We start from the raw sequence: 72,089 nt of genomic DNA, 5'->3' as shown, positions 1-72,089 counted from the left end.
AACTCATTGCAGCACGTGATGGTTGTGCAGTATATAAGAACAAATATACATAAAAATCAGCCAGTGAACTTAGGCCAGACTCTCACTTTACTTGGAGTCACTTAGTGGAGATGATTGGCAGCAAGTTCAGGAGAGCCAAAGAAGGTTTATGGGACTCATTTTTACAAGACATGGTGACGGTTACTTTTTTAGATTGCTTTCTTCTTCTTCTTTTTAGAACTAGTACCTTTGTGCAATTAGGTCAATGTCTTACCACTCATGAATTACTGAGAAGTCTGACAACAGAAAGACTTGTGGCACCTTAAAGACTAACAAATATATTATGGATATATTATGGAATACACTTTCATGAACACTGTCCGCTTCATCAGATGCGAACTCTGAGTTTGTGTGTGATCTTCCAACCATACCCATCTAGCGTCAGCTACCCTTCCTTTCAGAAAAGTTCAATCATCCTTACCTTTTTTGTTCACCTTTCAGGCCTTAGACTCCTGAACCCAGTATGATTTTCTTTCTGGGTTTACATTCTTCCATGTGATCTTTATTTATGTACATTCTTCTTCTCCTGTGTACTAGAGAGAGGTCCTGCTGGCTTCTATGCTGCACATAACCTTCTTCTCCTTCCTGAAGATCATGGTTAGACACCTGCTAAGCTCCCTTTTCTGGACTTTGCTTGCTGCATGAGAGTAGTGTGGCAGGTAACTTACTACACTGCCCAACTTGCTCCTAAAGGCCCTGATTTGTGTGCCTGTTTTTGCACTCTTGCATCCCACAACCCTGCCTAGTAACACCTTCCAATATCATAGCTATCCTGCTCCATTTGGATTTACCCTGATGACCTCCATTCTTCTTCATTTAACATGCTTCTCAGTGGACTAAGATGGATAAAGATTCCTTCCTTCTGATTCTCAATCTTTCTTCTCTCTCAGTCTCATTCTCTGTCTCACTTGTGGGCTTCCAACTTCCAACACTCCCCCTCCTTTTACCTCAAACTCCAAAGCATCACCATGCAGCCACCTTTGGTTCACTGCTGCCTCATCTCTCCTTTCTCCCTCCATCCCCTGTCATCTGGGACAGCCTTCAGTAAGTCACCTTGCAATTTGTCCTTTAGTTTACTTATAAATACCCCCCCCCTTTTCTGGAAAAGTTCTGATCCCTTCTTTGTTACTCCATCCTGGGTAACTTACAAGGGCACTCTGCTACCTAGACCAAAGTTCCTAACATTATTCATGCTGTGATCCTGTAAAATATCTCATATCTGGTAAAATATGCTAGTTTATAGGCTAACTCTACCAGACAGACAGCAGTCTGTCATCTAGCAGAATATTGCCAGGGCTTCAGAGGGAAGAGGTTCTCCTAAGTACTAGAGTAATTCCAGCCCAGTCATTTGTGTTCTGGAAGGGCTAAGTCCCTAAACATGGAAAAGTAAGTTTTGGATGTGTATAGAGACATATGTCTCAAGCAAGGCTGGTAACACCTTCAACTGATTTCTCTTTGCTGGTTTATGGCTCACTGATTTTATTTGCTGATTTTTTTAATTTTAATTGCTGCTTGTTTTCTATTAGTGATCATTAGTTTTATTTGTTACTGTTTATTTTTTCTGGTCCCCTTCATGGATCACTGCCTTGTTGTGGCGAAGGGGCTTGCGTAACTCAGTGAAGCCATAAGCTATGCCGTGCAGGGCCACCCAAGACGGACAGGTCATGGCAGAGAGTTCTGACAAAATGTGGTCCACTGGAGAAGGAAATGGCAACCCACTCCAGTATTCTTGCCAAGAAAACCCCATGGAACGTATCACAAGGCTAAAAGATATGACGCCGGAAGATGAGCCCCTCAGGTCGGAAGGTGTCCAATATACTACTGGGGAAGAGCAGAGGGTATTTCCAAGTAGCGCCAGAAAGAGTGAAGCGGCTGGGCCAAACCCGAAAGGACACTCAGCTGTGGATGTGTCTGGTGGTGAAAAGAAAATCCGATGCTGTAAAGAACAATATTGTTTAGGAACCTGGAATGTCAGATCAATGAATCAAGGTAAGCTGGAGGTGGTCAAACATGAGATGGCAAGATTGAACATCGACATCTTGGGAATCAGCGAACTAAAATGGACAGGCATGGGCGAATTTAATTCAGGTGACCATCATATCTACTATTGTGGGCAAGAATCCCTTAGAAGAAATGGAGTAGCACTCATAGTCAACAAAAGGGTGGGAAAAGCAGTACTAGGGTACAATCTTAAAAATGATACAATGATCTCAGTACGAATCCAAGGGAAACCATTCAACATCACAGTAATTCAAGTCTATGCCCCAACCACTGAGGCCGAAGAAGCTGAGGTTGATCGGTTCTATGAAGACCTACAACACCTTCTAGAACTAACACCAAAAAAAGATGTCCTCTTCATCATAGGGGATTGGAATGCTAAAGTAGGAAATCAAGAAATCACCGGGATAACAGGCAGGCATGGCCTTGGTGTACAAAATGAAGCAGGACAAAAGCTAATAGAGTTTTGCCAAGAGAACAAGCTGATCATAGCAAACACTCTTTTCCAACAGCACAAGAGGCGACTCTACACATGGACGTCACCAGATGGTCAATATCGAAATCAGATTGATTATGTCCTTTGCTGCCAAAGATGGAGAAGCTCCATACAGTCAGTAAAAACAAGACCTGGAGCTGACTGTGGCTCAGATCATGAGCTGCTTCTTGCAAAATTTCGTCTTAAATTGAAGAACGTCGGGAAAACCACTAAACCGTTCAGGTATGACCTAAATCATATCCCTGATGAATATACAGTGGAGGTGAGGAATAGATTTCAGGGATTAGACCTGATAGACCGAGTGCCTGAGGAACTATGGATGGAGGTCCGTAACATTGTTCAGGAGGCAGCAACTCAATCCATCCCAAAGAAAAAGAAATGCAAGAAAGCAAAGTGGCTGTCTGATGAGGCTTTACAAGTAGCTCACGAAAGAAGGGAAGCGAAAAGCAAGGGAGAAAGGGGAAGATATACCCAACTGAATACAGAGTTCCAGAGAATAGCAAGGAGAGACAAGAAGGCCTTCTTAAATGAACAATGCAAAGAAATCGAGGAAAACAACAGAATGGGAAAGACTAGAGATCTTTTCAAGAAAATTGGAGATCTCAAGGGAACGTTTTGTGCAAAGACGGGCATGATAAAGGACAAAGAAGGCAGGGACCTAACAGAAGCAGATGAGATTAAGAAGAGGTGGCAAGAATACACAGAAGAACTATACAGGAAAGATCTGAATGTCCCTGATAGCCATGATAGTGCGGTCACTGAACTTGAGCCGGACATCCTAGAGAGTGAAGTCAAGTGGGCCTTAGGAAGCATTACTAACAACAAAGCTAGCGGAGATGACAGCATTCCAGCCGAACTATTTAAAATCCTAAAAGATGATGCTGTTAAAGTGCTGCATTCAATATGTCAACAAATCTGGAACACTCAACAGTGGCCACAAGACTGGAAAAGGTCAGTTTACATTCCAATTCCAAAGAAGGGCAACGCCAAAGAGTGTTCAAACTACCGCACAATTGCGCTCATTTCACATGCCAGCAAGGTGATGCTCAAAATCCTACAAGCTAGGCTTCAGCAGTATGCGAACCGAGAACTACCGGAAGTACAAGCTGGGTTTAGAAGAGGCAGAGGAACTAGAGATCAAATCGCCAACATTCGCTGCATCATGGAGAAAGCAAGAGAATTCCAGAAAAATGTCTATTTCTGCTTCATTGACTACGCTAAAGCCTTTGATTGTGTGGATCACAACAAACTGTGGCAAATTCTGAAAGTGATGGGAGTACCAGACCACCTTACCTGTCTCCTGAGAAACCTGTACGAGGGTCAAGAAGCAACAGTAAGAACCAGACATGGAACAACCGATTGGTTCAAAATTGGGAAAGGAGTACGACAAGGCTGCATATTGTCACCCTGCTTATTTAACTTATATGCAGAGTACATCATGAGAAATGCCGGGTTGGATGAATCACAGGTCGGAATTAAGATTGCCGGGAGAATTATCAACAACCTCCGATATGCAGACGATACCACCCTAATGGCAGAAAGCGAAGAGGATCTAAAGAGCCTCTTGTTGAGGGTGAAAGAGGAGAGTGCAAAAGCTGGTTTGAAACTCAACATTAAAAAAACTAAGATCATGGCATCTGGCCCCATCACTTCCTGGCATATAGAAGGGGAAGAAATGGAAGCAGTGACAGATTTTACTTTCTTGGGCTCCAAGATCACCGCAGACGGTGACTGTAGCCATGAAATTAAAAGACGCTTGCTCCTGGGGAGGAAAGCTATGGCCAACCTAGACAGCATAGTAAGAAGCAGAGACATCACCTTGCCGACAAAGGTCCGTCTAATCAAAGCTATGATTTTCCCAGTAGTAATGTATGGCTGTGAGAGCTGGACTATAAGGAAGGCTGAGCGCTGAAGAATTGATGCTTTCGAACTGTGGTGCTGGAGAAGACTCTTACGAGTCCCCTGGACTGCAAGGAGGTCAAATCAGTCCATCCTAAAGGAAATCAACCCTGAGTGCTCTTTGGAAGGACAGATAATGAAGCTGAAGCTCCAATATTTTGGCCACCTAATGCGAAGAGAAAACTCCCTGGAAAAGACCCTGATGCTGGGAAAGACTGAAGGCAAAAGGAGAAGGGGACGGCAGAGGATGAGATGGCTAGATAGCATCACGGATGCAATGAATATGAACTTGAGCATGCTCCGGGAGAGAGCGCAGGACAGGAAGGCCTGGCGTGCTATGGTCCATGGGGTCACGAAGAGTCGGACACGACTGAACGACTGAACAACAACAACAATTTTTTCTGGTATTTAGTTAGAAGGGTTTATTTTTTTGTATATCACTTTGGATATATTTTTGTAGAAAAGCGGCTCAGAAATCTCTTAAATAAATAAATAGGCCATGCCTGTATGGTTCTTGTATATAATTAACGGAAGCAGTCAAACTGATGACTGTTAAAAAACTATATTCTCTTGTTGGCATTGCTCCACCTAACATTAGAAGGGAAGCAGAAGCAGATGCCAAAAGAACTAAGCAAGTTACTGACTCTCGTCACCCTTTGAGCAGTTATATTCCCCCAATTTGTCGACTTAGATCTAGAAAGTAGGGGTGGACAAAAGTCGCTTACCTGGTCTCGCAGCTTGCTTCGCGGTGGGGGGGGATGCTTCCCTCCTCGCCCGGCCGAAATTCAGGCTGGGGAGGAGGCGCCTCGCCTCGCCCGGCCGCGAAATAAAAAGTAAAAAAAAAAAACACCCCCGTGATAGGCTACGTGACGATTTACGTAGCCTATCACGGCTAGATCTGCAAAGTCAGTAGTCAAACGCGTACCCTGGATTTTAGGAAAGCTGATTTTCATAAACTCAGAACAATGATCAGTAAGGTCCCATGGCAAGCGATGCTAGCGAGAAAAGGAGTCCAAGATGGGTGGGAGCTTTTAAAAAAGGAAATTCTCAAGGCACAATCACAAGCAATTCCAACAAGAAGAAAAGGTGGAAGACAACAGAAGAAGTCAATGTGGCTTCACAAAAAGCTTAGGGATGACCTGAAAACAAAAAAGGACACATATAGGAAGTGGAAAGAAGGCCAAGTAACAAAGGAAGAGTACAGGCAGATAGCACAGAATTGCAGGGATGGCGTCAGGAAGGCTAAGGCTGAGAATGAGCTGAGGTTAGCAAGGGATGTTAAAAACAACAAAAAGGCTTTCTTCAGCTACGTGTATAGTAAAAGGCAGAGGAAAGAAATGGTGGTTCAGCTATTAAATAAGGATGGCAAAACGATAACAGATGACAAAGAAAAGGCAGAGGTGCTCAATTCCTACTTTGGCTCAGTCTTCTCCCAAAAGAGGGTCTATGACCCCCCTGACAAAGGCGAAGGACAGGCTGAAGGGGCAGGATTGCAGCATGAGATCGACAGGCATATGGTCAAGGGACACCTCATTACTTTGAATGAGTTCAAATCTCCAGGGCCAGATGAACTGCATCCTAGAGTAATAAAGGAACTGGCAGAAGAACTCTCAGAACCGCTGTCTATTCTCTTTGAGAAATCATGGAGGACGGGGGAAGGGCCAGATGACTGGAGGTGGTCCCTATCTTCAAAAAGGGTAAAAAGGAAGAACCTGGGAACCACAGACCAGTCAGTTTGACATCAATCCCTGGGAAAATTCTGGAGCAGATTATAAAGCAGGCCATCTGTAAGCACCTTGAAAACAATGCAGTGATTACTCAAAGCCAACATGGATTTCTCAAGAACAAATCCCACCAGATGAATCTGATCTCATTTTTTGATCAAGTCACTTCCCTTGTGGACCGTGGGAATGCTGTAGACATAATATAGCTCGACTTCAGCAAAGCTTTTGACAAAGTGCCCCATGATATCCTGATGAGCAAACTAGCTGATGAAACAACAATCCGGTGGATCCACAGTTGGCTACAGAATCGGACTCAAAGAGTGCTTATCAATGGGACCTTCTCCAACTGGGGAGAGGTAATGAGTGGGGCACCGCAGGGCTCAGTCCTGGGCCCAGTGGTCTTCAACATTTTTATTAATGACTTGGAGAAGGAGGTGCAGGGAATCCTGATCAAATTTGCAGATGACACAAAATTGGGAGGGATAGCTAATACTTTGGAAGACAGAAACAAAATTCAAAGTGATCTGGATAGACTGGAGCGCTGGGCAGAAAACAACAGAATGACATTTAATAGGGACAAATGCCAAGTTCTGCACCTAGGAAAAAGAAACCAAATGCACAGTTACAAGATGGGGGATACGTGGCTCAACCACACTGCAAGCGAGAAGGATCTTGGAATTGTTGTCGATCACAAGCTGAATATGAGCCAACAATGTGATGTGGCTGCAAAAAAGGCAAATGCTATTTTGGGCTGCATTCATAGAAGCATCGCTTCCAAATCCCGGGAAGTACTAGTTCCCCTCTACTCAGCACTGGTTAGGCCTCATCTGGAGTACTGTGTCCAGTTCTGGGCACCACACTTTAAGAAGGATGCAGACAAACTGGTGAGGGTTCAGAGGAGGGCAACAAAGCTGATCAGGGGACTGGAAACAAAGCCCTATGAAGAGAGACTGAAAGAACTGGGCATGTTTAGCCTTGAGAAGAGAAGACTGAGGGGTGATATGATAGCACTCTTCAAGTACTTGAAAGGTTGTCACAGAGAAGAAGGCCAGGATCTCTTCTTGATCATCCCAGAGTGCAGGACACGGAATCATGGGCTCAAGTTACAGGAAGCCAGATTCCGGCTGAACGTCAGGAAAAACTCCCTGGCTGTTAGAGCAATACGACAATGGAACCACTTACCTGGGGAGGTGGTGGGCTCTCCTACACTGGAGGCCTTCAAGACGAGGCTGGACAGCCATCTGTCAGGGATGCTCTGACTTGGATTCCTGCATTGAGCAGGGGGTTGGACTCGATGGCCTTGTAGGCCCCTTCCAACCCTACTATTCTATGATTCTATGATTCAGCCGTGATAGGCTACATTAATCGTCACATAGCCTATCATGGGGGCGTTGTTTTTTTTTTTACTTTTCTTGGAATGGCGGCGGTGGCAGCTGGTCGAAAGACCGGCTGCCGCCCCTGCCCCTGTCGAAGCCCTGCTGAACCACCGCTGCGACCTGCCACCGGGAGCGACATTCGGGAAAGGTAAGTCCCATCCTGGGGGGGGGTCGGGGGTCGGAGAATTTCTCCCCAAAACTACTTGGGGGGCCGAATACGTTGGCACTCGGCCCCCTGAAGTTTCGGGGAGAAATTCTCCCCCATCCCTACTAGAAAGAGCTTTATGTCAAGAACTAATATCCTAGAGGGGACCAAAGAACAGAATCGGATAAATAAATGGAGGAATGAGCGTACCGACTTGAGTATTTTAACGAAGGAAGAAATGACCACTGGAAATACTCTCCCTTATATAGTTTGGAGGACAATGAATAGGATGAGGGTGGGGGTACCAAGGTGTAAGACAAATTTATTTAAGTGGGGGTTGCTGGATGATGACAATACATTATGTGAATGTGGAGAAACCCAAGACCCAGTGCATCTGATGGTGTGTCGATTACTGCCTGAGTCTTGTACTGTTGACGATGTACAGCAAGCTATTGACAAAGCTGTGCCTGTGGCGGTGGCTGCATTTTGGCAGAGCAAAGTTTGATCTGGTCACGAAATAATAAATACTGAAGCAGTGTGAAAAGTGGCCAAATGGAGGCATCTCCACTGGTGTGAAGTGTGTACGGGCCCCGAGAGGCTATTTTTTAGTTTGAATTCATTTGGCTGTTACGGCTACTCTTGATATCAAATGCAAGTAATAATGTCTGCATCTGTCTCTTGTCTGTGAGTCCTGTGTCACCCACTGCCATTGGTTGAGCTACTGTGGTGCCATGGGATGGTTACAAACATTAACTGCTGAGGAGAAAGTGTCAGTCATATAAGGTTGACAAATAGTATAGTTGCTGTGAGGAAAGGTGAAAATTAAATTTCAGTTGGGGTGGTACTAGTAAGCCTCACATAGGGTGCACGTTCAGAAAGGGGCATTGCAAGAGAGACTGGGGATTCAAGGGGGAGTAGGGAGACAAGGAGGAGGAGATTCGGTACAAGACTTCAAAGAGAGCCTAAGGATGGGATGGTGTGCCACTGGTAGGAAGGTGTATGAAGAGAAGATCTGAATTGTATGTATTGAGATAAGTTTTTGAACCAAATCTCTGGCTGCAGGACTATAGTTTAAAAATATTTATTAGAGGACAATGGAGTCAAAGTTCTGGTTATAGACTCACCAAAGTTTGGAAAGGCTTGTAGATGGAACCCTAGTAGTTGACAGCAAAAGCAGTCAGCTGACAGCAAGGAAGCAGGAGACAGGGCAGAGAGTGGATGGAGACAGAGTTTCCAGTCAGATGTAGGGGTCTACTAGATCATGAAGGGGGACAGCAGATTGTTGGCTCTGACTAGCCACAGGGCACAGCTGAAGCCATATATCTGAAAGCAGTCCCTGATGACTATTTCAAACCCCCATGTATCAGGGGAGAGTAGAGATGGGTGAATGCCCCTCAGCTCTCCACAGACTGACCCAGAAATGAGTGGACAAAACTTAAAGAGCCCATGGAGACAATAATACTTGGGACCATCTAGGCAGGGGGCAGGGTGGAGCATGGAGTCCTGAGTAGTTGGTGCATAGATTCCCCCAGAGGGCTTGGGTTGCTCACTTAGTGGGGTTTCTCACTAGTGGGACAGGATCTGACAGGATCTTCTATCTATAAGAGTGCAATCCTATGCATGTTTAGACAGAAAAAGTCCTACAACTCCCAGCATGTCCCAGCCAGCTGTCTGGGAAATGCTGGGAGTTGTAGGACTTTTTTCTGTCTAAACATGCTTAGGATCACTCCCTAAGTCTGTTATCTGCATCTCTGTCTTAGTGAGATTTCTGATTGTGTTGCTGTGGAGTTTATTCAGGAGTTGGGGACATGGTAGTAAATTAATAGCTGTCGACATATTTTAAACCAAATATAAGTAGAACATGCCAATTCTACCTTCTTGCTGTCTTTAGAAGTAGATCATTAAACCTTGTGTCTCTGGATTCAGAGTGCTGCTATTTTTTAAAAGAACATCCCAGGATGTTTAGAAAATTCCACTCTGTACCCTACATTTTTTCAGACTCATTCAGTTCTTCCCCTCTGTGAAGGCTATTTTCAAAAACCATAGTGACTTAGTTTTTGAAGAAGAACCAACCATGATGAACAGCCTAAATTTGCAGTTCTGCTGTTTTGCCACCACTGTCAGTAGAGCTCCATTTAATATGTCTCACTAATGTCTTCTCTGAAATCTATTTGTCGCTGTTTTGAATCTCAGACTGCAGAGAGATTGATGCCTTTATCTGTTTATTTTATGCCACAAAGTCCATCCCATCACACTGTTCTCTACTAGAAGGGCAGAGATGCATCAAGATTTTCATCCATTGCACACAAAGCAATCAGTTTTTTGTTAAGTTTTGCCAAGATACTGATCCCCCCTTCCCAGTTTTCCTTTATTATTATTTTTCCTTTGTCAATGACCTTTGGCAACTAAGTGCAATTAATATGCATGGTGCTTTACAGACTAATATACAATAAAAGAGTGGCCCCTGGCCCAAGGAGCCTATAATCTTTTATCATTAAATTTTATTTTATTTTGAAATAAAGTTAAAAAGACACACAAAGGGAACCAAGGAGAAGAAGATACATAATAATATAGCAAGATCACTAAAGAAACCAAGAAATTCACTAATAATATTCTTAGTTTATTAGGGATATGCTGGTGGATCAGCTACAGTAAAATAGGGATGTACGAAAGTCACTTACCTTTAACTAAATTTGATTCACGGTGGGGGGGGAGGTGCTCCGTCCCTCCCCCCTGAAATTCTGGCTGGCCGGGCCCACAAATGGCGGCGGCCATAGCCGCCGCCGTTTCTGTCCCTGCAGTCAGCTGTGATAGGCTATGTAAATGTTTACGTAGCCTATCACAGTTGAGTAATAATAATAAAAAAAGTGCGTATGTAAATGGCGGCGCCCATGGGCGCCGCCATTTGTGTTCTTTATTTTGGCACGTCTTAGTCTACGTAAACATTTACATAGACTACGGCGAAAATAAGGGGAACGCAAATAGCGTAGAAGCTACGCTATTTGCGTTCCCCTTATTTTCGCCATAGTCTACGTAAATGTTTCTGTATTTTGCATTTGCATACGCACTTTTTTTTTTTTTTACTCAGCCGTGATAGGCTACGTAAAGATTTACGTAGCCTATCACAGTGTTTTTTTAAAAATTTAGCCGTGATAGGCTATGTAAATCTTTACGTAGGCTATCACGTTTTTTGTTTGTTTGTTTTTTACTGGAAATGTCGGCGGTGGCGGCAGCCGGTCGGAAGACCGGCCGCCGCCGCACTGCCGCTGCACCGCCACTGGAGCTGCCGCTGCCAGGAGGATTCGCCCAAGCTAAGTCCCGTCCCGGGGGGGGCGGGGGGGCAGACCATTTCGCCACCAATTTTGGGGGGCCGAATGCGCTGGCATTCAGCCTCCCCGAGGTTCGTGGCAAAATTCTCTGACATCCCTACAGTAAAACAGCCTAAGTAGAAGCTCATTATCAAATAAAAGAATGAAAACACAAGCTATATACAGCATATACAAGGAGTGTGTTGAGTGTGTATGTATGTGTGTATTTGTCAGAAGAAATATGGGCAACTGTACTTGGTTGGAACTTGATCAAAGGTCTGAAGGGCTTCCACATTGGAAATAAATGGAAAACAAAGGACATAATCCAATGGGGCACTTATACCCCTGCTGATTCTCTTATGTCCCACCAGTTCCATTACACAGGTGGCCCCCACTACTTGCACAACATCGATTTAGTGCTTCTGAGGCAACCCAAAACAAGCAGAAACACTTGTTCCAGGAAGGAGGCAGTTGGTGGACCTCACATAAGGAAGCTCCACTGAACTGCCACCGTCCAGAAACAAGCATTTCTGCTCAATTGGGGACTTCATCTAGGAAGTGACAAATCTCCCTTGCATAAGCAGGGGGTCCTGCTTGTGCAAAGCAATGCTGGGACCCATAATTTGCAGAAGGGAATTGGCGGGGGCTAGGGATGTCGGAGAATTCTGCCGTGGACTCAAATGAGGAGTCCACGGCAGAACAGAACCACTTACCTCCAGCTCAAGAGGATTTTCCATGGACCGGCACTCCGGCTCCATGGTGTTTGTGATACAGTAATGGCAGCCACCATTACTGTATTCCTGGAAGAAATACAGCCGGAAATGGCGTAGTGGACGCCACTTGCAGCTGTAAAGTGCTGTTTGTTACCTAAGAGCTGTAAATAGAACCTAAATAGCTAAATAGGGGATATTTAACCCCCCTAAATTACCAAAATAGAGCCGTAAATGGCTGCAATTAGGTTAAACTCTAGCCTATCATGGGAAAAAACGCAGATGCAAATGGCGTATTGGACACCACTTGCGGCCATAAAGCCCTGAGTTTAATGTAATTGCATCTGTTTACGGCTCTATTTAGGTAAAAAACAGTGCTTTACAGCTGCAAGTGGCATCCACTATGCCATTTGTGGATGTATTTCTCCCAGGAATACGATAACGGTGGCTGCCATTACCGTATTGCAAATGCTACGGAGCCGGAGTGTGGCTCCATGAAAGCTTCTGGATGTGGAGCCACTCCGGAGGATTCTGGGGGGGGGGGAACAGATCACCTCCCCCCCCCGTGGACACCAACGATGGAACAGAAGGTAGGGAAAAGTTGTGGTTTTAATGTTCTATATATTTTAAATAGTTTTATTGTGTGTTGTTTGGTTTTAATTTTTGTGAACCTCCCAGAGAGCTTTGGCTATTGGGCGATATAGAAATAAATAAATAAATAAATAAATAGGGAATCTGTCTATCCCTAGCAGGGGCGTAAGCTTCTCATTAGATTCTGCCCTACGTGCCATATCTTTCTTAAAATTAGGTTTCCTTGCTTACTCCATTTTATTTATTGAATTTATTAAAAGCCTCATAAAATACATTTCTGTAGGTGTTTTATAATAATACTAATGCAAATAAAATTACAATAAAATCAACAATATAAAACAAATAATTGTGCTAACACAGCAAAAAATACAATATCAGGTAAAAAAATGTAAACCACATTGCAGGAACAAAAATACTCAAATATTGAAAAATACTTTAAAGACTTTTAGACATTTTAAAAGCCTGGAAAAATAGGTTAGTCTTAGCCTGGCACCAAAGGTAGTATGGGTACTAGGGATTTTCCTGTGGGAGAGCAATCCAGAGCTGTGGGGCCACCACCAATAAAGTCCTCTCTTTTTCCCACCTCTGAGCCTTAGAATGAGGGGGCACTTGAAGGAGGGCTTCTGTGGATGACCTTAAAGTACATATGGGAGGAGGTACATATGGCAGGAGGCATTCCATTACGTACTGACACCCCAAGTCACATAGAGATTTATAAGTCAAAACCACTTGTTGTAAGTTTATACATAATTGTAGACTCCCAAATTCTATCAACCCACTGCTGTTTAGTTGGCTGCTTTGGAGACTTCTAATTAGGGATGGCGGAGAATTCTGCCACGGATTTCAGTGAGGCTGAATGCACTGGCATTTGGCCCCCTGAAATCTGTGGTGGAATGGCCTGCCCCCCCGCCCCCCCTGCAGATTCCCCCCAGGACGAGGCTTACCTGGGGCCGATGTTCCGGACAGCGGCAGCTCCAGCGGCGGGTCCGGCGGCGGCGGCTGGTCTTTCGACCAGCTGCTGCGGCCGCCATTTGCATCCTGGTCTTTGCCGTGATAGGCTACATAAGTATTTACGTAGCCTATCATGGCAAGCCAAGAAAAAAACCCACAAAAAACTGCGTACACAAATGGTGGAGGCTATGGCGGCCGCCATTTGCATTCCCTATTTTTCGCCGTTTTAGTCTACGTAAATATTTACGTAAGCTATTATGGCAAAAAAAAGGAGAACACAAATAGCATAGTGGGCGCTATTTGCGTTCCTTTTTTTTTGCTGTTTTAGCCTACATAAATATTTACATAAGCTATTATGGTGAAAAAAAAGCAACACAAATAGCATCCACTACGCTATTTGCGTTTCCCTTTTTTTCGCCGTAATAGCCTATGTAAATATTTATGTAGGCTAAAACGGCGAAAAATAGGGAACGCAAATGGCGGCCGCCGTAGCCGCCGCCATTTGCGTACGCTGTTTTTTTTTTGCCCAGTTGTGATAGGCTACGAAAATACTTACGTAGCCTATCACAGCAGCCTGGCTGGACGCAAATGGCGGCTGCTATGGTGGCCGCCATTTGCATCCACAGCAGCCCGTCCATGGCTGGAACTCCCGCTACAGACAGGCCTGGCCGGCTGCTCCGCAGAGCTGCTGCGGAGCGCAGTCGGCCAGGCAGGATTCTGGGGGGGGGGAGGACTGGATCGCCTCCCCCCCATCGAGGATTCCGGGGGGAGGGACGGAGCACCTCCCCCCCACTGCAAATCAATTCAGCGAACAGGTAAGTGACTTTAGTACATCCTTACTTCTAATTAGAGCTGTACAGGGACGCCCTGATCCACCTTGGAAGCAGCTTCTGCGTGGGCCCAGTCCACTTCAGGCTGATCCCCCCCTGACCTGCATCATCCTCTGGAGCCAAAGTAGGATTCAGATGGCTGAATCCCCCTCCCCCGATGCCCCTGCTGCATCAGCCCCCAGCTCCTTACCTGGGCCCTTGGGATGCATGCCGGCCGCCATCTTCTTCCAGGGGGAGCCACTACCAGCTTCTTACCTGGGCCCTTGGGACATGCACCAGCAGCTGTCTCCTTCCAGGGAGTCGCCATGGCAACTCCCTATATTTCCAGAAATAGATCCTGTGCAAATGGCAGCTGCCAAGCCGTCAAGGACACCATATTAATGTTGTGTGCTTGACAGCTGCCATTTTCATGGGATCTATATAAGGAAATACAGGGAGTCACCATTTTAAAAATGGTGACTCCTGGAACAAGGAGACAGCTGCAGGCACATGTCCCGAGGGTAAGGAACTGGGGACTGCGCAGCAACGGCACAGCTGGGCTTCTGAAGCATGCTGAGGCCCTTCCGAGCAACCTGACCTGCTTTGTGCCACTTCGTGCTCCCTCTGCCTTGCCTTGGAAGCAGGAAAGCAGCAGGAAGTGGTTCGGAGTTCGGGCTTTCGTCCAAGGTGGTGTGCAGCCCTACTTCCAATCACTCACTATACATGTCTTTGCAGCTGTATACAATCTACATTTTGTCATGGCAGAGAGATGAATGAATGAATGAATAAATAAATAAATAAATAAGCAAATAAAAATACATAGATGATGGAAGTAACCTTGCAAAAGTTGAGAATGGAGACTGCCTGATGCAAATGTATTTTTGCCCCTGTTACATGCTGAACAAAAGGAAGAAGTGCATCCATCATTCCACATACTTTTCACTCTAGTCCTGCCCAGTTTTTTCTGTGGCCATGACTACTGTTGACAGGTTTCGACAGAAGTAATGTGGACCTTGAAAGGAAAATGATTCCACACCCCTGATCTAGGGCATGGCATACTGATAGATGATATGATATACTGGAGAGCCAGTGTAATGCCATGGATAGATAGCTGGATAGCTAATACTGGAACAAAATTCAAAATGATCTCAAAAGCTAGGGACAAAATAACAGGAATTTGCTACCACAGGATGTAATGATGGCCACTGATTTGGATGGGTTTAAAAGGGGGTTAGACAAATTCCTGGAGGAAAAGGCTATCAATGGCTATGAGTCCTGATGGCTATGCACTACCTCCAGTACCAGAGGTAGTGAGCCTATGTACACCAGTACTCACAACAAAAACCCTGTGAGGTAGGTTGGGCTGAGAGTCTATGACTGGCCCAAAGTCACCCAGTGAGCTTCCATGGCTGAGTGGGGACTAGAACTTGGATCTCCCAGTTCCCAGTCCAACACTCTAGCCACTACACCACACTGGCTCAGATTTTGGCTGAATATAGGAAATAGGAAAAACACCCTAGTGATTAGAGCAGTCAGACAATGGAACCAACTGACTAGGGAGATGGTGGGCTCTTCGTGATTGGAGGCATTCAAGCAAAGCCTGGACCCCCATCTGAAAAGGATGATTTAAACTGGATTCCTACACTGAGCAGGGGGTTACTCAGTGGCCTAAATTACCCCTTCCAATCCTATGATTCTATGATTGGACTATATAGGGATGGTGGAGAATTCCACCACGGATTTCAGTGAGGCTGAATGCACTGGCATTCGGCCCCCCAAAATCCATGGCGGAACAGCCTGCCACCCCCTGCCCCCCACAGATTCCCCCCGGGATGAAGCTTACCTGGGGCGGATGTTCCGGCGGTGGCTCTGGCAACAGCTCTGGCGGCGGTGGCGGCTGGTCATTCGGCCGGCTGCCATTTGCATCCTGGTCTTTGCCGTGATAGGCTATGTAAGTATTTATGTAGCCTATCACGGCAAGCCAAGCAACTCCCCCCCCAAAAAACGGTGTACACAAATGGCAGCAGCTATGGTGGCCACCATTTGCTTTCCCTTTTTTTCGCTGTTTTAGCCTATGCAAATATTTACGTAAGCTATTACAGCAAAAAGAAAAAGGAACGCAAATAGCACCCACTATGCTATTTGCGTTCCGTTCCCCCTTTTTTTCGCCATAATAGCCCATGTAAATATTTATGTAGGCTAAAACGGCGAAAAATAGGGAACGCAAATGGCAGCCGCTGTAGCCACCGCCATTTGCGTACGCTGTTTTTTTTTTTTGCCTGCCATGATAGGCTACGTAAATACTTACGTAGCCTATCATGGCAGCCTGGCTGGACGCAAATGGCAGCCGCTACGGTGGCCGCCATTTGCATCCACACCAGCCAGTCCGTGGCCGGAACTCCGGCTGCGGACAGCCCTGGCCGGCTGCTCTGCGGAGCTGCCGTGGAGCGGAGCCGGCCACACAGGATTCCTGGGGGGAGGACCGGATCTCCTCCTCCCCATTGAGGATTCCGGGGGGAGGGACGGAGCGCATCCCCCCCACCGCGAATCAATCCGCGAAAAGGTAAGTGACTTTCGTATATCCCTAGGAGGAAACCCAGGTTCAAATCTTCACTTAGTCATGGCACTCACTGGGTGATGTGAGCCAGTTACCATCTCCCCTATCTAACCTACCTTGCAGGATTATTGTCAGAATTAAAATTTTAAAAGAAAAACATGTGCATCACCTGAGCTCCTTGGAAGAAGCACAGGATCCAAATGTGATAGATGAGGAGCACAGATCACATAGGTTGATGTGGCTTTGTGCTCAGTTTGAAACAGTGTGCTGTGCTGATGTCCCTCTAGCCTCCTCAGCCTTGGCAAGCCCCTGGTGTTGTATTGGGATCCAAAAGCCAGTTTCCATGCAATGAATGGCAATGAAGCTGTGACCAATAGGAGCAGTTTCCCTGGTCCCTGATGTGCTTCCAGAAGCTCGTGTTGCCCATTTCTTGACACGGAGCTGTCGTGACTGCTCCAGCCAGTCGCAAATGCACTGGTGATTACCACATAGCTGTTGGACTCTGCAGACTATGGATCCAGGTATGCCTGGGGTTTGCTGGGTGTGGGTAGGGGAGCTGCCTGCACACTGAAGTATCTTGTGGATTCAGTTAACGTTGAGTAGATACATATCAGGAGGGAAGGAAGGATGAAAAGTCTTTTCAACTTTGAGAACATTTCTTGAGCGCCTTTGCTTTAGGTCTTGTAAAATGACTTGCTCTTTACACTCTGCAACCATGATGGTTATATATGACCCTGCTCTTCATTGGTAGAAGTTTAGTGGACACTTTAGAACCCCTTCTAATGTTCAAGTTAAGTTTGAAAGGATGAGCAAAGCTCTGGTGTGGCTTTCATTTGATCTGTTTGAACTCATTTGCCCGTCCTGCTCCTTTGCATCAAAAAAATAATTTTCTTACGAAGTGAAATGGTTGAATGACATAGGAATGAGGTTCTCCCTGTGTGTTCAGGTCTGCCTTGGAGGGCTGGTGCCATTAAAAATAAAAGAATAAATATTCTCATTAAAATAACCCATTGTGATAAATTCCACTTGATCAAAACCGAAATTTACAATACATCTGCAACAGCATGAGTGGGCAGATGAGTATCTTCCTGTGCTTGTATAAATGTCGAGAGCTCTATTTAAGTACCTGGTGCTTAGTGATCGTAGTAGCCAGGCATCAGCTGTAAGGGAAATTATTTCAAATGTATGCATAATAATGTCTTTTTATGATGATCCAACCCTGTGAAGAAAAAAAAGTAATTTTCAGAGGGGCATCACACCTACATGTCATCCGCATACATATATTAATTAGCTAATGCTTGTAGACTAAAGCTTGTAGAGAACTTTCAAGATGAAAAGATCTGTTTTAAAGTTAAGTTTTATTATTTGAGTCAACAGGATTTTTGGCCTTCCGAACCCACCTCTCTTGTTCTTCCTTGGCATGTTTGATGTAAACACTGCAGCACTTTTAGAGAGCAAAATAGTGAAAGACTTACTACAATGATCAGTGTTAAATATTTGCATGTTGTTTTTCATAATTAGGATAATTTGTAGGGCTAGCTGCATATTATACACAGATGCATGTAACTCAGACCTTAGACCCCCCCCCCTTTTTAATGAAAAACATCATCAGGTGGGGGAGTTTAGAGTAGAGAGGTTGGATCCAATATCATCATACCTCCAATTGAATGGATACTGCTGGTGGAGCAGGACTTCCCTGTCCTCTCCTCCCCCCTGCAGCCCCCCCCCGCACCATCCAAATCTGCTCTGGAGAGTGTCCCAACCCTCTAGAATGGATTTGGGGTGTGTGCAGGGGGTTGCAGGAGAGAGAACAGTGAAGTTCTATTCCACCAAAAATATCTATCCATTCTGATGGCAGAACAACGATGTTGGATCTAATGTGAAAAGTGGCAGAGGAACACCAAACACTTTTCCCACTGGTCATTTCTCATTCCAAATGAAGCCTCAATTGGCTTCTTGTCCCCATGGGATTCCACATTCATGTTTCTCAGGGCAAGCATATTTTAAGAACCCTGCAGAGGGAAGCACAACTGGGGAGAGAGCAATTTGGAGCAGGGAAATGAACAGTGGGGCAGGGTTAAGAACCTTACCACCACTCCTCTGTTTTAAATCTTCCTATCCTTTTAATTGTTTTAAAATGGTGTTGTAGCTCTGTAGTCAGTGCAAAGCGTGTTCCAGCAGGATCCATCGCCAATGCAATGGAAAGCTAGTGCTTCATAAGCCAACTGGACACAAGCCAAAACACTTGTTTCTGGAAGGGAGTGGGCCAGAGGAGCTCACAGAAGGGACCTCCACTGGCATGTCCCAGTCTGGAAATGAGCATTTCAGCTCATTTCTGGGATTGCTCTAGGAAGCACTGGTTTTCTGTTGTGGCAGAGGTGGGTTCCACTGGCACAACACAATCAGTGGAGGTGTATGGGCAGTACTGGGTACTGCCCGTTTGCATGTAATGTCTAATTAACTCCTTTATTTACAAGTGGAAGCAAGCCCCACCTCAGATCTTTTCTAAGTATGATTATTAAATGAGCCAAACAATACAGAATAACTTGTTGAAAGATATAATGCCAAAGGAAAAATATCATTGGCCTGTTTGTTGTTGTTGTTCTTGTTGTTGTTGTTGTTGAGTGGTTAAGTCGTGTCCGACTCTTCGTGACCCCATGAACCATAGCATGCCAGGCCTTCCTGTCTCCCAGAGTGTGCTCAAGTTCAAATTCATTGCATCGGTGATGCTATCTAGCCATCTCATCCTCTGCCACCCCCTTCTCCTTTTGCCTTCAATCTTTCCCAGCATCAGGGTCTTTTTCAGTTACTTTTCTCTTTGCATTAGGTGGCCAAAATATTGGAGCTTCAGCTTCAGTATCTGTCCTTCCAATGAGCAGTCTGGGTTGATTTCCTTTAGGATGGACTGATTTGACCTCCTTGCAGTCCAGGGCACTCGTAAGAGTTTTCTCCAGCACCACAGTTCGAAAGCATCAATTCTTTGGCACTCAGCCTTCCTTATAGTCCAGCTCTCACAGCCATACATTACTACTGGGAAAACCATAGCTTTGATTATATGGACCTTTGTCGGCAAGGTGATGTCTCTGCTTCTTACTATGCTGTCTAGCTTTGCCATACCTTTCCTCCCAAGGAGCAAGTGTCTTTTAATTTCATGGCTACAGTCACCGTCTGCGGTGATCTTGGAGCCCAAGAAAGTAACGTCTGTCACTGCTTCCATTTCTTCCCCTTCTATATGCCAGGAAGTGATGGGGCCAGATGCCATGATCTTAGTTTTTTTTAATGTTGAGTTTCAAACCAGCTTTTGCACACTCCTCTTTCACCCTCAACAAGAGGCTCTTTAGATCCTCTTCGCTTTCTGCCATTAGGGTGGTATCATCTGCGTATCTGAGGTTGTTGATAATTCTCCCAGTAATCTTAATTCTGACCTGTGATTCATCCAACCCAACGTTTCTCATGATGTAATCTGCATATAAGTTAAATAAGCAGGGTGACAATATGCAGCCTTGTCGTACTCCTTTCCCAATTTTGAACCAATCGGTTGTTCCATGTCTGGTTCTTACTGTTGCTTCTTGGCCCTCGTACAGGTTTTTCAGGAGACAGGTAAGGTGGTCTGGTACTCCCATCTCTTTAAGAATTTGCCACAGTTTGTTGTGATCCACACAATCAAAGGCTTTAGTGTAGTCAATGAAGCTGAAATAGACATTTTTCTGGAATTCTCTTGCTTTCTCCATGATTCAGCGAATGTTGGCGATTTGATCTCTAGTTCCTCTGCCTCTTTGAAACCCAGCGTGTACTTCCAGTAGTTCTTGGTTCACATGCTGCTGAAGCCTAGCTTGTAGGATTTTGAGCATAACCTTGCTGGCATGTGAAATGAGCACAATTGTACGGTAGTTTGAACACTCTTTGGCATTGCCCTTCTTTGGAATTGGAATGTAAACTGACCTTTTCCAGTCTTGTGGCCACTGTTGAGTGTTCCAAATTTGTTGGCATATTGAGTGCAGCACTTTAACAGCATCATCTTTTAGGATTTTAAATAGCTCAGCTGGAATACTGTCATCTCCACTAGCTTTGTTGTTACTAATGCTTCCTAAGGCCCACTTGACTTCACTCTCGAGGATGTCCGGCTCAAGTTCAGTGACTGACCGCACTATCATGGCTATCAGGGACATTAAGATCTTTCCTGTATAGTTCTTCTGTGTATTCTTTCCACCTCTTCTTAATCTCATCTGCTTCTGTTAGGTCCCTGCCTTCTTTGTCCTTTATCATGCCCATATTTGCACAAAACATTCCCTTGATATCTCTGATTTTCTTGAAGAGATCTCTAGTCTTTCCCATTCTGTTGTTTTCCTCAATTTCTTTGCATTGTTCATTTAAGAAGGCCTTCTTGTCTCTCCTTGCTATTCTCTGGAACTCTGCATTCAGTTGGATATATCTTCCCCTTTCTCCCTTGCTTTTTCTTCCCTTCTTTCCTCAGCTACTTGTAAAGCCTCATCAGACAGCTACTTGGCTTTCTTGCATTTCTTTTTCTTTGGGGTGGATTGAGTTGCTGCCTCCTGAACAATGTTACGGATCTCCATCCATAGTTCCTCAGGTGCTCTGTCTATCAGATCTAATCCCTTAAATCTTTTCCTCACCTCCACTGTATATTCATAAGGGATATGATGTAGGTCATACCTGAATGGTTTAGTGGTTTTCCCTATGTTCTTCAATATAAGCCGAAATTTTGCAAGAAGAAGCTCATGATCTGAGCCACAGTCAGCTCCAGGTCTTGTTTTTACTGACTGTATAGAGCTTCTCCAACTTTGGCTGCAAAGGACATAATCAATTTGATTTCGATATTGACCATCTGGTGATGTCCATGTGTAGAGTCGCCTCTTGTGCTGTTGGAAAAGTGTGTTTGCTTTGCTATGCTCAGCGTGTTCTCTTGACAAAACTCTATTAGCTTTTGTCCTGCTTCATTTTGTACACCAAGGCCATGCTTGTCTGTTATCCCGGTGATTTCTTGACTTCTTACTTTAGCATTCCAATCCCCTATGATGAGAAGGACATCTTTTTTTGGTGTTAGTTCTAGAAGGTGTTGTAGGTCTTCATAGAACCAATCAACCTCAGCTTCTTCGGCCTCAGTGGTTGGGGCATAGACTTGAATTACTGTGATGTTGAATGGTTTGCCTTGGATTTGTACTGAGATCATTCTATAGTTTTTGAGATTGTACCCCAGTACTGCTTTTCCCACCCTTTTGTTGACTATGAGTGCTACTCCATTTCTTTTAAGGGATTCTTGCCCACAGTAGTAGATATAATGGTCACCTGAATTAAATTCACCCATGCTTGTCCATTTTAGTTCACTGATTCCCAAGATGTTGATGTTCAATCTTGCCATCTCATGTTTGACCACCTCCAGCTTCATTGGCCTATCACTGTCTACCAATACCTTGGCAACAGAACCATTTGAAGGGTGGGGCAAAAATCATACCTTACCATTGGCACATGGTCAGTTCTTAGGTTCAATATGATTAGTAACAGATGAATACTGTTTGCAAGAGTCACATGGGGCTCTATAGAAGCACATAAGAATTGGCATGGGAAATAAGCCATCATATACCATTCCAATGTTTTCCTTGTATGTACAACTTGTGATGCACCAAGCTAAACACAACCAGCAGTACATTGTGACTTCCAAAGTGCTTGCAAACCCTGTTCTTGTAGTCCAAAGCAGACAGTAAAAAACAGGATTATTGCACCTCAGTGGGTGGTCATTAATGGCTGCTGCATTATGAAGAGCTTGGTGGATCGCAAGTTGTGCAGGCCTGCTTTATGGAGATATTACCAGTGCAGAATGTGATGACTGGATAGGAATGCCTCATCCACTTGGTCCTGCAGTGGAGGTGTGGAATCAAACAATGAGGAAGTAGCTCAAACAACATTAGAAATACGTGAGAATGAGGCCTTCGGAAGGCCTCATTCCATTTCCATTTCCATGACCAAATATATCATAATATATAATACAATATTATAACATTGTCATAATGATAATATGCAACATTTATCTAAACTGCTCTGTAGAGTCTGTAACTTTCCCCTCCTAACAATTTCAAATTTTAGCTTTGACTACATGACACTGTGAACTTCTCCCTATGTTTTGTGAATTAGCTGAAACATAACTTCCTTCTATTAAAAATATCTCTTAGAATATGATATTTGTTTTATAACACACAATGCCTCTATGGACCTTGACTCTAAGAGCTAAAGTTCGATTACTACTTGAAGTACTTAAAAGATTCCACTATTATTAGAAGAGCACCCTGTAGAGCTGTTACAGAAAGGTTAAGGACCTCAGTACAAGAAGTACATCGTCATGCTATGATTCTAGATGTTAGCACCATTTTCTTGCAAGCCAAGCATTTTATTTTTTTATTTTCAAGTGGAATGTTAGAGTCAATTTTTAAATAAATAAATAAATAAATAAATAAATAAATTTATTTAGAAATGGACAAATAGTTTTAAGTGTGACCAATTAAATCGTCCTTGTGAATCTGTAGAGATACTTCATCTGACAAAAAGGTCACTGTAAGTGGTGCTGGTGGTGAACAGAGGAGAAAAAGGGCAAGTACAGATGACCATTTATCCTGTGGTAACTTACTAATGCATACATGCAGACAGTTGGTAAGCTACCAAATAGCAAGAACGTTAATTCCATAGAGATAATAATTTTACTACACATTTTACTCCATATTTTACCTGATGCATGGCAAAAATCCTCTATATCACTTAGGTGTATGACACAGATGATGGAGCTACCTGGAGTGAGCTTTCTCATCCCAAAATTGCTTGGGCTGCAATCCTATATACACTTGCCTGGGAATGAACCCCACTAAACTCAATGGGGCTTACTTACTTCAGGCTCATTTGTCTGCGGCTTTTTCCACCATCAGCAGAGCAGAGAGCTCTGCTACCTACTGTTTATCATCTAGGTCAGAGACTGTTTCATCCTATTCCTACTAACATCTGGGATTGGCAACTGGCTTTGCTTCCTTTTGAAGCTCTTTAAAAGACCATGTTCTACTGCTTGTCTAACTAGCAAGGTCAAAGGCTGTTTATTTTGTTTTTTGTTGATAATGGAATTATTTATTAATTGTTTTCATATTGATGTTTTATTATGTGTTTCTTATGAATTTGTTTTGACTTTTCTTTAATATGTAGATTTTTTTCATAATACTTAGTTGTAAATCACTTTGAGCATATTGTAAGGAGAAGTGTTATACAAATAAAATGATTGATTGATATGTATAGCATTGTGCTGTTAGTTGCCTTTATGGGCTCTCAATACCAATTTGCAGAAGGATGAGGAGAATCTTGTACTCCCCTGCCTTCACATGCACAGCCAGCAGTATGGGAGTCACTTCTGCATGCTGCAGCCCCACACTGCGGTGCTGCATGTGTGAAATAACAAGGCCACATCAGTAGGGCCAAGATGACATCCAAAATCCATTTCCTCCAGCGGCCATCTCACTCTGCCTAATGGTAGAGCCGGCCCTGGGGAAAGAGCCCACATGGCCACATTTCTCCTGTGTATACCCCATGAAGAATTGGCTTGTGTACTGCTAGCAATGGGTGTTAAGTGAGGCTCAGGTTTCTGATTATGTGTGGAAGTGGCAGGAAATTACAGACATGATAAAGACAACTGGCATTCCAAATGACTGTGAAAAACCATAGCAAGTTGCCACCTGGTTAATGGTTATTTGATTTCTCTATGAAGATAAAGACAGATTTGCCTGGCTGCACCCTTCTCTTATGTACTTTACATGCAATAAAAACCATCAAAACTATACCAGCAAATTAGGTTGAGCTGTTAAGCAAATAAATAAATAAATAAATCTCTGGAGCTTTAAGAGTTAATTTTTGACTCGACACACCAGTGGAGCTCCTACAACCCACTGGGCAATGTCATTTAGTAAACTGAGAAGCTGCCTTTCTGGACTAGATAAACTCTAGCAACATGCTGAAAAATAGAGTGATATCAAACATGCAATACTTCCTCCCCCTCCCCTTCTGAGCTGTGATCAAATTGCATATCCATTTGAGATTAAATTCTAGCTTTAATGTCTGCATGCTAAAATGAAAATTTTATTTACAAAATAATTGAGCATGCTGAGTGGATGATTCAGAAGCTTCAATAATTTCCTTCTTCTTCTTTTACCAGAAAAGGCAAAAATACTATTAGCAATATTTAAGATTGATATTGGTGTGCTAAATGGTGTTTTAAAAAAATATTTAAGGAAGTTACATTAGAAATAAAGACTTGACTGTGCCACACCTCCTGATACTGTGGGCCCATTCACTTCAACTCATGGCTTTTAACTGCAGGTATAATATGGGAAGGATTGCAAAATGTTTAATACCTTTGATGTATCGTCTTCTAATAGAACTCGTGCTGAATAAGTGGTTTCAGTATTGCAGCCATTAGATTCAATCTTACTGTAATTCTTACAGTCTCCAGATGTCTAGAAATAAAGTCTAGACAAAATAGGTACTAAGGCTGCAATCCGAGCAAGTAAGACCCATTGAACACAGTGGAATTACTTCAGTGTAAACATGAATTGGGTTGCATGGACACTTTTTCAGCATACTGGAGCTTGATTGGAATAATACCCATCCATGGATCCAACCCATACACATGACACTTTCCATCCTACTCTACCTGGAATTCCTGCCTTATATCTGATGTAAGGGGAGCAATTCTACCCTTCTCCCATTGCACCCCATCTGACAACATTCAGGAGGGTCCTTGACCCCCTTCCCCGAGGAATTTGATTGGTGCTGAGCATAGGTGGCTGCAGGATGGAGGAAATGGGGAAACGGAACTTTCTTTTTGTGAACTTCCTTAAGTTAACTTATTTTAGGCTCCAAGCCACTTTATTCCTTTTATATTTGCATTTATGTACTGCTTTAGCAGAAGAGTTCTACAAAATGAATGCTGCAACAGACACTCCCATGCCCTCACAACACCAAATAAAGGTTGGAATCCAAGTAACTACTATAGGTGTGTCTCAAGGGCTCAGTGGAATGTTATACACAGTAGAGATTTGTTCTTTTAAAACAGTTTCTTTTATTTTTCTTTTTTTTTGCAGGGGTGCTGCTGAGGAAACTCAAGGCCAAAACCCTCCAACACCACAGAATTAGTAGAACTTTCCCCTCCAACTTTTTCTAAAGCAGAGAAAAAGCAATGTTTTTCCTTAATACAGGGGAAACACTGATTAACCCCAAATTCACATCATGTTGTCAAGTAGATCAAAGTGATGGCATAAGAACAACAATCTTAGTTGAGAAAGATTGAACTCTTTCGTGCAAAGCTACTTTAATTAGAAAGTTTCTGGGGTTTTGCTTTGTGAAATATTCACTGCATAACTAGAAAATTTACAAAATAAATTAGGAGTGTGATTAGGGAGCAAAAGAGTATGAAAATCCACAGAAAAAAATAGCTTCAAAGCACATGTTCTTTCCTTATGGTTTATCAAAGTGGGAGGAATTTAAGTAAATAGGCTGCATATGTCTTTTCTAATGATAAGAGGCCATTCACGAAAGTGCAGCCCACTCATTAACAACATAGTCTTATGCATGTTTACTCAGAAATAACTGCCACTGTGTTCAACTCCCAGGTAAGCATGCAAAGGATTACAGTCTGATCTTGTTTTCTCACTTATTGGTCTAATCACAGGGGTGGGCAACACGTGTCCATCCAGATGTTTTGGTCTACAACTCCCAGCATCCCTCCCCATTATGTCAGATAGGATTCATGGGAATTCTAGGCCAAAACATCTGGAGGACCACACATTGCCCACCCCTGATCTAATGGTACGTTCATTGTTTAGAGAGGGCCTAGGTTGAGATCTCTGATAATGAACTAGGAGGTTAGTGGTTTATGGCAGACAGAAAAAGTAACATTTTCACAGTGTGAACCCTACCACCCGGGCTTCTTCTTAGACATTACCAGGGTTCAGGGTTGACACAGATGTTGCGCAGTAAATAGGTTGTAGACATACTGAATGAGCCAGGGGTTGTTGTTCTTTTTTTTCTGTGGACATACACTATGACTGTTCTGGTCAAGTCAAGAGCAAATAGAAAGTGTGAATGTGCCTGTAATGTGTCACAACAGTCCTCTGAAGCAGGCCAGTTGTGCACACATCTATCTGATCAGTAGCATGCCGCCCCCTTTCCCCTCTGACCCTGGCTCGGGACCCTAAGAGCTATAAACCAGTCATCTGCTTGGGATGAGGCAGCAACCAGCTGAAGCCTACCATCACCACAGGTAGGCGGTCCGCTTTTCTCTTACTTCCCCATAGGCATAAATAATATATAAACACAGGTAGGTAAGTCAAGTGGCTAGTCAGGTGGGGAGAGAAGCTGCTCTTGGGATCACCAGAAGCTCACACTTAAACCTCAGGTCCAAAACAAAATAAATTATTTATTAAAAGAATATAAGAGACAACAAGGGAAAGCCGAGTGGGTACTTGACAATAAGCAACCAGTAAAAAGTTCACTAATGTATGCGAAACCTTTTGAAGTAAAATATTCACAATGCAGTGGTCAAGTGGAGACTTGCAACATGCACAATATTACTCTGCATAAATCCTGGGTGTGCCTCTGTGACTTGGCTGTGACCTGGCAGTGATGTGGTCAAGGGGTGGGGCCACCACCACCCCATTTGCAGTGGGGTGCTTTTGGACACAGACTTTCTTTCCCACTTAGCACTACTTGGCGCTGTTTCATCCTCCTTTCACTAGATTGCAGTAGTGCTGTTTTCCCATTCACAGTTTGTTGCCTTTATTTCCAATTCAGAATAGTGCAGTAGTGCTGTTTCAAGCATTCACAATAGCAGAGTAGCTGTTTTATCCATTCATTGTTTGTAGCCTGTTTTTCCCATTCAGAATAGCACAGTATCCTTTAACCTTTCACAATATCCCAGTGGTGGATGAGAGGTGTTGGGTAAACTACAGGGGCTTAATTCAGCACTTCCAGTAAACTTCCCTAAGCAGGGGTGTGTGGACAGGGGTGGGAAAAGAGCATCTCTCATTTGCTGAGCAGCACCTATGGGGTTCATGACTATGCCCACCCAACGCTGAATTATGGGGGTTTAAAGTGCTGTGTGACCCATGAAAGTGGGTTTTTAGGTACTGTAAAGTCGGCTTTTCTTGCTTTGTGTGCCCCTGATGGAACAAAGCAATTTCATGAAAATCTGTAGATAACCAGAAAGCACTTCTTATTCTGTTTCCATGTAGATGGAGCCCTGGTGCCCTCCAGATGTTTTGGACTATGATCCCCATAATTCCTAACCATTGGCCATTCAATTCAAAGCAACAAGTGTGGTGCCAGTGTGGTGTGTTGTGGCTAGAGTGCTGGACTGGGAGTCGGGAGATCCGGGTTCTAGTCCCCACTCGGCCATGGAAGCTCACTGGGTGACTTTGGGCCAGTTACAGACTCTCAGCCCAACCCACCTCACAGGGTTGTTGTTGTGAGGATAAAATGGAGGAGGCGGAGGATTATGTATGCTGCCTTGGGTTCCTTAAGGAGAAAAAAGGCAGGATATAAATGAAATGAAAAAACAACAACACCAAGGGGGTTGTTGTGTTCAGTCATTCAGTCGTGTCTGACTCTTCATGACCCCATGGACCATAGCACGCCAGGCCTTCCTGCCTGCGCTCTCTCCTGGAGCGTGCTCAAGTCCATATTAATTGCATCAGTGATGCTATCTAGCCATATCATCCTCTGCCATCCCCTTCTCCTTTTGCCTTCAGTCTTTCCCAGCATCAGGGTCTTTTCCAGACAGTTTTCTCTTCGCATTAGGTGGCCAAAATATTGGAGCTTCAGCTTCAGTATCTGTCCTTCCAATGACAGTCAGGGTTGATTTCCTTTAGGATGGTCTGATTTGACCTCCTTGCAGTCCAGGGGACTCGTTAGAGTCTTCTACAGCACCACATTTTGAAAGCATCGATTCATCGGCGCTCAGCCTTCCTTATAGTCCAGCTCTCACAGCCATACATTACTACTGGGAAAACCATAGCTTTGATTAGATGGACCTTTGTCGGCAAGGTGATGTCTCTGCTTCTTACTATGCTGTCTATGTTTGCCATAGCTTTCCTCCCCAGGAGCAAGCGTCTTTTAATGTCATGGCTACAGTCACCGTCTGCAGTGATCTTGGAGCCCAAGAAAATAACATCTGTCACTGCTTCCATTTCTTCCCCTTCTATATGCCAGGAAGTGATAGTTTTTTTTAATGTTGAGTTTCAAACCAGCTTTTGCACTCTCCTCTTTCACCCTCAACAAGAGGCTCTTGAGATCCTCTTCGCTTTCTGCCATTAGGGTGGTATCATCTGCGTATCTGAGGTTGTTGATAATTCTCCCGGCAATCTTAATTGCGACCTGTGATTCATCCAACCCGGCATTTCTCATGATGTACTCTGCATATAAGTTAAATAAACAGGGCGACAATATGCAGCCTTGTCGTACTCCTTTCCCAATTTTGAACCAATCGGTTGTTCCATGTCTGGTACTTACTGTTGCTTCTTGACCCTCGTACAGGTTTCTCAGGAGACAGGTAAGGTGGTCTGGTACTCCCATCTCTTTCAGAATTTGCCACAGTTTGTTGTGATCCATACAATCAAAGGCTTTAGTGTAGTCAATGAAGCAGAAATAGACATTTTTCTGGAATTCTCTTGCTTTCTCCATGATCCAGCGAAAGTTGGCGATTTGATCTCTAGTTCCTCTGCCTCTTCTAAACCCAGCTTGTACTTCTGGTAGTTCTCGGTTCACATGCTGCTGAAGCCTTGCTTGTAGGATTTGGAGCATAATCTTGCTAGCATGTGAAATGAGCACAATTGTACGGTAGTTTGAACACTCTTTGGCATTGCCCTTCTTTGGAATTGGAATGTAAACTGACCTTTTCCAGTCTTGTAGCCACTGTTGAGTGTTCCAAATTTGTTGGCATATTGAGTGCAGCACTTTAACAGCATCATCTTTTAGGATTTTAAATAGCTCGGCTGGAATACTGTCATCTCCGCTAGCTTTGTTGTTAGTAATGCTTCCTAAGGCCCACTTGACTTCACTCTCGAAGATGTCCGGCTCAAGTTCAGTGACTGCACTATCATGGCTATCAGGGACATTAAGATCTTTCCTGTATAGTTCTTCTGTGTATTCTTTCCACCTCTTCTTAATCTCATCTGCTTCTGTTAAGTCCCTGCCTTCTTTGTCCTTTATCATGCCTGTCTTTGCACAAAACGTTCCCTTGAGATCTCTGATTTTCTTGAAGAGATCCCTAGTCTTTCCCATTCTGTTGTTTTCCTCAGTTTCTTTGCATTGTTCATTTAAGAAGGCCTTCTTGTCTCTCCTTGCTATTCTCTGGAACTCTGCATTCAGTTGGGTATATCTTCCCCTTTCTCCCTTGTTTTTCACTTTCCTTCTTTCCTCAGCTACTTGTAAAGCCTCATCAGACAGCCACTTGGCTTTCTTGCATTTCTTTTTCTTTGGGATGGATTGAGTTGCTGCCTCCTGAAAAATGTTACGGACCTCCGTCCATACTTCCTCAGGCACTCTGTCTATCAGGTCTAATCCCTGAAATTTATTCCTCACCTCCACTGTATATTCATAAGGGATATGATTTAGGTCATACCTGAATGGTTTAGTGGTTTTCCCTATGTTCTTCTATTTAAGCCGAAATTTTGCAATAAGAAGCTCATGATCTGAGCCACAGTCAGCTCCAGGTCTTGTTTTTACTGACTGTATAGAGCTTCTCCATCTTTGGCTGCAAAGAACATAATCAATCTGACTTCGATATTGACCATCTGGTGATGTCCATGTGTAGAATCGCCTCTTGTGCTGTTGGAAAAGAGTGTTTGTTATGATCAGTGTGTTCTCTTGGCAAAACTCTATTAGCCTTTGTCCTGCTTCATTTTGTACACCAAGGCCATGCTTGCCTGTTATCCTGGTGATTTCTTGACTTCCTACTTTAGCATTCCAATTCCCTATGATGAAGAGGACATCTTTTTTTGGTGTTAGTTCTAGAAGGTGTTGTAGGTCTTCATGGAACCGATCAACCTCAGCTTCTTCAGCCTCAGGGTTTGGGGCATAGACTTGAATTACTGTGATGTTGAATGGTTTGCCTTGGATTCGTACTGAGATCATTCTATTGTTTTTAAGATTGTACCCCAGTACTGCTTTTCCCACCCTTTTGTTGACTATGAGTACTACTCCATTTCTTGTAAGGGATTCTTGCCCACAGTAGTAGATAGGATGGTCACCTGAATTAAATTCGCCCATGCTTGTCCATTATAGTTTGCTGATTCCCAAGATGTCGATGTTCAATCTTGCCATCTCATGTTTGACCACCTCCAGCTTACTTTGATTCATTGATCTGACATTCCAGGTTCCTAAATAATATTGTTCTTTACAGCATCGGATTTTCTTTTCACCACCAGACACATCCACAGCTGAGTGTCCTTTCAGCTTTGGCCCAGCCGCTTCACTCTTTATGGCGCTACATGGAAATTCCCTCTGCTCTTCCCCAGTAGTATTTTGGATACCTTCCGACCTGAGGGGCTCATCTTCCGGCGTCATCTCTTTTCATCTTGTGATACGTTCCATGGGGTTTTCTTGGCAAGAATACTGGAGTGGGTTGCCATTTCCTTCTCCAGTGGACCACATTTTGTCAGAACTCTCTGCCATGACCTGTCCGTCTTGGGTGGCCCTGCACGGCATAGCTTATGGCTTCACTGAGTTACGCAAGCCCCTTCGCCACAACAAGGCAGTGATCCATGAACAAGGGGGTATATAAGGGTAAATAACTTCTTATGTTTAGGGATGGACGAAAGTCCCTTACCTGGTCCCGCAGCTTGCTTCGCGGTGGGGGGGAGGCACTTTGGTTCTCCCCTCGAAGTTCAGGCCGGGGGGGGAGGCGCCCCGCCTCGCCCAGCCGAAATTCAGGCTGGGGGGGAGGCGCCCCGCCTCACCTGGCCGAAATTCAGTCCGGGGAGAAGCGCCCCGTCTCCCCAGCTGCGAAATACAAAAGTAAAGTTTTTAAAATACACACGCACACATGATAGGCTACGTAACGATTTACGTAGTCTATCACGGCTAGATTTCCAAAGTCAGCCGTGATAGGCTACGTAAATCGTTACGTAGCCTATCACAGGTGAGTTTGAAAAAAAAAAAAAAGCACGTACGCAAATGGCGTACCGCCGGGACCCGCCGCTGAGAACCGCCGCCGGGACCCGCCGCTGAGAGGGACATTCGAGGGAGGTAAGTTCCATCCCGGGGGAGGGCGGGGGGGCAGAGAATTTCACCGCCAATATCTGGGGGCCGAATGCGTTGGCATTCGGCCTCCCCGAGATTTGTGGAGAAATTCTCCGCCATCCCTACTTAGGTTACATGTATGGCAAGTCACACTACTTCTGGAGATAGCTATTACCCGAAGAAGATATCTAAGGCCACAGGCACTAGTCATACTACTATAGACAGATGATAGATATAATGGAATGAGAATACAGCATTGAAAGCAATCCTTTGGGATACAAGCATTTGGAATACACAGCAGAAAGTTATTATGCACATTAACTAATGTGGATTAGTGCATTAACCCAAGTACAATGTAATTCTGGTTAAAAAAAAATCCAATTTGTCAATGAGCCGATGACACAATGAAAGATGCCTGACAGTCACAGTCCACAAAACACAGGTGGAATGGTTTTAACAAAATCTTCACATCCCTAAGTGAGGGGCAAGGCAGTGAAGTTTACCAAGCAAAAGGAAAAGCTTATTCTATTCTACTTTACATAACTGGAAGTGTTTGTATGTCCACGATGGACTCAAAAACTGTACACCCAACTGTTATGAAACTCTTAGGATTTGTTCTACCTCTATCTGGGATAGTTATAGGCATAGTGAAAATTTCATCTGCCATCTTGAAACAAAATGGCAGCCATTCATTTTTTTCTTTTTACAGAGTTACTGCTTCAATACCATTTGATTGATTTCAACGAAACTTCACATCATGATTCAGCACTGCAGCAACCCTAAAGCCCCACATGATTGAATCCACTGTTTTAACTGGGTGTGCTGCAGGTGAAACTGTATTCATCCCTAGAATTCTGATGATTCCTTCAGATTATCCATTTGATTTCAAATGAATACACTTTCCAGTTATACTCTGCTATGACTATTAACAAATAACAGAGACAGTCACTGAAATTTGCTGGTTTGGACTTGGGGACTGAATGCTTTTCTCATGGAGAGTTTTACCTTGTATGTTTCCATGTAAATTTAGCTCACAACTCACAATTCGTTTTAGTACCCAGTGGAAGAACAGTCAACATAGTGTACAAAGAAGCTCTCTACATTTTAATTTGTTTGTAGGAATCCAAAAAAGGGAAAAGACTGTTAAACATAATTAATTACAATACTCTGAATATGCAGCTTTGCCCAGTTATACAGAAAAGCACTATAAAATTAATAGCAATTAGTAAACAAAAAGTGTAATTGGTTGAAAAGTAATATAAATACAATACACAGGCAACTTTTTCACTTCAACTTATAATCTTTTTTTAATATTATACATCCATCTCCATTAAAACCAAATTCACAATTTAGTGCACAATTCATCTAATCACCTGCTCCCCCTTTCCTTGCTGTGTGGGCACCGGAGTTCTGTCCACTATAACTTGGATGTTCTAATTAAAGTAATCTGGGCAATGCTGGGTACTTCACCTAGTTTGCTTATAAAATAAACATTGGGTAACTGCAATCTCCCAAAGCACACAATATATTATCAGCATTTGTTGTTGTTGTTCAGTCGTTCAGTTGCGAGTGGAGATGGGTTAAATAAGATGCAGACAACAAGCTTGGGTTGAAAATTGGGCCACATTTATTGAAATAGCTGCAAAGGGGTAACTAGGACGGGCATCTAACTGTGTCAGCGGCTAGCTGGCACTTCTTGGGCAAAAACATACCCAGCCTGAGGGGTGGCGGTGATCACGCCACCCCTCCGGACTGCCCCTTCTGGGGGAGGTAGACCTTCCGGTGTCACCCCCAACCCGGTGCCGCACAACACCTGGGTGAGTGAGTAGGGTTGGTCTCCCAGGCAACCCTTATCCCCCCGCCAAGCCGCACAACCCGTTTGGGGGGCCTCAGGCGTCACCTGTCACCATAAGGTGCCTCTGCATGCACATCATCCCTACTTTTCTGTTTTTGCCCATCCTAGCTGCCACAGGAGTCACAAGCCTAGAGCTTGTGAAACTCCCCCCACCTGCACAGAAGAACTTCCCACAGGCCCCTTTGCAGATCAGACAGACATATGTTATTCACTAAACGAGACAGGCAGACACTGTCCTACCTGTAACGCTCCCTCCATGTCCACAGAATTCCCTGGCGGGTGGTGCATCCATCACCTCATTCACCTGGCCATAAGCCATTTCTCTGTGCACTTTCCAACGTGCCCTGCTACTGGCAATGTCATTCCATTCCTTCCCATTGATCCATGGGAGCAGTGAGGGCTGCAATAGGCTACTTCCGGCCAGGTATGCCGGACCACCTGCATCTCAACCAAGGCCTTTTCCATCAGGTCCTCGCCTGGCTTACAGCCGAAGTCATTCCTCTCAATGTGCAGCACCTGGACCTGTGGAGGAAGACTGACAAACTTTGGTGGAACAGAGTGAGGAGGGGGCTCCCACTGTATGCCACGTCTGTGAAGCCACTGGATCTTAATGTGACAGGGTGACAGAAGCTGAAGTCTGAAGATGACATACAAGCCCTTCATGCAGCTCCAGACGTCATAACGTGCCCATGTAAGAGCACCCGTACCAACGTACGACGAGTCTGCTGGTCTAAGGAATAAGCACATTAGGGCAAGCAAAGCGAAAATTGTGTCAGGGAGAAGCGGACAACTCGCGAACGCAGGCCGAAACACTGTGAAGCCCCATTTTCAAAATGTCATAACATGCCTAAGAGACAAACCTCCAGCGGCTACCATGGAGACTACTTTAATGTAACAACAGTGGGTTCTGAACTGCAAATTACCTAGGCCTAGCAGGGTAAAGCTAATGTAGAAACTGCCCAATTGCCCTTAAGTCAACAGTAAACCGTTGAAGGGATAAAACAGAGGCCCCTCCTCAGACCCGTGGCATTCCATAAAACCCATAATGTGCCGACAGGGCATAATCCGTTGACTTGCGTTTGGCCGTGGGCCAATGCCGTGCCCTTGCCATACCGATCAGTTCGATCACCAAATATGTAAATGGGTTACATTGGGCTAGACCTGTACCTTGAAGCATATCAAGGCCCTCCGGGACAAGTCGGCCTTGTGAGCCAGACCAACCCTGAATTCCATGAAGGCAGCTACGTGGAACAGGGAAACGTCTTATTGGAAAGCTCACATGGAGGGCCCTTACCCCCGGAGCCCGAAAGGGGTATCCGGAGAGAGAGGGTGGTTAATTTACTAATGCAGGCAATGACTGTGCTCAACACTATCTTGCACGCTGAACCCTAAAATCTGACATGGAGTCAATGAAACCCACCTTTGTGGGCTGGAAGGCTAAATGGCCAGCTTGCGACTTATGGTCCCAGATAGTCTGCTGTTCCTTAAGGAGGCGTGAAATTGTGGCCAATGATCTATAGATAAGGGCCATGAGTCCTATCACTGAGGCTTTGCCTAATGCGCGGCACCCCCATCTGCTCTGTCGCAGGTGGCTCCTGTACGGAGAGCCATGGAATGCAGGCTGGCATGCCTGGCTTCAGTATCCCGGTCTCCCATAGTACTGCCAGGATGGGATCTGGGAATGGAACACCCACGGGGCTAAGGCCCAGAAGATGTTGACCTAATTTCATGACAAGGCATCGACAATTGGGTTTGCCTAACCCGGCACATGGTGGACCCAGAACCAGATGTTGTAACACTGACTCTGGAATGCGAACATACTGACACATGACATGACCCTCCAATTTCAGGAGGACGGAGAATGAATGACGTGGTCATGTTGTCATACCGAAGGGGTGGGGGTTACTGACTTGCCTATAAGGTTATCCCACAATGTGCTTGGCGGGGGCAGCAGCCTCCACTCTACAGGCCACTACCCACAGCCTGATCGGACCTGCCCTAGGAATCTGAAACCCCTTGGGGTAGTGGTGGAACCATGTGAGTCCGCTGTCCGGCTTTGAGGAGAGGCTCACGCTTCCGGGAGGAGGTGCCATTAAAGCCCTAGTAAGTTGAAGCCATGCTTGATGTATAACTGCTTGGAGCTGTGCCTAAAGGACCTGAAAGTTGTTCTGAGGGAGGCAAGAATAACACCTAAGGTATTGGATTGGCCTTACCGAATATTGATGTGGGAGACAGGCCCTCAGCCTTTGTGACCGAAGGGGCACTGAGGTAACAGGAAAGGGGAGCAATACTTGCATTAGGTCAGAACATTGACCACCGTCTTTGGACTCCATGTAGCACATGATTATCAGGCTAGGGATGGCGGAGAATTTCTCCCCGAAACTTTGGGGGGCCGAGCGCAAACGTGTTTGGCCACCCGAAGAAGTTTAGGGGAAAATTCTCCGCACCCCCCCGCCCCCCGCACCCCCCCCGGGACGGGACTTACCTTTCCCGAATGTCCCTCCCGGCGGTGGGTCCCAGCGGCGGTTCGTCGGGTCTTCGTCAGGGGCGGGGGCGGCAGCCGGTCTTTTGACCGGCTGCCACCGCCGCCATTCCAATAAAAGTAAAAAAAAAACAAAAACGCCCCCGTGATAGGCTACGTGATGATTAACGTAGCCTATCATGGCTAGATTTGCAAAGTCAGCCATGATAGGCTACGTAAATCGTCACGTAGCCTATCACGGGTGAGTTAAAAAAAAAAAAGCGTGTACGGCTAATGGTGGCCCCCATAGGGAGCTGCCATTCACGGTCCTTATTTGGTCACTGTAGTCTACGTAGAGATTACGTAGACTATGCCGAAAATAAGGGCAACGCTATTTGCGTTGCCCTTATTTTCGCCGTAGTCTACGTAAAGATAGACTACGGAAGACTGGCCGCTGCCCCTGCCCCCATCGAAACGCCGCCGAAACGCCGCCGAGAGGGACATTCGCATGAGGTAAGTCCCATCCCGGGGGGGGCGGGGGGGCGGAGAATTTCACCAACAATTTTGGGGGGCCAAATGCGTTGGCATTCGGCCTCCCCAAGGTTCGTGGAGAAATTCACGGCCATCCCTAGTTGCCGCCCGCTGCAAGCCCAGCACCCAAGAGGCGCAGCAAGGGCCCGCGGCCACGGGAGCCACTCTTGAGTGCGGGCGCCTCCAGTTGGTTATTTTGATTTTTTTAAATGTTTGTTTGTGTATTTGGGGGGGATGCATGTGCTGCCGCCGCGAGCGCCCCAGCTTACAGGAGGCAGCGAGGGCCGGCGCCGATTTGTTCGGCGCCCAGGCCCGTGCGACTGCCAGCGAGGACAAAAGCAGGGGGGGGGCGGCACGTTGCCGCCGCAAGTGCCAGCACCCCTCAAAGCCGATAACTGCCCGCAGCCACTGGCGCCACACATGAGCGTGCGCTGAAAAAAAAAGGGGGGGCGAGATAAGATATGAACATGGGACTCAAGTCACCCATACCATTACAGACCAGGCCCGACCCTGCTTAACTTCAGCACAGCAGAAGCCTCATTTTCCTCCAGGCCATGCCCTTGAAGCAGCCTGGAATGTTGGAAGCTGCCTTATACTGGGTCAGACCATCACTCCATTTTTTTTTTTTTTGGCAACCATGGCTCTCCAGGGATGCCGGCCACGAGGGAGGCGTGCTGGAGCGTGCGCACCCTGCCACGAGCGCCAGCAATCCCGGAGCCGCAGCAAGCACTGGCGTGGCAGAGAGGTTTTGGGCACGCAGATTGCACGCGGAGTTCAAGTGGCTGGAACGACGACAACAATGCCGGTCTCCAGCAGGCAGGTGTCCTTCGTTGTTTCTCGGCAGAGCTGTAGTTCTCTCTAGCTGTGTCGAGCCAGAGAGCTAAGATTGGGAGGGGGGCTGAGTTTAAGGCAACTCAGCCTGCCCCTCCTTGCATGGTGGTGCCACTGGGGTGCACCAATCAGAGGCCCCTATGCCTAGTCACCCCACCCACCCTCAATGGCCCCCCCCTTTCAGCCAGACGACCTGGCGCCGGGGTGAGGGCATTTGTGTCCAACTCTTCGTGACCTCATGGACCGTAGCACGCCAGGATCTCTCCTGGATCACTGGAGTTCAAAGCAGGCACAAAAAGTTCAGATGTACAATATCATTTTAGTAAAGGCACAGTCCTGTTTCAGCTAAGGGATTCCTCAAGGCAATTTAAAACTGCAGGATCAGAGTGTTGCTTCATGGCTTCAAGGACGCCCCCTTGGGAATGCAAATGTCTATGGTCTGAGAAAGCAAAGGGCTTCAGGCAACAGAACCAAAACAACTTCTTGCTCTGTATCAGGTGATATAAAGCAAGCATGAAGATTATATATATAATCTAAGAAATATAAAAGGCTGCTTCACATCTAAGCACTACTGCAGCTAATGGCTCTTGAGTAAAATCACAAAAAACATTATAATCAGTTTTCAATTAAGGAGATGCAAGGTAAGGATAAGATTTCTTCCACCTGCTCTGAGCACAATTGGCCAGCTTTATCCATCTGCAAAGCATCCTCCAGAAGTACTGATAAAAGGGAAGCTACTGTCACAGCCTGCAAAGGAAGCTGCAGAGCTGGGGCTTTTTTTCCCTTCTGTTCAGTCAGCCCTGACATTTGGCAATCTTGCTTGGCAAGGCACAGGCCTGCAAAATTTGTAGCCACCAAACCAAAAGCCACCCAACAGCCATGTCTGGCTAAGGTTGACATATTCCAGTTCCCCCAAAGCTGGGAAGCCTCATTTGCATATCAAGCAAATTGTTTGCTAATCATGTAAATGATGTGGTAGAGGGGAAAGGGTTAAGCAACCTTGCCCCTGCTGCTTTTCAAAACCTAATCACCCCTTTCAGAAATGCACTACAGGAAGGAAACACGTTATTGGGCTCTTCGTACATACTTTTGCATGTAATGCATTTGAACCCTTGGAGGTGAAATAAAAATTGAGGGAGTTTATATACTGTAAAATGTCTAAGGCTGAAACCCTATGCATATTTTTCTGGGAGTAAACTCATTTGAACACAGTGGGTGTTACTTCTGAGTAAACATGCATAGGATTGCATTGTTAGAGCGCAATCCTATGACATGCCCTCAATGCTCATACACCTCTGAACTTGGAGGCTTGTGAGCATCCAGTGCAGAGTGGGAGGAGCGGTGGAGGTGATCATTGCCTCCCTGCTCCTCCCACACTGCAGTTTTGCTAGATGGGCTTTTTTGCCGATCTAGCTTGGGCACATTGGAGGAGGAGAGAAGGAGGCTGGCAAGGCCTCAGGAGAGCTTGCATTCTGGCCTCTTGAGTTACCTCCCCACCCACTGGATTGCCCCCATTACCCTCTCTCTGAGGCTGGGTTCCCACACTCCACACTGGAGGGGGAAGGGGCGGAGCATGGATTCCTGGATCCAAGGTTGGAGCGCTGTCTCCAATCTCAGATCCAGGAATCTGAAGTATCCTGTGCCCAGCCCAGATGCAGTCTAGGGGCCATAGGATTGCTTGCTCCATCTAATAAAATATTACTTAACTTACTTCCATAGGGTACAGTATAGTATAGTACAGTACAGTATAGTATTCTGTCCTTTATTTTCTTATACATGGAAATGTCTTCCTATATTCCTCACTGTATGTTAGGGATGGGTGAAAATTTTGTTTCCTTTGTTTTCAATAAGAACTTCCAGAAATTCACAAATTTCTTCATATTTGGGACAGAAAGTACTTGAGAAACTAAACTGGGCAAATTCATCCATACAGACCCAGGGTTTTGAGAGCTTAATGTCTGGGACTGTTTAGCTTAGAAAAAAGACATGGACAGGGAGACATAATAGAAGTGTACAAAATTACTCAGGGCATGGAGAAAGTGGGCAGATAATAATACCAGTAGCTCATAAGGCTAGAAGCTGGGGTCTTCCCATGAACTTGAAGGGTGGGAGATTCAGGACAGATAAAAGGAAGTACTTCTTCACCCAGGACATAGTTAAACCTTGGAATTCACTACCACAAAGTGTAGTGATGGCCACCTATATGGATGGCTTCCAAAGGAGATTAGACAAACTTCTGGATGATAAGTCTATCAGCGGCTACTAGTCACAATTGCTACGTATTACCTGTAGTAGCAGGGGCAGTATGCCTATGTACCCCAGTTGCTGGGGAACTGAAGCGGGAGGGTGTTACTTTACTCATGTCCTACCTGTGGGCTTCTTGTGGTTGGCCACTGTGTGAACAGGACTGGATAGTCTTCTGGTCTGATTCAGGTGGGCTGTACTGATTTTCTTGAATGGTCACCAGATGGTGTGGCTCCAATCCAGGTAAAAACCAGCCAAACAAGCCTTATGGCAGCCCACTTTCTGTTGGCTCAATAAGCCTCTTGGTTTGATTGCCTGCCTGGGGCTGAAAAACAGAGAGAACATCCAATGCTACAGTGCATTGCTGGTGAGCAACATTGTTCAGCTTTAGGGTAGCTAGGGGGTACTTTGGAAATGATCTCCCTCCATTGGGGAAGCCCAGTCTGAGTCTGACATTTGGGCCCTCCTTGCTGCCAGCCAGCACTCCCTCCTCCACGAGTTTGCTACTAGCCAGCAAGCCTCACCAACCTCCCTTACTTTCTCCAATTATACCTTTGCAAAAAGGGCAGGAACCAGCGATTAGGTGGCTGTGGAGGCCTCCTATTTTAAGTCATTGACACTTGCAATGGAACATCCATTAATGCCCCCAAAGAGGAGGAGCTCCATTTTCCATGCTTGCTGGAGGCAATGGACACTTGGTGCTACTTAGAAAGGAGGCCTCAGCTTCACTCAAAAACCCACCCATCCAGCCAGTGGCACTTCCTCTAATTGCTACACACTTTGGCAAGACTAAGGGGGCCTCTGACATTAGGAGCCAAATAGAACACTTGAGAAAATTCTGAGCTTTTCTTCAAGAAAGACTGGAAATACTGAGCTAGTTCAGAAATGAGCTGGGTGTGCAGGGGTGAAATTCCAAAAGGGGAGTTCAGTGGAGGCTGGTGGTTCCAGGTTTGGTGGGCTGTGCATCCATTCTGGGGTTCAGTTAGAACCAGCTAGAACTCTAAAGGAGCTATCAAATGTGCTGAACCTATTTGAGAGATAGGGTTCAGCACCTTGAATAGAGAGTTCTGGCTAGTTCTGAATGAAAGCCAGAGTGGATTCACAGCCCCACTGAAATCACAGCCACCAGCCTCTACTGGGAGAGTTTGTCCATCCTGTCTATGGGGACAAATGAAATCCTTTCTTACTTTTTCAAAGAAACATGGCATCAGTGCTGCTCCCAGGCACTTTCCTGAGGTGTACACTGCTGCTTTGTATGAGAGAGTTCTCCCCACATCACACACACACACCCTAAACATTTTGAAGTTCTGACATAGGATTTAGGGGTGGACGAAAGTCACTTACCTGTCCTCGAAGGACGTTGGCGGTGGGGGGGAGGCGCTTCGCTGCTCCCCCTGTGAAGTTCCAGCCGGGGGGGAGGCTTCCCACCTCGGCCCGGCTGAAATTCAGGCCGGGGGGGAGGCTTCCCACCTCGGCCCGGCCGAAATTCAGGCCGGGGAGGAGGCTTCCCGCCTCGCCTGGCCGCGAACGCGAAAGTTTAAAAAAAAACCAAAAACCGCCCCCTGATAGGCTACGTGATGATTCACGTAGCCTATCACGGCTAGATTTGCAAAGTCAGCCATGATAGGCTACATCAATCGTCACGTAGCCTATCACAGGTGACTTAAAAAAAAAAAGTGCGTATGCTAATGGCGGCCCCCATAGGGAGCCGCCATTCACGTTCCTTATTTAGTCGCTGTAGTCTACGTAAATGTTTACGTAGACTACGGCGAAAATAAGGGCAACACAAATAGCGTTGCCCTTATTTTTGCCGTAGTCTACGTAAACATTTACGTAGACTACAGTGACCAAATAAGGAACGGGAATGGCGGCTCCCTATGGGGGCCGCCATTATCCGTACACACTTTTTTTTTTTAAATCACCCATGATAGGCTACGTGACGATTGACGTAGCCTATCACGGCTGACTTTGCAAATCTAGCCATGATAGGCTACGTGAATCGTCACGTAGCCTATCAGGGGCGTTTTTTTTTTCTTTTATTGCAATGGCGGTGGCGGCAGCCGGTCGAAAGACTGGCTGCTGCTCCCGCCCCGCTCGAACACCCGCCGAACCGCTGGCCGGACCCGCCGCCGGGAGGGACATTCGACGAAGGTAAGTCCCGTCCCGGGGGAGGGTGCGGGGGGCGGGGGGGGGTGCGGAGGATTTCTCCCCGAAACTTGTTCGGGGGGCCGAACATGTTGGTGCTCGGCCCCCTGAAGTTTCGGGGAGAAATTCTCCGCCAATCCTAATAGGATTCCAAATCAATAATCTAGTAACACTGATTTCCTGGATGTGACAAAATGGAGGGTGTGACCAACAGCAGCTGCTTGGGTAAAAGCAAGGAAGTGTATTCTCTGGGATGAGAAGAGGACCCAGATTAATGGACACAGCTGGCCCTGAAATTATTGCACACAGGAATGTTATATCAACAGAAAAAGAAGAAACCTGGAACTGTTCTGGAAATCAAGAATTTGTTTTCTATAACTTGTTCAGCAGCATAAAATATTAAGAAAACGCGTCCAAGCCAAAGTCAATTTGTCATTTACCCTAGCAGAGCACCAAGAAGATGAGGACAATTAAATTACTGTACTCTCTCTCTCTTTCTCTGTTACACACTCACATGCATGTCCCCACAGATTCTCTTGACTATTCATGAACTATATTTTCAAATCTAGAAGCAGCAGAACAAATGGACAGTACTTTATGTTTTCTGGGGTCAAAATTGGGAGCTTTCGCTAAACAACATTTTTACATGTTAGAACTGTTTCACTGAAACAAACTGAGTGGAACAACAAACCAAAATAAGCCTAAGGCGAATAAGAGTTTCTGCTAATATGCTGCCTTAGCTTCTCTCTCTTCTTTATTGTCTGTCAAAAGAATCCCCTAGAGGGGAACAATTCTGAATCTAAATAAGAGGCTAAAACTAATGGATCGCTGCCTTGTTGTGGCGAAGGGGCTTGCGTAACTCAGTGAAGCCATAAGCTATGCCATGCAGGGCCACCCAAGACGGACAGGTCATGGCAGAGAGTTCTGACAAAATGTGGTCCACTGGAGAAGGAAATGGCAACCCACTCCAGTATTCTTGCCAAGAAAACCCCATGGAACGTATCACAAGATAAAAAGAGATGACGCCGGAAGATGAGCCCCTCAGGTCGGAAGGGGTCCAATATACTACTGGGGAAGAGCAGAGGGTATTTCCAAGTAGCACCATAAAGAGTGAAGCGGCTGGGCCAAAGCCGAAAGGAAACTCAGCTGTGGATGTGTCTGGTGGTGAAAAGAAAGTCCGATGCTGTAAAGAACAATATCGTTTAGGAACCTGGAATGTCAGATCAATGAATCAAGGTAAACTGGAGGTGGTCAAACATGAGATGGCAAGATTGAACATCGACATCTTGGGAATCAGCGAACTAAAATGGACAAGCATGGGCAAATTTAAAACAGGTGACCATTATATCTACTACTATGGGCAAGAATCCCTTAGAAGAAACGGAGTAGCACTCATTGCCAATAAAAGGGTGGGAAAAGCAGTACTGGGGTACAATCTCAAAAACAATAGAATGATCTCAGTACGAATCCAAGGCAAACCATTCAACATCACAGTAATTCAAGTCTATGCCCCAACCACTGAGGCTGAAGAAGCTGAGGTTGATCGGTTCTAAGAAGACCTACAACACCTTCTACAACTAACACCAAAAAAAGATGTCCTCTTCATCATAGGGAATTGGAATGCTAAAGTAGGAAGTCAAGAAATCACCGGGATAACAGGCAAGCGTGGCCTTGGTGTACAAAATGAAGCAGGACAAAGGCTAATAGGGTTTTGCCAAGAGAACATGCTGATCATAGCAAACACTCTTTTCCAACAGCACAAGAGGCGACTCTACACATGGACATCACCAGATGGTCAATATTGGAATCAGATTGATTATGTACTTTGCAGCCAAAGATGGAGAAGCTCCATACAGTCAGTAAAAACAAGACCTGGAGCTGACTGTGGCTCAGATCATGAGCTGCTTCTTGCAAAATTTCGGCTTAAATTGAAGAACGTAGGGAAAACCACTAAACCATTCAGGTATGACCTAAATCATATCCCTTATGAATATACAGTGGAGGTGAGGAATAGATTTCAGGGATTAGACCTGATAGACGGAGTGCATGAGGAACTATGGACCGAGGTCTGTAACATTGTTCAGGAGGCAGCAACTCAATCCATCCCAAAGAAAAAGAAATGCAAGAAAGCAAAGTGGCTGTCTAATGAGGCTTTACAAGTAGCTGAGGAAAGAAGGGAAGGGAAAGCAAGGGAGAAAGGGGAAGATATACCCAACTGAATGCAGATTTCCAGAGAATAGCAAGGAGAGACAAGAAGGCCTTCTCAAATGAACAATGCAAAGAAATCGAGGAAAACAACAGAATGGGAAAGACTAGAGATCTCTTCAAGAAAATCGGAGATCTCAAGGGAACGTTTTGTGGGCATGGTAAAGGACAAAGAAGGCAGGGACCTCACAGAAGCAGATGAGATTAAGAAGAGGTGGAAAGAATACACAGAAGAACTATACAGGAAAGATCTTAATGTCCCTGATAGCCATGATAGTGCGGTCACTGAACTTGAGCCGGACATCCTCGAGAGTGAAGTCAAGTGGGCCTTAGGAAGCATTACTAACAACAAAGCTAGCGGAGATGACAGTATTCCAGCTGAACTATTTAAATTCCTAAAAAGATGATGCTGTTAAAGTGCTGCACTCAATATGCCAACAAATTTGGAACACTCAACAGTGGCCACAAGACTGGAAAAGGTCAGTTTACATTCCGATTCCAAAGAAGGGCAATGCCAAAGAGTGTTCAAACTACCGTACAATTGTGCTCATTTCACATGCCAGCAAGGTTATGCTCCAAATCCTACAAGCTAGGCTTCAGCAGTATGTGAACCGAGCAAGAGAATTCCAGAAAAATGTCTATTTCTGCTTCATTGACTACGCTAAAGCCTTTGACTGTGTGGATCACAACAAACTGTGGCAAATTCTGAAAGAGATGGGAGTACCAGACCACCTTACCTGTCTCCTGAAAAACCTGTACGAGGGTCAAGAAGCAACAGTAAGAACCAGACATGGAACAACCGATTGGTTCAAAATTGGGAAGGGAGTACGACAAGGCTGCATATTGTCACCCTGCTTATTTAACTTATATGCAGAGTACATCATGAGAAATGCCGGGTTGGATGAATCACAGGTCGGAATTAAGATTGCCGGGAGAATTATCAACAACCTCAGATACGCAGACGATACCACCCTAATGGCAAAACGTGAAGAGGATCTCAAGAGCCTCTTGTTGAGGGTGAAAGAGGAGAGTGCAAAAGCTGGTTTGAAACTCAACATGAAAAAAACTAAGATCATGGCATCTGGCCCCATCACTTCCTGGCATATAGAAGGGGAAGAAATGGAAGCAGTGACAGATGTTATTTTCTTGGGCTCCAAGATCACTGCAGATGGTGACTGTAGCCATGACATTAAAAGACGCTTGCTGCTTGGGAGGAAAGCTATGGCACACCTAGACAGCATAGATAGAGCAGAGACATCACCTTGCCAACAAAGGTCTGTATAATCAAAGCTAGGGGTGGACGAAAGTCACTTACCTGTCCTCGAAGCTTGTTCGCGGTGGGGGGGAGTCGCTTCGCTGCTCCCCCCCCGAAGTTCAGGCCAGGGTGGGAGGCTTCCTGCCTCGCCCGGCCGAAATTCAGGCCGGGGGGGGAGGCTTCCCGCCTCACCCGGCCGAAATTCAGGCCGGGGAGGAGGCTTCCCGCCTCGCCCGGCCGCGAACTCAAAAGTTTTTTTTAAAAAAAACAAACGCCCCCGTGATAGGCTACGTGATATTATATTTATATTTGCATATAAGTCTATGGGCTAGGGGTGTCAGAGAATTTCTCGCCAAAACTTCGGGGGGCCGAGTGCCAACGTATTCGGCCCCCCGAAGTAGTTTCAGGGAGAAATTCTCCGCACCCCGCACCCCCCTCCCCGGAAGTGGGACTTACATTTCATGAATGTCGCTCCCGGTGGCGGGTCGCAGCGGTGGGTCGGCAGGGCTTCGACAGGGGTGGGGGTGGCAGCCGGTCTTTTGACCGGCTGCCACCACCGCCATTCCAAGAAAAGTAAAAAAAAAAAACCAACTACCCCCGTGATAGGCTACGTGACGATTAACGTAGCCTATCACGGCTAGATTTGCAAAGTCAGCCATGATAGGCTATGTAAATCGTCACGTAGCCTATCACGGGTGACTTAAAAAAAAAAAAAGCACGTACGCAAATGGCTGCCCCCATAGGGAGCCGCCATTCGCGTTCCTTATTTGGTCGCTGTAGTCTACGTAAAGATTTACATAGACTACGGCGAAAATAAGGGCAACGCAAATAGCGTTGCCCTTATTTTCGCCGTAGTCTACGTAAATCTTTACGTAGACTACAGCAACCAAATAAGGAACGGGCATGGCAGCTCCCTATGGGGGCCGCCATTATCCATACACGCTTTTTTTTTTTTAAAAGTCACCCGTGATAGGCTACGTGATGATTTACGTAGCCTATCACGGCTGACTTTGCAGATCTTTCCGTGATAGGCTACGTTAATCGTCATGTAGCCTATCACAGGGGCATTTTTTTTCTTTTATTGGAATGGCGGGGGCGGCAGCCGGTCGAAAGACCGGCTGCCGCTCCCCCCCTGGACGAACACCCACCGAACCGCCGGCCGGACCCGCCGCCGGGAGGGACATTCGGCAAAGGTAAGTCCCGTCCCGGGGGGGGGGGTGCGGAGAATTTCTCCCCGAAACTTGTTCGGGGGGCCGAACACGTTGGCGCTCGGCCCCCCGAAGTTTCGGGGAGAAATTCTCCGCCATCCCTAATCAAAGCTATGGTTTTCCCAGTATTAATGTATGGCTGTGAGAGGTGGACTATAAGGAAGGCTGAGTGCCGAAGAATTGATGTTTTCGAACTGTGGTGCTGGAGAAGACTCTTATGAGTCCCCTGGACTGCAAGGAGGTCAAATCAGTCCATCCTAAAGGAAATCAACCCTGACTGCTCATTGGAAGTACAGATACTGAAGCTGAAGCTCCAATATTTTGGCCACCGAATGCAAAGAGAAAATTCCCTGGAAAAGACCCTGATGCTGGGAAAGATTGAAGGCAAAAGGAGAAGGGGATGGCAGAGGATGAGATGGCTAGATGGCATCACTGATGCAGTGAATATGAACTTGAGCACACTCTGGGAGAGAGTGGAGGACAGGAAGGCCTGGTGTGCTATGGTCCATGGGGTCACGAAGAGTTGGACATGACTTAACGACTGAACAACAACAACAACACTAAAAATTTCCCTGTGTCAGAGGCGGCAAATGTCTTTGGGATATTAAGGCTCACAGAATGTGAGCATGCAAGGTGTCCATGGTTGGTCTGAATACTTGGTTTGCCTATAATTTATATTAGGTCTATTCCAGAAACTTCAGATATGGCTGTACCAGGCCAATTGTGGACCTAATATAACCCATCCTTTATATCGGAGGCACCATTTCAAATTTAATTGAGAGAGGCAGAAGAGAATGCAGTGTGGGCAAGATTGACAGTATATAAAAGTCTGCTTTGTGATGGATTTAAGAATAAATACTGTTATTTAAGATTAAATACTGGGGGAGGACCACAAACATTTGTTGTGGTTTCTTTTGTAAAACTTCTCAAAAACTAGAGCAAGTTTATCAAGACAGTATACAAACAAAGTCTCTTCCCTCCTTCTTTTCTTGAAGCAAAGCGTTTAGTGACTTTGGCAATCATACCTGGTACTTAAACCCATTCAATGATTTATGATAACAGTTGGTTACAGATATAGGGGCTCCAGATGAATAATCTGAGCTATTGGGGGGGGGGACACACAAACACCCCTAGCTTTCCCTCAGTCATGCCTATGTTTGCATTTGATATTTTCAGCCCAAGTAGTAGCAAGACAAGATAAGAGATTAACAGTGCAGTCGTATGCATTTTGTACTTAAAATTAATTCCTACTTTGTTCAAAGGTATTTACTGCCATGTAACCATAACAGCAGCCTGAAAAGTGCACCAGGTTTTACTCAGCATGGAAGGCTATGTACAGAGCTGTGCCAGACAATTCTGTGACAAGAAAAGCTGGAATCTGCAACCTGTATAAATTATGCAATTTGAGAAAAAAAATGCACAATTTCTGTTATTAATCATTTTCAACCATCAATTTCACATTTTAAGCTATTTTCAATGATATATGAATTGTCAAAAAAGAGGATATATATATATATATATATATATATAACCAAAAAGAGGACAGAAGAAGACACTAATTTGCATAAATTTGCATAGGCTAATTCATATGTATAGAGAAAATTTAGGAATTATTATTATAATTCAAACTAGGGATGGGCGGATTCCCTCCCTGTCATTCTGCAGGGGAATCCGCCCGCTGGGGGAGGCGATCTGTCCCTGCCCCCGTAATCCATCCAGGGATTGCATTTAGGCTAATCTACCAGCTTTATGGCTGCAAATGGCGCCCACTACACCATTTGCATCCGGAGACTTAGCACAGCGATACTGCACAGCAATGGCTGCTGGCCGTATCAATATTCAGTAGTGATGCAGAGCAGGTGGCTGGCTCCACAGGATCAACGCAGAGACGGATCTGACCCAGACAGATTCCAGGGAAAGGCAGAGGTGAGTGCTCCATTTCGCCATGGGCCCCAATGGGGCCAGATTCTTGGAATCTGGCCTCATTGGGGTCTGTGGCAGAATTCTCCCCCATCCCTAATTCAAATAGAAATACAGTACATCTCACCTTAGTGTGGAAGACTATGATCAGGTAAGCTGTGTGCCTTGCTCAGGTAGCTGTCCAGCTGCTGTTGATGGGCAACTTCAAAACTTAGTTCTTCTTTCTGATGGTTCTTTATATTTAAACCAGATTTGGACTGGACAGCCTTTCAAATAAACAATGCCTTCAAAACAGAGAACAGTCCTCTAGCAGCCTGTCAAAAAGAGGACTGTCCTCTGTAAAAGAGGACACATGGCCACCCATATATTGCCACCATCACACACTCTCAAGCATGTCTTTCCAGCAATAGGAAATAGAAACCTCCAGGTTAAACAAATAAAACTTGAGTATTCCTCCAAATACCACATTCTGCCCTTCTTCTGCACTCCCTCGGAACTGAAGCATACTTACAACCTTGGCTCCACAGTCCCATGCCCAATCTGCCATGATAACTACCAGTACTGGAGGTCACATAAGTTGATCCGCTTGTGAAGAAGCCAGTCAGAATCCTGGATTGCTCCTTTGTCTTTGGGAGACTGCCCTATGACTTCCATTCAGTTGCTGTTATTTTACTTATATAGATTGTACATGACACTGGCAGAGTCAGGGATGGAGTACTGTTCAGAAATATTTTGAGCCAAACTATACAGGACAAATAGTACCGATGTGGGAGAATTTCATTTGGTCTATATTTTTAAGCAAACTGACCTAATTTCCACTGCTGAGATGAATAAGGTGATCAGAAGTCAGTTTTCCTTCAGTTCAGGCTGCATATGTCTCCAAATGTTTCAGTGTAGTTCTTGGTTCCAAAATGCTTACAAAAATGCTTATTTTAGGGGGAAATGCATACAAAAATGTATATTTTGGGGAAAAGTGCATAGAAAAATGTAGTTTATGGAAACTGCATACAAAATGAGTATGTCAGGGAAAATGCATACAAAACTGTGTATCTGAGGCGTAAATGTGCATGATTTAAATGCAAATTTTCATGCGTTTTTATTTTTACTTCTTTACTCCCACAGAAAACAGGATAAAAAGGACTTATGATGGAACTCATTCAAAACTGATATGGACCAGAAATAGACTGATCTGTCTTCTGAGCCATGTTATACTCTTCAAATAAATACAGCTTTATCAGGCTGCCACCCTGAGCAGAGAGGGTGAGAAGGGAGAGGTGGCTCAACCCTTTTGCCTCCCACTGTTTGTCTACTCAGTATTCCCCTCCCCGATCTGTTTTTCTTTTTCTGTGAGGGAAGAGGTTTGTGAAACTCCTCCCCTCCTCTTTGCTACTTTTGCACTCTCGATTGCAGTAACTGAGGCTGTTTCATTTTCAGTAAATACAAACCAAACAGATATTTATTAAGCATGGTTCACTGAATATAGCTATTAAAGAAACTTAATAGCTACAGATGAATTTGTGAGCTATGTGTGTTTAAAGAATCTTTCTTTTAAATTTGAGTGAACATAAGAGGTGCCTTGCTAGATCAGATGAAGGTCATCTAGCCTAGCATTCTGTTTCCAACGGGATAGCCAGAAGCTTCTGGGAACCTCACAAATGTTCATGAAGACAAACACCTTTCCCTCTTTTGTGTCACCAGCATCTGGTTTTCAGAGAGGAAATGATTGTCAAAAGAGGAAAGATTAAGGGTTGTTATGAGTGAAGATAGTCAATGCTAAAACCATCTTTTTGCCAATAACATCGACTGATTCTAAATAGCAAGTTTTACAGAGCAACCCAACTGTGGGAACAGGAGACCTGAAGGTGAAAGAACCACCTTATCCAAAGGCATGCTGGGCTTGCACCACCAGGAAGAAGCAGATTTTCCTTCCTTCCATCCCGTTCTCTCTCTGTTTTTAAAACCAATTTCCCTCCCATTGGGACAAAAATAGTGTATATAAGTGAACTGCCAAGCAGGTTATTGTGTAGTATTTTGGGAAAATTTAAGAGAGAAAAATATGTAAAAATCTGAAGAAGCCAGGATGCAGAGGAACCAGACTCCAGGGACAAAAGAATCTGAACTGTAAGCAAGAAGGCTGGAGGTTTCATTGTCAATGGACTAGGATGATAAAATTTGCTGTGTTGCTAGGTCTTGGCTAAAGTAGGGAAACACTCTAGACCAGGTTTAGATGGGTGCATTTTCTCATGTTATTTTCACTTCCTTACTGCTCTTATGGTTACCTGCTAAAACTTTCAAAATATGTTCCCCCTCCCCTTTAGAAATATCATCACAATGTGTTTAATTGCTGTCTTTCAAGACCTTTAGTAACGTCTCTGTCTCCGCCACCCCCCGGTTTAATCTTAGTCTGATGCCTTGATTTACTTCCCACAGATAATTGCCTTCCCAAACTGCCCATTAAAGTGAGTTGGCTAGGTAAGTAAGTAAAAAAAGGTGAAAGGACCTGTTTGTGGAGGCATCCAGAAAAAAAGGACATTCACTTTGTGTAAGTGGTACAATTCACCAGCGCAGTTAAGTTAACTGGTCTGTTTGCCTTTCTTCCTCCTCATGGTACAGGCTACAATCCATGCAGTTACAAGTACCTTATCATGTTCACAATCATTGTCATAGGTTAAAAACAAAACACCCCCACCCCCCCAGCTTATCATGAGTTTGGAATGGGCAGAGCTGGCTGGGTCAGTCATGGGAGTCTAGATTACTGCCATTTCTGGGCGAGCACCTGACTATTGCCACATGTTGTTGTTGTTGTTGTTGTTTTAAATCTGTTTATTTTTGTGAATGGGGCAGTAAAATGGAGGGGTCATTTTGGCTTCTCTTCTTAGGAAACTAAGCCTTCATTCCACTGGAGGCTGCTAAAGAGACTGCGGGTGGCTCTTAGTTCTGCAGTCTTCTTGAGCTAAACCAGAATGGTGTGACCACACTTGGGATACTGTGTCCAGTTCTGGTCACCACACCTAAAAAAAGATAGTGTAGAGCTGGAGAAAGTACAGAAAAGGGCAACTAAAATGATCAAGGGGCTGGAGCATCTCCCCTAAGAGGGAAGGTTACAACAGCTGGGATTGTTTAGCTTGGAAAAAAGGAGGGTAAGAGAAGACATGAGAGAAATGTACAATACTACGCATGGTGTGGAGAAAGTGGATAGGGAGACATTTTTCTCTCTCTCTCAAAATACTAGAACCTGGGGTCATCCCATGAAGCTGATTGGTGAGAGATTCAGGACAGATAAAAGGAAGTACTCCTTCACACAGCGCACAGTTAAACTATGGAATTCGCTACCACAGGATGTAGTGATGGGCACCAATTTGGATGGCTTTAAATGAGGGTTGGACAAATTCCTGGAGGAAAAGGCTATCAGTGGCTACTGGTCTTGATGGCTATGTGTTACTTCCAGTACCAGAGGTTGTAAACCTATGTACACCAGTTGCTCATACCCTGCTTATGGCTTCCTGGTCGACAGCTGGTTGGCCACTGTGTGAACAGAATGCTGGACTAGATGGAGCCTTGGTCTGATCCAGCATGGCTCTTGTTATGTTCTTAAGTTTGGGATATAGACCCAGGGATAGCACTAGCCATAAATGAGCCCCCTGCCATTTTAGGAGACTAGTGCTGTGAGTGTCTTAGGATCCTCTTTTTCCCTAGAACTTCATGCCCACCTCAGATATCCTAATGACTTCTTCATATCAAAACTCTGTACATCAACCTACTATAAGCTTGGGTTTTGTTTATGTCGTGGGATTTGAAACTCCTTTGGTCCTTGGATCGAATTCCATTTTGGAGAAGGTCTTGGGGGCTGCATTCCAGTGGTGGGCATGGCCAAAGGAAAAGGGATGGGTCCAGAGGCAAAAGGGGCGAGGCTAAAGGCAAAAGGGGTGGTGCCAAATAATTGGTGGTCCAGGGGAAGGGGGCGTAGCCATCTAGGGAAACCTGGAGGGCTGGATCGAGACCCCTGGTGAGCCAAAAGTGGGCCTTGAGCCTGAGGTTCTGCACTCCTGGCTTAAGAAATAAGGCCCATTGTATTTCTCTTCTGTGGAGCTCACTTCCTAGTAATCGGGTTTTTAAGTGCAGCCTTTAAGCAATAGTCATGATTGAATGTATATTACCCAAACGACTGGAGATTCATCAGGCACTAATATGTTATCACAAGCGTGTGGTATAGAGATGCCGGTAATACATTTATTCAAAATATTAACTGAGCTGCATTTAAAAAACAAACAAACTGTGGCACAGTTTGTAACGTAATATTGCTATAATATTGTTCTATTTTCCTCCAGTAGGAGGATTTGAGTACTTAACCTAGCCTGTTGTACTCACAGAGTAATCCAATTTGATGTTTGGAACAGCGAGCCCTCCTCCTCCAGTTAGATCTTGTGGAATATTTAAATGAGTTGTAACTGCTTTATTATCCCAAATGAAATTTGTTGTTATGCTTTGCCTTTCGTTCAATGTGCTTTTGGCTATGCGTCAGGATGTTCTGGAACAGAAAATTAAGCTTTGGCATTGTAAGCATTCTGTTCTGCTATGAAAACAGAAGTGATAACCATCTTTTCTTTGTTGTCGTTTGATAACTGAAACTGGCTTGCTAAATGGACTGTAATGGTTTCTCCAAGCCACACTGAAATTTGTGTCACACCCCATTTGCTGGGATTGGAGAAGGAGACAGTTTTGAATGTGACCAATAACAAAAGTGTGTGTGTGTGTGTGTGTGTGTGTATTGCTCCCAAAAGCAGCCTTGGAGAACTGCAAAGGTACGGTGTTGCTTATGACTGATATAGTTTCATAACTTCTACTGCTTGTATGGGTGCCTACTTGATCTTCACTGTTCACCATACAGTTTTTGAAACAAAAAGGGAGTACTGGAGGTATGGTGGTGTTACACTTTCCTCTCATAAGAATGTTGACCTTATAAAAGGCTACCCTGAAACTTCCTACCACCCAGGGAAATTGGGAATACAAAACAATGTTCTGTTCATTTGATTGCATTTATCCATTCTAAAAAATGAAAATAAAGTGGGGTAGGGTGGGGTGTGTGTGTGTGTGTGTGTTCATGTATGTGAATTGCCTTCATTGTTTTGTTTTTTTCAATGTGAAATTATTTTTATACGTATTAATTGATTTTTTCATTAAGCTAAGCTGATTACTTTATGTTTCCCGGAACAATTACAAATGTTGTTCAACCAGCTTTAAATTATCAGATGACACATAGGTACTCATCATTTCTCTTGTATTAGGTTAAACTTGTATTAGAATAAGATCCTCCAAAGCTGTATCAATTTTTTTACTAGTTCTTACGCTAATGAACTCTAATCAGACATTGATGATGATGATGATAATCCAGTCAAAGGAACCTGGATCCAAATAACTGCTTTTTGCACACCCAAATTTGGGTCTGTCCAATGGGATTTATTTTTTAACAGTTGTCACAAGTTGGCCTCTAATAGCTATCATATCACATTTGAAAATGTACTTGGTTTCAAGATACATTTGCCATATGACATTGTACAAGAAACACAAGCCCAGTGTCCTCTTGGGCATGTGGAACCAGTGCAGACCTCCTTGGAATCCTGGTTATTCTGTACATAAAAGGTAATTTGAAGGAGTGGATCCCAAAAACAGTTTACCAAGGGATAACTTTCTATGATGGACATGGGGAACCAGTAATATGTATGTATGCAATTTATTTTGAATCTTTCTATGCTGCCTTTTAAGGAAAAACTCTCAGGATTGCATACCAAAAAATGGCAAATATATATAAAACACTGCAGCAATAAAATAACAGAAACAGACGTTTTAAAAAGCAGAATGGATCAAACCATAATCAAGACAACTTTCAATACGTGCTGGAGTATCCAGGAAATGCAACGGTCTTGGTCTGATGCCAAAATGACACCAAAGTTGATGTCAGGTGAACTGCTCTGAGGAAGGCATTTCACAGATGGAAAGCCACAACTGAAAAGACCCTGTCCCTGGTCAACATCCACCTAACTTGGTGATGGTGGAGGGACACAGAGAAGGGCCTCAGATGATGACTGAAGAGGTGTATGTGATAGAAGGCAGGCTGGGAGATGATGTAAACACGAATTGTCCACATATTTCCCTCTTATATTTGCATCCAATCAGAAATCAGGAGAGCAGGGAAGTGGTAAAATTTTCCTTATCAGCTGATGTTGCAGATGTCTTCCCACATGGTCATCTGAATTCATTCTGATATTCTTGCTTCTGTATCTTAACTACTACTAGTATTTCATACTGATGGAGGAACTCCCAGACATTTTCCCAGTTCTCTCTCCTCCCACACCCCACACAAATCAGGAAGAACTTGAATCACTTTTTCAGCCACTCAAAGTCTGGAAAACTGACTCACACCCCTTCCAGTGATGAATCTCAACTACTTAGGCAACTCCAAGGGTTCCCCATGGGGGATACCTTTTGCCCCTCCCAGTTCTTCAGGCACAACTCTTCAAAACCACTGTCCTAGGCACAGCAGTTGAGAAACATCTCTGTTGTTTTGCCTGGGGGAGAGGTGATTTGAAGGAATCCCCTGGAAAAATTGGGGGTGGGGCAAAAGCCACCCCACACAGGGGACCCTTGGGGGAAAGAAGGTTCCCTGTGTGGGTAGGCTTTTGTTTCCCATCCCTAGTTTGCCAGGACCAGCTGTTCTAAACATCTCCCTAGGCTAGGCAAAGCTTTGGGAAATTACAGCTGGGGAAATTGCTGCTAGGTGGCAAAAGCTCACCCCTTCAGGGGACCCTTAGCACAAGAGATTCTCATGCAGGGGAGGGCCTTTACTCTTTAGCAGCAGTTTTCCTGGGAGTAGCATTTCAAAGTAGGCCTTAAGTGGGAAGGTCTTTTCCACCTTTGGTTTTAATTTGAGCTGGAGAAGACTTGGGGGCCTCCGAACGCTCTTCTCTTCACTGAGGGGAGCATTCCTGAGCTACCAACACTGTACAGAATCCTCTACCTGACTGTTGTCAGCCTCTGACTGCTGCTAGAGACACCTGGAATGTCCTCTGCCAGTCTTCTCAGCAGCACTGTTCCTGCTGCCATCACTCCCCCTCCCCCTTGGCAGAGTCTGGCTTCTTCAAGTACTAGAGAGGAGGCAATGGGGGTTCAGATCTGGAAATGAGCTTTGGTGGCTGCAATTCCCTGAGGGTTCTTTGTTCCTCTTTCTGCCCAAATAAAGCAGGTGGCACCAGCATGGTTGGATAGCTGGGAAACAGCGGTGCTGATGAATGGGTTGGAACAGTACTTTCCAACTGGCTATACTACGTATGCTCCCAGATGGAGGACTCTTAGGGCATCTGTACATTAAGGAAAAATCCTGCAGACTTACCGTGGATTTTGCTTCCGTTTTCTTTGCAGGATCACTATGGGCTCATTAGACAGGGAGCATCTGATTGGGAATTAAACCTGCCCTTTTCTGGCAATGCTCTATTGCCAGAAACAGTGCCATCTAGTGGCTGCTAATATTTCAGGTTAAATTTTATTTCATCTTATCTCTGAACGTTTAAAAAGAAGGATGAAGCTCAAAAAGTGTGGGAGGTGATCTGGAGGTTGACGACGCTATGTAAAGGACCCGGAAACTTCTGTGAGTGACCAGTCATGAGAATGCAATAAAAGCCATGTGCAGAAATGCTCTTAATGCTATTGACCAGAAGGCATTATACAGCTATTAAGGATATTGGAGGAATCTGTTTGGGGATTGGAGCAAGGTGAGCTTTGCTGGCTCGACACCCCATCCCCAAACTCCAGTTCGACATCAACCAGCTGGCTCAATTCGGGCCTCACTGAGTCGGGCCAGATGGCAGATTTTCTGATGGTGCAACAGCAAGGGAGGAAAGAGAGGGGAGCCCCTCTCATCCTCCTGCCCTCAGTGTTGTGCTACCACTTTTGCTGCTTCCCATCCCGAGCAGCAGGACATGCTCCCCTCTCATCCTCCATTTTGCACACAGTCGAGTCACTGAGCGCGAGTCTTTTGTTCGCCCTCCCCCCAACCCTGCCTCTGTGCAAGTGCGACTGGCTCTTTCTCCCTCTCCTGGGACCCAAGAGGGGGAGAAGGAGCCAGCTGCGCATGGTGGCAGAGTTTTTTTGCACACAACAGTGGTGGCTGGTGCTGGGGACTCCTGCTGCCACTGCCCACTGCCATTTTGTGGGAAATAAAAGTTCCCAGGTTTGGGAAACTTCACTGTGGCTTGGCTCACTGAGCTGAGTCCATTACAGGGATCCATCAGGCCCCCAGAGGGCCAGATTTCCCCACAATGGACAACCCTAACAGCTACTCCATCATTTCTTCTGTAACAGAATGTGTGCATTAAGAAAAAAAGGTAGAAGATCTGGTGGAAAAACATGGCAGGGTTGTAAGTAGAAGGTGATATCTGGACCCCTGGTGAATGAGGCAGAGCGATGGTGTGATAAAAGCCTCATCTGGAAGCAGCCTAACTGTCATAGTGAGTTGATAGCGGCTTCAGCCAGCCAGAGTTGTTGGAACACACAGGGCTGATTCACAGGTTCCTGTGTGAACCAGCCTGCATAATTATTTCTTGGATGTCTTGGAAGTAGGGATTGGGGAGGGGGGTCAATCAGTTTGCATTTTAATGAGAACTGAGCTAATCTTGCCCTTTCAAACCACTGTGTGAACCTTCAAACTCAGCTAACCTTCGAATGTTGTCCTTCTCTGAATTTGGCAATGGAGTTCTCCAGTAAAAAGAAAATGCATACAAAATGCATATATTAGGAGAAATTATGTTAAAAGTACATTATATTAGTAAAACTGCTTGAAAAAATGTGCATATTGGGCAAAAACACATACAAACATGCAGGTATTTGGAGAAATATGCACAATAATGTTTATAAGTTTTCATGCGAACTTTAAAAATATTCTCAAAGTTTGGTACAAACTGAACTTAAGAATAGACAATTGAGAAACCAAAACTGACAGATTGGCTATCCCTAATTGCAAGTGTTTTCAGACTTTGCTAATGCTATAATTATAATGCTATAATACTACTTTATTATCATGCGATAATACCACATAAACTGTACCATCACTTTAAGCACTTCTCTCTACAAGGCGACGGCTAACGTTCACTGAGTTTGTGGAGTCACAGATCATATGTGATTGTCAACACCTTTGTACCTTTTGCCCTGGCGCATGCCTCTGCTCCCCAATGGAAGACAATCGTGTGGACCACCCTGCCTAAGATAGCTTTGTCATGCCTCCTCTCAACAGTGCAGGCTAGAGGAGGACTAGAAAGTCCTACACTGCTTGGGACTGCAATACCTGACAGAGTGCCTCTTCCAACACGCACCTACCTGTACACTATGCTCAACATCTAAGGTCCTCCTCTGGCTTCCTACTCTGAGGGAAGCTCAGAAGACAGCAACAAGGGAGAGGGCCTTCTCGATGGTGGCCTCCCAATTATGGAATGATCTCCCCAATGAGACCCACCTGGATCCAACATTGTTACCTTTTTGGCGCCAGGTCAAGACCTTTCTCTTCTCCCAGGCGTTTGGCAGTATATGATGAGTTTTAATTCATCCTGGATTTGTCTTATGGTTACAGTTGATTGCTTGAAGTCATTTTTAGATATATGTTGCCTTTGTGTATATTGTCTGATCATGTTTTTTTTTAATGTGAATGGCTTTTAATGTCTGTATACTGTATTTTTAGTGTTTCTAATCTCTGTAAACTCCCTAGAGAGCTTTGGCTATGGGGTGGTATAGAAATGTTAATAATAATAATAATAATAATAATAATAATAATAATAATAATAATATAGAATGACCCAAATTCCTATCCATATTTGAGTACACTTAAACAGAAGTTTCACAACAAACTGTGGCAAATTCTTAAAGTGATGGGAGTACCAGACCACCTTACCTGTCTCCTGAGAAACCTGTACGAGGGTCAAGAAGCAACAGTAAGAACCAGACATGGAACAACCGAGTGGTTCAAAATTGGGAAAGGAGTACGACAAGGCTGCATATTGTCACCCTGCTTATTTAACTTATATGCAGAGTACATCATGAGAAATGCCGGGTTGGATGAATCAGAGGTCGGAATTAAGATTGCCGGGAGAATTATCAACAACCTCCGATATGCAGACGATACCACCCTAATGGCAGAAAGCGAAGAGGATCTCAAGAGCCTCTTGTTGAGGGTGAAAGAGGAGAGTGCAAAAGCTGGTTTGAAACTCAACATTAAAAAAACGAAGATCATGGCATCTGGCCCCATCACTTCCTGGCATATAGAAGGGGAAGAAATGGAAGCAGTGACAGATTTTACTTTCTTGGGCTCCAAGATCACCGCAGACGGTGACTGTAGCCATGAAATTAAAAGACGCTTGCTCCTTGGGAGGAAAGCTATGGCAAACCTAGACAGCATAGTAAGAAGCAGAGACATCACCTTGCCGACAAAGGTCCGTCTAATCAAAGCTATGGTTTTCCCAGTAGTAATGTATGGCTGTGAGAGCTGGACTATAAGGAAGGCTGAGCGCCGAAGAATCGATGCTTTCGAACTGTGGTGCTGGAGAAGACTCTTATGAGTCCCCTGGACTGCAAGGAGGTCAAATCAGTCCATCCTAAAGGAAATCAACCCTGAGTGCTCATTGGAAGGACAGATAATGAAGCTGAAGCTCCAATATTTTGGCCACCTAATGCGAAGAGAAAACTCCCTGGAAAAGACCCTGATGCTGGGAAAGACGGAAGGCAAAAGGAGAAGGGGACGGCAGAGGATGAGATGGCTAGATAGCATCACGGATGCAATGAATATGAACTTGAGCACGCTCCGGGAGAGAGCGCAGGACAGGAAGGCCTGGCGTGCTATGGTCCATGGGGTCACGAAGAGTCGGACACGACTGAACGACTGAACAACAACAACAACAAACAGAAGTTCCAAGTCCTCCCCCCCCATATAACGCCATCTCGACCCAAAATATCTATAGGCCCCATACTTCTTTGGAGGCAAGTTCCCCTGATCATGATGCTGCTTGCTGTTATTTTTTATTTAATTCTCCCCCACCTGGTGCCTAATTTTGAAACTCAAATTTTAGGTTAGCCATATGAGCAGAATTATCTGAATGACTAGAAAGTATCCGTAATAGGTTTAAAGAAGTGATTAAGCCAGTATTAAAATGGTTTAATATCCAGGTAGAGAATGTAATCATACACACATAGACTGCTCCAGTTACTTTATAATCCAATAGGTGTAAAATTGAAATCCTTGCACTGCTATAAGGAAACTATTTAAAGTAATTAGGCCACAGCTTCTGTGTTAGACATAAACATTTCCAGGATTAAAACAAAAAAGTATAATGTGATTTAAAAAAAAAATATATGGAAAAAAGTTATACAAAGTTGGTCAAAGTCAGTGCTTTTCAAAGTAATCACAGCCTCTTCTGCTTTTATGGCCTACTTAGAGTCACAGCATCACATGCAATGCAATCCTCTGGCTGCAATTCTTTGCATGCTTACCTGGGAGTAAGTTTATTGAATTCAGTGGGACTTACTTCTGAGTAGAGATGTATGGGATTGCTCTGTAAGGTTTTGTTTGTTTTAAGTCCCATGTGCCCAATGGACAGTTCTTTCTCCCCAGTGAGGGTGCATAGGGTTACATCCTATATATATCAGTCTAACTCCATTGCAGCTTATGGTGAGCTAGTAATGTTCAGTCTGACATCATGAAGTGATCACAAATTGGATTCCTTAATTAAACCACATCTAAAATCTGCAGTTATTATCTATTGCCAAATGCTGGCATGTGGTGAAACTATCGTGATTGCTTGCATTATCCAAAGCATTCTACAACTGGTTGTAAGGAAGGAAGCAGCTTTGGAAAACATGAACAAGGAACTGTAGAAGATTAGTATATCTTTTTAGTTCTTTTAGTTAAGGTTCTTTTATTGCACACTCTAGTCCTCCATCATCGAGGATGTAAGAGCTATTATTATGGGATCAAGCTTCACATCACTGCCTTACCAGGGACTGACCTTTTTCTCACAGCTAGTATGAGGGATGGGTGAGAATTTTGTTTCAGTTCATTTTTGATAAGATTCTACCCAAATCTGCAAATTTCTTCAAATGTGGGACAAAAAGAACTTGAGATTAAAAGAACTCAAATGCAGGGAAACGTTAACTGACAGATTTGTTCATCCAAGCTCAGGGCTCTGAGTGCTTAACTCTTAAAAGTATGGGTTCGATTCCCTATGTATCCAACCAAGTTAGTACTAAAATTAGGATTTCTACGTCTTTTTGTCTGAAAGGATCCTCATCTTTAACAGCTCTATGTCAGGTAGGTACACTGTGGTCCTCTCTGTGCTGGGAATAGCTGTACCCATTGAATTTGGCCTGAGCAGATGGGTGAATTTTTTGTTTCAGTTTGGTTTTGATAAGAATTTACTAAAATTTGCACATTTATTTTTTATGTGGGTTGAAAAGAACTTGTGATTTGAAAAAAAAATGAATGTGGGAGAAAGTGTCCATCCTGAGGTAGCATTAGGATTAAGTTAGATGCCATGGGTCTGGAAGTGGGAGTCCCCCTGAGCACCAGGCATAAATTCCGCTGTTCCTTTCACTGTTGGTAAAAATGATGAACTGCTGGTATTTCAAGCCAGAATACAAATACCATGAGCTAGAAGCTTCCTGATCCTAGGAGTCAGGTGACTGGGGAGGGACTATAGCTCAATGTCAGATCATGCTTCTCATGCAGAGAGTCCCAGGTCCAATCCCTGCCATGTCCAGTTAAAAGGATCAAGTAGCAGGTGATGAAAAAGGCCTCTAGCTGAGACTAGTGCTGGGCTGAATTTATCCTCCCATATTCGTGAAAGTGTTCACCCCCTGAGAAACAGACAACTGTTTTTCTCCCTCTTTTGTGGGGGTGGGTCAAATTTCTCTCAAATTTCTTTGTAGGGTGGGGGGAAAATTGTGCTTACTGGTAATAAAACAAAGAGAGCAGTATGGATGTTCTTTTTAAATTGAAATCCTTCTCCACTGTTCCCCAAAGTCTCCCCTGTGGTGCACTTCCTGGAATACTCACAAAAGGACCCCAAGATGTCCTTTCATGGGCAGTCATGGAAACATGCTGCCTGTAACCTTACCCGCATCTTTCAGCAACATTGATTGTTCTATCAATTGTGGGGTGTGGGGGAAGAGACCTTTGAAAGCAAGGACACTTGGCAGGGAGAATAATACAGTGTGCAGGGATCCGAGGATTGGCATGGCCATTTTTAAAGGGTTTTTCTTTCTTTTAAAAGGAGTTGCTTCAAACAAATAGCTTAGGCACCCCCGAGGCAGCCTTCTTTTGGAAAGCCCCTACAAGGATGTGCTTTTGCTGAAAGTAATTACAGCATGGTGTTGCTGCCCCGGAGGCTTGGGATTGCCAGTGAAGTGGTTGAAGAACACACGCACACCTTGACCTTGCCCATCCCTAAACAGCTCCTCAGAAGGTAACACTAAACCACCCTATTGAAGAGAATTTATCTGAAATTCTCTACTGTTTGGTAAATTCTTTTGTAAGAAATTCTTTTTGCCCCTCCCTCCCCAGCAAATGGTCGAAAAAACTGATAACAAAATTTTTGGCACAGCACTAGCTGAGACCCTGGACAGCCATCGCCAGTCTGAATAGGCAATACTAGAGTAGACAGACAAATAGTCTGGCTGGCTAATTCCATGCTAATTCTTGCTCTACAGCTCTGGTCTGGGCAATTTGTCACTGAAGAAAGCCAATAGGAGGCTTTGTCTCCCTGTCTGGACTACAAATCCTATTCCTTATTCCCAGCCATCCTCCTTTATGTCTAGTTACTTGCTGTGTTTACATGTGTTGGAGTCTTCATGAGAAATGGATATTTGGCAATGCTTAGTTTTAAAGCAAGACATTATAATCCAATTCTCCCAAATGGGTGTACTCACTATCTTCCTCGTGCTTGGTGGCTGTATCTGCGAGAAAATCTATGGTGAAGGCAGCACTGGAAGGATTAAATGAACCATTGTAGATACCAGAGTGGGTAAATTCAGGATGTTTTGGATGGCTAGATTTGACCCATTCCAGTAACATGTCTACTGCTTCAAAAGAGCTGTTAGAAAGATTCTCATAATTCGTGTGCCACTTCTGTTGAGGACAGTTAGCAGTTGGAAATAGGCTTCTGAAGAGGTGTCACACTTGTTCTGCACATATGCGGCAGAATGAGGTGGCAGAGCTCTGAAGTGATGGAATAGATGGAATATATCTTCAGACTGCAGGTGGAAGATCACATTTTGAAGCAGCAAGTGGTATAGTCGATGGTACCACTTCAAGATGCTTTAACCACACTCTAACGCATGTGTAGATCAGATCTTAGTAAATGTAAAAGAATAGCCTGCTTAAAACTTGATTTTTAATAGATTATTTGATCTCATAGGCCCCTTTTAGACATTTTCCTCCACATGTTCAAACAACGCCTGGAGGGGGAGTAGGGCGACCTGTGCTTCACCCCCAGCATTCCCATCCCTGCCAGCTCTACCCCCAACCTTCATAAGGCCAAAAGTCTGAAGGGAGTTTTTTCGTACATTCAACTAACTCATTTACATGAACAGGAACCCCAATAGTGCAAGGTTCCTGACCACACAAAGGATTCTAAGCAGATTAAACAGAGCCTATGAAGTATCTCCCTTCAGACTTATGGCCTCAATGTTTTAAGTTGGGATTCAAGTCAGGGGGGACAGAGGAGCAGGGGTTGGGACTTGCCTGTCCTACCTGCCCTCAATGTGTTGTTTGAATGCATGAGAGAGAAACATCTGAAGGGGTCTATACTATAGTGGATTTAACAGCAGTTATTGTAAAACAGGTGCAACTCAAAAATATTCACCATCTTTACATTCTGAATGGGCTGCATTATAGGAAGGAAGGGGTGGAAGGGAAACATTATGCTGGCATAGGGATGTCAGAGAATTCCGCCATGGATCTCAGTGAAGCCAAATGCCAGTGCATTCGGTCCCCCGAAATCCGTGGCGGAACGAAGCCCCCCGCCCCACCACCCCGCAAAAGGTGCGCGAAACGGAGCACTTACCTGGTGCCGTTCATGCTGCTTTACGAATGGCGTCTGCGGCTGCCATTCACTTCTTTATTATTGCTGTGATAGGCTACATAAACACTTATGTAGCCTACCATGGCTAAAGCAGGGACTCCATTTGCATTCCTATTTTTTTTCCATGATAGGCTATGTAAATATTTACGTAGGCTATCACGGCAAAAAAAGGGAACACAAATGGTGGCCGCCGTAGCCACCACCATTTGCATTCCTGTTTTCATTGCCATGATAGGCTACATAAATATTTACGTAGCCTATCACGGTAAAAAAACAGGGGCGCAAATGGCGTACCATTTGCGACCACCATTTGCGCCCCTGTCTTTCGCTGTGCTAGGCTACGTAAATATTTACGTAGCCTATCATGGCCAAAAACATGAACACAAATGGCGGCAGCCATAGCCACCGCTATTTGTGTCTGCAGGCTCCAGATGCCTGCGAATGCACCCGGCCGGTGGCTCCATGGAGTTGCCGTGGAGCAGAGCTGGCCGGGTTAGGATTTCGGGGGGAGGTGCGGAGCACCTCCCCCCCACCGCAAATCACCCCTGTGAAAAGGTAAGTGACTTTCATACATCCTAGCTGCAGCAGCCCAGCAGCATCCAAAATTCTGGCTGCGGCCGGCCCTGGCCGGCGGCACCGTGGAGTTGCTGCGGAGTGGAGCCGGCTGGGGAGGATTCCGGGGGGGAGGGACGGAGCTCATGTAACTTCAGCTTAGTTACGCTTAGTCATTCTTAATAACTTCCCAAAATAAAATAAAGGGCTTCGGCAGGGGTGGGGGTGGCAGCCGGGCTTTTGACCGGCTGCCATCACCGCCATTCCAAGAAAAGTAAAAAAAAAAAACCAACTACCCCCATGATAGGCTACGTGACGATTAACGTAGCCTATCACGGCTAGATTTGCAAAGTCAGCCATGATAGGCTATGTAAATCGTCACGTAGCCTATCACGGGTGACTTAAAAAAAAAAAAAGTACGTACGCAAATGGCTGCCCCCATAGGGAGCCGCCATTCGCGTTCCTTATTTGGTCGCTGTAGTCTACGTAAAGATTACGTAGACTACGGCGAAAATAAGGGCAACACTATTTGCGTTGCCCTTATTTTCGCCGTAGTCTACGTAAATCTTTACGTAGACTACAGCGACCAAATAAGGAATGTGAATGGCGGCTCCCTATGGGGGCCGCCATTTGCGTACGTGCTTTTTTTTTTTTAAGTCACCCGTGATAGGCTATGTGACGATTAACGTAGCCTATCACGGCTGATTTTGCAGATCTAGCCATGATAGGTTACGTAAATCGTCACGTAGCCTATCACGGGGGTGTTTTTTTTTTAACTTTTTATTTCGCGGCCGGGCGAGGTGAGGCACCTCCTCCCCGGCCTGAATTTCGGCCGGGCGAGGCGGGAAGCTTCCCCCCCTGGCCAGAACTTTGCGGGGAGCAGCGAAGCGCCTCCCCCCCACCGCGAAGCAAGCTGCGAGACCAGGTAAGTGACTTTTGTACACTCCTACTATGGGCACCTCATGCTGATCGCCTTTTGAAAAAAAGAAAAAAAAAGAAATGGCGATCAGCAGGGAGGAGGTGAATGGCTCTGGCCGCCATCAGGCAGCAGGGTAAACAGCCCCCATGCTGGGCTCCCCCCACCGGAATCCTCGCAGAGTGGAGCTGCTCCAGAGGTAGGGATGTCAGAGAATTCCACCACGGATCTTGGTGAGGCTGAATGCCAGTGCATTCGGCCCCCCGAACTCCGTGGCAGAATGGCCTGCCCCGCCCCCCCGCGGATCCCCCCCAGGATGAGACTCACCTGGGGCAGATCTTCCGGGCGGCAGCGGCTCTAGCAGCGGCTGCAGCGGCAGCGGCTGCGGCGGCCAGTCTTCCGACCGGATGCTGCCGCCGCCGCCATTTCCACTCTTGTAAAATAAAAAAAGAAAGAAAGAAAAAGAAAGAAAGGCATGATAGGCTACGTAAATATTTACGTAGCCTATCATGGCTAGGTTTTAAAAAAAATAATAAAAAAGGCATGATAGGTTCCGTAAATCTTTACGTAGCCTATCATGGCTGGGTGGGTTAAAAAAAAAAACCGCGTACGCAAATGGCGGCAGCTACGGCCGCCGCCATTTGCCTTCCTTATTTTTGCCCTCTTAATCTACGTAAATATTTACGTAGACTATGATGGCGAAAATCAGGGGGAACGCAAATAGCATAGCGGGCACTATTTGCGTGCCTTTTTGATTCCCTGTTTTAGCCTACGTAAATATTTGCATACGCGTTTTTTTTTTTTTTACCCAGAGCCCTCCACTGCCGGAAATCCAGCTGCGGACAGCTCTGGCCTGGCCGGGCCGGGCCTGGCCGGCTGCTCTGCGGAGTGCTGTGGAGCACAGCCGGCCTCGGATGATTCCGTGGGGGAGGAACGGAGCGCCTCCCCCCCTGGCGAGGATTCCGGGGGGAGGGATGGAACGCCCCCCCCATCAACATAATCCGCAAACAGGTAAGTGACTTTCATACATCCCTATCCAGAGGATTCTGGGGGGGGGGGAGAACGGATAACCTCCCCCCCCCCAGATTCCCCACCGGAACTGAGTGTGGGGAATCCATACATCCCTCAGCATAGCGAACCATTCTCAGTTACAGCTGCACTCTCCATACAATCCATCATTCTTCTTAAACATTATTTTCTCTATATATAATGTGTCCTATTATCATATCCATTTTTATGTGGATGTATTTTACTATTCCCAATGGTTTACCCGTATTGGGATGTCCACTAATGGTGACTGATGATTGATAATACATAGAGGTGTGTGTGCGTGTAGGATAGGACTGATGAAGCAGAGGAATGCACAACCTCTGAAGGACAGTGGGATGGTGAAAAAAACATATTTTGCAAATTATGGGCATTTGAAATGGTGAAGCTACACAGTTGAGGAGGTACTGTGAGCAGAGAGGGGTATTAAAGGGATGGACACAAATGCTTGGATTGAAATTAGGCCACATTTATTGAAATATCTGCAAAGGGGAAAACCTAGGCTGGGTACTGAACTGTGCCAGTGGCTAGCTGGCACTATAAGGGGCGAAAACATAGACAGCCTGAGGAGTGGCGTGACAGCATCACCACCCCTCAGGACTGCCCCTTATGGGGAAGGCAGACCTTCTCCTGTCACCCCCTCCTGGGCCGCAAAGCTCCTGGGTGAGGGAGGTGAGTCGTTCTCACAGACAACCCTTATCCTAGGGATGGACGAAAGTCCCTTACCTGGTCCCGCAGCTGTTTTCGGTGGGGGGGAGGCACTCCGTTTCTCCCCCTGAAATTCTTGGTGGGGAGGAGGCGCCCCACCCCTCCTGGACGAAATTCAGGCCAGGGGGGAGGCGCCCCATCCCTCCCCGCCGAAATTCAGGCCGGGGGGGAGCGCCCCGCCTCTCTGGCTGTGAAAGAAAAAAGTTATGTAAAAAACCCACCAAAAACGCGATAGGCTACGTAACGATTTACGTAGCCTATCATGGTTAGATTTTCAAAGTCAGCCATGACAGGCTATGTAAATCTTTACGTAGCCTATCATGTGTGACTTTGAAAAAAAAAAAAAGCCTTATTTGGGCATGGGTAGTCTACGTAAAGATTTACGTAGACTACAGCGAAAATAAGGGCAACGCAAATAGCGCCGGGACCCGCCGCCGAGAGGGACATTCGCACGAGGTAAGTCCCATCCCGGGGGGGCGGGGGGTGTCGGAGAATTTCCCCACCAATTTCGGGGGCCCGAATGCATTGACATTTGGCCTCCCGGAGATTCGTGGAGAAATTCTCCGACATCCCTCACCAAGCCTCAAAACCTGTTCGGGAGGCCTCAGGTGTCACCTGTCACCATATCAGTGCCTCTGAAAATTCCTACATTCCCCCCAAAAGGGTAACCGGTTAGAACCCACACTGCTCAAGGGAGGGCGGGAAGGCCTCCCGAACAGGTTTTGCAACACTACTAACACTTCAACACACATGTTTGATCTTTTTTGGGATCTGACCGTACGCTGGGCAGCTATTCACCTGGCAAGCTGCAGTAGGGTCTAGTCCCCTTCTTCAATTCTCCAGTTGCAGGTCTGACCGTACGCAGGGGGACAGTCTCCCGGTGTGTCCACAGTAAGGTCTAGCCTGAGTCTTCTTACTGCTTTTTCAGAATGATTTTTAAAGGATTTTCAGGATTTCTGTTTACAGTCTACTCTCCCCCTCTCGCTCTCTTGACTCGTGTCTAGTGTATCCAGGGTTTAACTCCAGCTGCTTTCATAGCTGTGGGGGTGGAAAGTATGACAGTTTTCAGTCTTCTCTATCTGGGAGTCAAAGGGTTATTTTTCCCTCTTTAACTCATACTTTAACTCTTGGTTGGAAAGGATGAACTTCTGTGATGGGAATGGCTTATTTTCTAAGACAAAGCGACGCTGGGCTTGAAGAACTTTGCTCAGTGTTTGAACTTCTTGTTTAAGGCTAACGTTTGCTTGCTTTTGATGCTGCTCCAGTGTCAATTATGAAGTCAATGTCACGGCCCCTCACAGTTAATGTCACGGCCCTTCTCAAGCTGTCTCCCTTTTTGCCCATTCTGGCCCCTTTGGTTTTTTCCTTTGTGTATTTGATTTATTTTATTTGGGCATTTATGCTACTAATGTCCATCTTGTCCACACTGGGCACACTGGTTCTTTTTTAAGAATCTTCTGCCTCTGCCGGGTCTTCTTCTTTTCTTCTTTCATCCATGTCTTCTTGGGCCTCTGGGTTGAGGGAGGTATACTGGCGATAGGCATTTGAAAGACGCTCCAAGTACGCTCTGGGGCCTCGGTGGCACCTTGCAGCACTTTAGACACTTTGGTCATATTAACTGACTTCTTTATACCTGCTTTCATGGCTTCTAACAGCAGGGTTTGATACTGGGTGAGGCGCTCTAGCCCCACTTGTGTTTTGGGATTCCAGCGGGGGGGGGGGGGTACTTACAAGGAGGCTTTATTGGGTAACTTACAGCACACAGGCGTACTTAATGGTTGGATCAGACAGCTTCTCTGAACCACGAGCTATTGGGCTAAATGGGTTATTTATACCATACATGTTACCCATGAGGCAGCACAACACTAGCAAGCATTTTCAGCATAGGCTAGAAGTGTTTGGTTCTCAGGCACAGCTTCCTGTAAACAACTTCGCTTCTCAAAGTGCTTGATAACACTTTTATTTATTAGTATGGGAAGACAAATTTTTTCTTTCTTTTGCTTTCTTTTTCTTTGCTGATCTGCCTGTATTGCAGATCATGTTTCAAACTTTTTATATAAAACTTTCTGATCCATGCACCAGCCTTGTCTCTTTATTTATCTTTTTCAAGTTAAACTTACTTAAACTTTTCTGCCTTACACTAGTCCCACTGACACACATTTGGGATAGGTTCTTCTTCTCCTTCTAGTTAGATTTTCTTTATCTTAAAGAACTATTACATTATTGTGGCTACTTTACCCCAGGTAATAAGCTCCAGGCACAATCAGCTGCTTTTAATTTACCCTGGGGGCAACTATGGCCAAGCTTCTTTTCTACAAATGTTTTTTCTTTGCCTCTTGCCTTTTTTTTCTTTTCTTTTTTTCCCCTCTCTATCTGTCTTTTACTTTCTCTATTCTTTCTTTTCTACTTGCTTTTGTCTTTTCTCTTTGTCATCTATTGGGAACCACACTTAGTATCATTTGGAGTTGCAACTAACACTAATCTGTAAATATCACATATATTTTATGATATTTAAGAAATCATAAAATATACACAACAAACTTTTTCTGCAATTTAACACAATGAATGGAAAACACTTTTTGCATGGTAAGGCATGATGGAGCAGATCCAGCAATTATACTGCTCTTCTGGCTGAAAGCTCAGGGCCCATTAAAATTAAGGGACGGGCATACCCACACACGCAAAGAGTTCTAGGTCACCATTTTTGCATCGGCAACTCTATGCTGCATGAGTTCTAGCAGAAGGAAATTTAAAAGTTATAGATCAAACTTAGCCTGCTGTACACTGAGCTGACTACAAACACAGACACATGGTCTACAGCGATGAGAGTTCAAGTTTATCCAAAGCTTCACAGCACTGTCCATGGCAAGTCTTTGACAATTTAAAATTTTAGTTCATGTGCAGAGTGTCTCTAAAAAGCCCAGATGATGATGGAGGCAAACAGAGAAGGCTCTGGGCAATGAAGATGCGACGTTTCCAGCAAAGGCTCTCCACTTTTGCATCAGTTTAAAAAGGGGAAGTGTGGCCCTACACCCCTTCTGATAGACAAGGGCCTTTAACATTTTAGCAAGGCCTCTGTCTAAACAGAGCGGCACAGCTCAGCTCTCTAGCCGTGATGCTTTAACTTGGGCAACTTCTCTGTAAATTTTATTTTACTTCTGTCAGGTTCTCTCACAGACATTTTAAAAACTTACTCTTTTTTTTCTTTTAACCTGGTACACGAAAGCACTGAAACACTGAGTGCCGAAACTCAGGACGCTGGGGAGTGATGGGCATCGCCTTATACTTGCATTTTTCAGGCAGCCATTAATCTTCGGGGAGGCGGTGGGGTGATTTGCAGGACTTCAAAGGCAAGCTTCTCAGTTTGTTTGTATTTGTAAATCCCAAGCTTAAAACAGGACACGATGAGGTACAGGGCAGCCAAATTCTTGCTTTGGCACGGGCAACAAATAACTCGGGTCAGCTTTCTTCGCTGGGGTCTCAAACAGGAAAACAGTCTTAATTTAAAGTTGTAACATCACTGACAGCGTCAGCCAGCCAGCTACACAGATCTCATTGTTTTTTAAGACAGTTGCTCCAATATTTTCTTTTCTTCTCAATCAGGTTGGGTCTTTCAGCTTACACAGTTTATTGCAGCTTTCAGGAGCATGGTAGTAGCGTGATTTTGGCTTGGCCAGGAACATGCTGTCTGGTTTCTCGGTCTCTTTAGCACACACACTTAGGCAGTGTAACACTGGACACTCAAATCAGTGAGATTTCTTTATTGCAGGGAATCCCACGGCAAAAGCTTAATGGTTACGCTCTTCAGAAATCATATAGCCGATGGTCAGTAGCTACAGGCTCTATGCAATTTTAACACAGTTCAAAGCTAAACACGGTTACCTTGACAGAGATCTTCAACATGGTCTTTCCGCTTCATTCTGCTTTGGGACAGTCTTATGGCACACTTTTCACTCGAAGAGGGGTCTAGCCTGTGCTCTGGGGGCTGATTCTTCACCTTTATTTTCTATTTTGCCTTCATCTTCTGGGTCTTCATTTTCAGTTTCCATTTCTTAGGGATTTTATCTCAATTAGGCGAGGTGATGATGTTGCACAACTCAGAACGTTGTGGGCAATTTTCCTGCCCCCCCTCTCTCGGCGCGCTAGGCTAACAGCTACTTCTTTGGCCTTACACTCTCACGCTCCCACGCTTTGTTAAAAGCCAGACTGTCCTGCAACATTTTTTTAATTAACAGCCTCAGATCTTTTTTTTTTTTCCCTCTCAGCTCGACCTTGAGCTTTTTGCTGTTTTCTCTTTCTATTCTGAATCTTTTTTTTAAAAAAAACTTTTTCCTTCTTTGTTTGACATACATCTCAAGGGGGTGCAAGGTTTGCTTCCCCCACCACCCATAGCCTCCCTCTTAAATTGAAGACAGACACAATTAGGGAATGGGAATTGGTCAGTGAGTAAGGGGTCTCACTGGCCGACACAAGAGGATTTTTCACACCACGCACTTTGCTACTGGCCTGGGCACCCGGACGGTCAACGGTATGCCTCAGAAACCGCAGTAGCCACTCACACAATCATCAATCTCTCCACTACATCCATATGTCCCTGCCACCCACTTTTCCCACTTTTTACCAGAGCGGAAAACGGCTTCCCCAGCTTCCTCAGCTTCCTACTGAGTACTGGCGTGCTAGGTACTGGCGCCCACTCGGGGGTGTGATCAGGCCCCCTTTCTACCCGCAAGGAGTAGGTTCTTTTGTATATGTATACCACCAACACGGACCTTCTTCATAAGGCGGGGCCCTCTTTTTTTCTGCCCAGTGGCCTTTCTCCCTAAAGGCGGGGCCCTCTTTTTCCCATATACTTGCCTTTCTCCTGAAGGCTTCCAATGTGGGTTTCAACTCAATTGCAGCTGCAATACAGGCAGGGCTCAAGTTCCTTCCTCTGCTTCCCAAGGTTCTCTTGCCGCTCGCTGCCGTTTGGGCGATCCCGGTGCAGGCTTTCTCCCATTCACTCGACAAAAAGGTCGGTGGCGCCAAGAAAGGGAGGCATGCGCCGAGCTCGTCCTCCTGGTGCGGTGATCAAGAGCAGGCAAATGCCACCTGTCTGGCTCAGAGCCTGCCACATCCGAGTCACGGCACCATTTATGTTGCAGAACCCAGAGTCAGAAAGACCACGGAGTGAAGGAAAAAGAGATTCTTTATTTAACGCGCGGGCTTAAGGCTGG

The 72,089-nt window shown here is 45.1% G+C and overlaps 1 long non-coding RNA gene across 4 annotated transcripts; it reads right to left on the bottom strand.

Annotated features, from left to right (window-relative positions):
- Positions 1-13,727: 13,727 nt before the first annotated feature.
- LOC146350383 (uncharacterized) lies at positions 13,728-71,073 on the bottom strand. Of its 4 annotated transcripts, XR_014789271.1 has the most exons (5): positions 66,895-71,073; positions 39,933-40,132; positions 33,981-34,470; positions 17,730-17,822; positions 13,728-17,564 (listed from the first exon to the last, which is right to left on the bottom strand). It is a non-coding gene; the product is annotated as an uncharacterized LOC146350383 (long non-coding RNA). The 4 variants fall into 4 exon arrangements; XR_014789269.1 differs by having other exon boundaries at positions 13,728-17,822; XR_014789272.1 differs by having other exon boundaries at positions 13,728-17,822; positions 33,981-34,275.
- Positions 71,074-72,089: the final 1,016 nt, after the last annotated feature.

Source organism: Heloderma suspectum, chromosome 3, assembly GCF_057233095.1.
Source record: "Heloderma suspectum isolate Gila_16-S chromosome 3, 16-S_ref, whole genome shotgun sequence".
Lineage (NCBI taxonomy): Eukaryota > Metazoa > Chordata > Lepidosauria > Squamata > Helodermatidae > Heloderma > Heloderma suspectum.
Note: the sequence above shows the minus strand (reverse complement) of the source record. Positions and strands in the feature narration are given on the sequence as shown.